This window comes from Chiloscyllium punctatum, chromosome 27 (genome assembly GCF_047496795.1).
Source record: "Chiloscyllium punctatum isolate Juve2018m chromosome 27, sChiPun1.3, whole genome shotgun sequence".
Lineage (NCBI taxonomy): Eukaryota > Metazoa > Chordata > Chondrichthyes > Orectolobiformes > Hemiscylliidae > Chiloscyllium > Chiloscyllium punctatum.
Genome location: NC_092765.1, coordinates 72,992,916 through 73,065,004, shown reverse-complemented (window position 1 = coordinate 73,065,004; position 72,089 = coordinate 72,992,916).

The window sequence follows — 72,089 nt, the reverse complement described above, 5'->3', positions numbered from 1 at the left end:
ACAAAAGGGCCCCATTCAATATGTTATCCCATGGTATGGGCGGGAGCATCACCGATAGCACTAACAGGTATCGGCTGCTCCAGAGAGAGGGAGAGATCAGAAACTGGGAATATTAGACTGGACAGTTCCCAACAGTGGATCAGAATCTGAGAACATTATACTGGAATGTTACAACAATGGATCAGAATCTGAGAACATTCGACTGGACAGTTCCAACAGTGCATCAGAATCTGAAAACAATAGACTGGAATGTTCCGACAATGGACAGGAGGTTATCCGATTATGTTGGGATTCTTTCTACTTATTATCCGCGTTATCATCGCAGATCAGATATGCACTTTCCATTATGCAATGTTTTTATTATCCTATCCTGGCTATTGTTGGTAACCCTGGTAAGTTTCACTGTCGATTTATTATTTGCATTAACCATGTGCGACTGTGTTACTGTTCTTTTCATTTACTCTACTCTGTAAGTATTCACGCTCCAAATGACAACAAACAACAGTGAACTTGTTCATTCTTTCTCTCCTTCTTTAGGTCTGGCACTGGGCCTTGTTGGTTGACCTTGTCAGGCATGAACCAGGATTCATTGCATCACTGCCCTTGCTATTTAAATATTGGAAGCTTGGAGGTCACTGTCTTCTGTTCTGGATGCAAACTCCATTTCCTTCCTCTGACTCCATCTCATGCCTGGCCAATAACTGAGGCTGAAACAGACGAGTCACAACTATGGTGATCCCTTTGGCCACAAGCTGATTACTGATACCATATCCTGGCCATTCCTAATTTTAACTATTGACAACTGCAGATTATTCTTCACTGGTACATCCCATTTGCTGTTTGAACATTCAGCTATGAAAGACAGTCTTAATAAAGCCAATGATCTGCTGCTGCTGAACCAACTCTGAATCGGTATTCCATGGCTTGTATCTAAATGCAGACCAAAATCCCATCATGCCTGTACGGATTGCTTTATATTTTTGTTGGGTCTGGCAATGCCTTTACTTTAATATTCACAAGCACATCGTCACCTCTGTCTATGACACGGTCCTCAGTCTCCCTCTGTTAATGACACAAAGCCCTGTCAGTTGTTCACATTTAACTGATATCCTCTGTGTCTATTCTCTCTCAAATAATAAATTTCATAGCTACTTCCATCAACACACACACACACACACACACACAAACACACACACACACACACATTCACACACACACACAATTTCAGCAGTAGAGACACAGAGCCATACATTTGTGGGATCCCATTTTTTGTCACTCACTGCATGGGTTACAAATCTTTCCGTGCAAGACATTTCTGTAGTGCAAGTATAGTAGCAATATACAGGCAAAGGTTTGCAATGGTCCCCATGCTGGACAGGTAGTCCAGTTTATAGATTAGTCCGCTAGCATGGTCTGCATAGCTCTCCATTCTGGCTGGTACCTTGTCCCAGTTTATGGTGTCTGGGACGGTTCTGTGAGGAAGGTTCACAATATGATGTAACTAACCATTTCAACTGTTCTGGCAATAATTTTAAATAATGCTCTCTTTCTTGTGATTGGACTCACCATTGCCTCACTTCTCCAGTTACTCCTACTCCCCTGTCTCCTTATCCATAGTTTCACAACATGTTATCAGTTAATTAATTGTTTTTTTTTTTCTGTACCTTTCCCTGGTGTTGTTTTTTGGATCCCAAGGGTATTGAGTGCTGGCATTATGAAGCTCAGAAACAATGCAATGGTATGTGGTGGGCTGTTGCTCCAAGTTGGAAATGGGGTCCCAGCAGCTTTGAGACAAGTCTTTGAAACTTGGTCAGTGCCTGACCACTGAAGCCTTGTGTTTGTCCCTCTCAGATGATTGCACTGTCTATAACATGAGGAAACCCCTCGAGTATTGTCAAGGAACTGGACTCTAACTTGGAGATGAGGGGCTTCTGACTGACCCCTGTTAAGGAAAGGTTAGTGGAGGTGATGGGGAGGATTGGCTGGTGCTGCCTCAGATATTCAGAGAGAACTGTGGATTTGGTGACCCAAGTCTGGATGAGTCATGGTGACTGTTGTTACAGAATCTGGGTCTGCAGAATGAAGAGCAAATGGAGCACAAGCTGCAAAGAGGGGAAGCTCTGAAACCACAGAGTGTGTGTGTGCGGTGGGGAAGGGATCTGCCAAATCTGCCTGTGTTTTAACGAGGAGACACACATCTTTTCCCTCTCCCCTTTCAATACATCCATGCAAATTCATCCTCTCCTCCCTGCAACCAAACACACCCCCATATCTCACATGCACACACCCTCTCTCTCCCTCACAAAGACACACATACTCCCCCTAACTTTCTCACAAACACATACTCTCTCTCTCTCCCTCCCACAGGCACTCCACCTTGTTTTCAAACACACACACGCACGTGAGTGCAAACACACATAGACACACAGACGTCTAATCTATAAGTTTCATTTGCCGGTTTATATTTCCAGATGCATTATATTTTCTTAAAAAAATGCCATTTGTAGCCACTCAGTCAATGCGATATTTTATGAACTCCTACTTTGGAAATAAAGCCAAACTGATTCCAGGTGAAGACATATACAGACTCCAAACAAGATCGCATGCCTAAAATACGTTGTCTGACTGGAGGGGTCACCTCCTTTACATTGATAATACCTGAAGGTATCTCCAGGCAGGACTTGAAAGGAAATCTTGGATTTGTATATTCATCAATGAAAACCTCCATCTCCATTCTAACCGATTAAAGATTTAGCTGCCATCTTAGATGTGTTCAATTCATGTGCATGTATTGTATAACCCCTTCATCTTTTCCTTATAAATTTTGTGCCTAAGGTCTTTTCTCTCTAACACCTAATAAAGGAGCGGTACAATGAAAACTTGTGTTTTCAAATAAACGCGTCAGACTATAACCTGGTTCCATGCGATTATTGACGTTACTCAACCCAGTCCAAAGCTAGCACCTCCATACCATGGTTTTTAATGGTTAGACATTTTTCTCTCCAAGCAAATAAATTGTCCTAACCCCGTGTGCTCTTGTCTTTCATATTAATCTTTTGTCAAGCATGTTATGCATGTTAAGTCCAGATATAATACATCTTTCAGATCCCTGTTATTCAACGTGTTTGTCAAACCTTTTCATAATAAATTTAGGAAAATCATTCAAACATGATTTATCCTTAATACAATCATGTTGACTTTGATGGAATGTAGTTTGACTTTCAAAATCTCCTGTTGTTAATTCCGTAATAATAGATTTGAACAATTTGTCTTCAGTCCCAATCGTTTGCTCATACCTTTTCATTCCCGGGTGAAGTTGGTTATTCGAAGTTCTTCCCTTTTCATAACCTCGACAGTCCGTTTCAATTCCAGTGAAATAGGCACGAGGCTGTAAACGATCGGCTCGAATTGCTGTGTAAGAGGCATGGGTGGCTGATTGGACTGATTCTATTCCTGCTTTGCACACACGATGGGATGAATGTCCTCCTGATGTTCCTCCACTCTAGTTTCAATGGCTTGCATGTCCTGCACTTGTTCCTGACCAAGCCGCTCAAGATCTCAATGTCCTCCTCCTGTTGCTCAATGACAAGTTTGGGGATTTATGGAATCTCCCTACTGTTTTACCACATTTCGAGTGTTAAATTGTGCAGGAAGTTGCGTTGCCCACAGTGGGTAGCTCAGTGGGTAGCACTGCTGCCTCCCAGCACCAGAGGTTCAATTTCAGTGTCGGGTCACTATTTGTGTGGAGTTTGCACGTTCTCCCTGTGCCTGCAAACAATACCATGGGCGACATAAATCTTTAAACCGTATATTGTAATGAGTTAGAACAGTAAATGTCACACTTTAACACTACAGCCACTGACTAGAGCACTGTACCTTTCACCAAGATCTTCACCAGAAAGCGGGCGAACTGACTGACCACGTGATGCCGATGCGGAATTCCAGTTCTCTCCAAGATATTCCTCTCCTGGTTTGAAATTAATTTCCTTCTAAATGTAGACTACAAATCCCACATTCAGGCTCAGTTTCAAGGCTTGCAGAGCGGATTATATTCCTGCTTCAGCTGAATACACTGAGGGTGCATTTGGCAGACAGAGGGATCCTGAGGCTGGGATTTACTGTTCAGCTGGTGCCAGAGACGGACTCCCATAACAGTGAATGGGAGCTCGCTTTATAAAGAAAGGAGCACAATTCACTAATTGTGTTACAGCGAAATTGCGTTTAATAAACACACCTTTACTGGATAACTGCCTGTATATTGAATGGAGGATCTAAATTGATGGACCAAAGCGAATACAGTAGTTCCTATTTTATATGTTCCGATGTTTAACCATACTAAAGGATATGAACACTGTGTGGGGGAAACTGAATTGAGGAGATTTTCACCATGAACTAGAATGGAGGATGCTCAGTGTGTTGAATGACCTCCTCCTTTCCCGATGTTTATGTGCAGTCTGTGGGAAAGCTCTGTAAATGCTGCCACCTGCTCTCAACTATTAGGAAGGAGATCTCTGCAGGGTCAATACGGTAGTATTTCCCGTTCCAATACTGAGACTGGTGCCGGGTGATCTGTACGGTTTTATCCTTTAATAGCCCCAGAGCAGTTTGATACAATAGAGTGTTTGCTTGACCGTTTCCGAGACCGTTGAAGCATTTATCACATGTCTGTATGTCTGGAGTCACGTTTAGGCCAGACCAGGAAAGCACGAGAGATTCACTTCCTGAAAGTACATTGAGGAAGGAAATTGGTGTTTACAATTTACATTGGCTTCAAGGTCACTGTTAATGACTCCAGGTTTTGCATCTCGATATTTTATTAATTATAACGTCCAACAGCTGCCAAACCATTAGCCTAGTAATCCAGTGACTTTTCCACAACATCACCATCTCCAATGGGGACCTATCTGAAACCACACAGAGCTGGTTATTTCTGTGCTGCTTGACAGCTCTGTCAAAAAGAACTCCCACCAATGTGACTATCGCGACGGGACTCAGGGCGTGGTAAATGGTCAGACTTGTTGTTATTCCGTTATGGGATTGGACATAGCTGAGTAAATTTCTACATTGCAAGAGGGGGTGGGTCAGAGTTGGAGCTGGAATGAAACAGCTTCCCCAGGGACACGGCTTGTTATGCAGCACAAGTCTTCAGTCCTATTGCAGGAATGGTGTCAGGGCTCATTAACTTTGTCGTGTCTACTGTGTTAATCTGTTTCTGCATGTCCCGTGCAGTGAATCGAATTGTTTGAAGATTGGCATGTGTGATTCTGTGGGCATCTTGATGAGGGTGAGGTGGATCATCGACTCAACATTCCTGGCTGAGGATGGTACAGATACTATTTCCTTGTTTTTTACACTGATGTGCAGAGCTGATCCATTGATAGGATATGGATAATTGTGGTGCCCTCTCCATCAGTTCGTTGTTTAATCGTCTATCACAACTTTTGGTTGGATGCGGCAGAGCTTCGATCTGGGTCTGTTGCCCTTGTGAGAATTTCTCCCTCTCGATCATATGATTTGGTTCAATTTGATTTGATAGGATTTATTGTCGCATGTATCTAAGTAGAGTGAAGCTCTTTGTTTATACACAGTTCTGGCAGATCATAGTGAGAATTAGAGCTGCCTTTTTTTTTTAGAGACATGGAGTGGCCGAAATTTAAAAGTCTGCTTCAACTGTCTGTTTTTGGAGAGCCACAAAATCGCCAGAATTTAAATTAGATTGCTTCAGCACAAGTGAAAAAAAGACCTTTGAGAAGAGAATTATTCCAAACAAAAGAAAGGATAACCTGATTCCCAAGATTCTGAAACATGCTAATATTGTGATAAAGAAGGTTCTTTTTTTAAAAATGATGATTTGTAACAACACAGATGAAATAATGAAATTGTAGCACAGACATTTTAAGGATCATGACAAAAAGTAATTTATTGTGATCTCATTAAGGAGGTGTTCAGCCACAAAACCAGCTTTTCAAATTATGTTTAAGAAGCTAGCTGTGCCTTTGAAACTGTTTGCAATCGCAATAAGTTCTAATTAAAGATTTGGTAAATAATCATGGAGACAGATTTGAACGGAATCATAAAACCTTAATGGGATGCCTGGCATGTCTTGTCTAATTAACTAAAAAATGGTTAACAGTGGAAATAATAATAATAATACATGTTTTGTAACACAATCAATTTTTAAAAGTAACATTTGATAATGGAATTTGTTAAGAGATAACCTGCTCAATGGAGAGGAGAATTCATGCAATCCTTCAACTTAAAAAATGCAGGGTATCACTAAAAAGAGCACAGCCACTAACTTTGGATTGCAGCATAGAAAGATCCCAAGGCCTAGAGATAACAAAGATCATTAAACATCCGAAACAAATAAGAACCTCGGGCTCTCCATGGGAGTGTCCATCATTGATCAGTTATTTTACAAGATTGGTTCTGCAGAAGGGGTCACTGACAAGGTTGTGTATAATCATTGCAATGCAGAACGTATAAAATACTGTCTTTTTGCTGTAAAATCGTAGTGCATCATTGATCTCTCTACTTTGCTGAGCTGAGGATTAAGGAAATGATTGTCTTCTTTGTCAAAACCAGATTGGAGGAAGATCCTTTGGTACTCTCCCTGGCATTTACCGGTTTTTGCTTGAATTAAAGTCCACTCCGTGCCTGTGTACAGTCTGCCTCCAGAGTCTTTGTCCCTAGACAGGGAATCTCGATCCTACAGTAAGCAAGGACATACAGATCAGAGCGAAAAGGCAAAATTTAGACTGAGGCATACAGGCTACAACACAAAGGGCATGCAATAGCCAAGCTCAACGTGAGCAAGATCAGTATTATTTGAAGTTAGAGAGTCCATTCCTCAGTTTAATAATGGCTGGGAATATGCTGTTCATGAGATGCAGGTTTGTGTGTTCAAGTTTCTGTATTGTCTGCCTGATGGAAGAGATGTTAGGAGATCCAGGGTGCAATGGATCCTTGATAATATGGTCTGCCCTTCTGAAGCAGCAAGTCGTGTAAATGGAGTCAATGAACGGGAGGTTGGCTTCCTTAATGGCATGGGCTGTGCACACAACCTTCTGTCATTTCTCTTACTGTCCTGGGCTGGACTATTGCCACGCCAGGCCGTTATGCACCCGGATGGTTTGCTCTCAGTGGTGCATTTGTAGAAACTGGTGAGTGACCGGGAGACATGCCAAATGTCCTGAGCTATCAGAGAAGGAAGAGGTTTCTGTGCTATCTTGACACTCCAAGGAACTTAATGCTCTCCACCCTTTCAACTTCAGTTCCATTGATGCAGATGGGGGCATGTCCTCCTCCTTTCTTTCTGAAGTCATTGATCAGTTGGTTAGTTCTGCCGACGTTTAAAGAGAGGTTAGTCTCAGTTCAGCACATCACCAAGCCCTGTATTTCTGATCTGTATGTTGACTTGCCATCATTACATATCTGTCCTAAAATGATGGTGTCATCAGTGAACATGCAGATGACGTTCGTTCTGAATTTGTCAATACAGTCGTGGGTGTACAGGGAGTATAGTAGGGGGCTGAGGACACATCCTTTGGGATTTCAGTGTTGAATGTTATTGTGAAAGAGGCTCAGTTACCTATCTTCTCTGATTGCGGACTGTGGGTCAGAAAGCTGAGGATCCAGTTGCAGAGGGTGGAGCCGAGTCTGAGGTCACGGAGTTTTGTGATCAGTCTGTAGGGAATAATTGTGTTGAAATTGGAGCTATAATCAATGAGCAGGAATCTGACGTGGGTGTCCATATTGACCTGATGTTCTAGGGATATGATACCCGCTATGGACCCATTGCACTGGTAGGAAAATTGGAGGGGATCGAGGCAGTCTGGGAGACTGGAACTGTTGTGGGCCATGACTAGCCTCTCGAAGCACTTCATGCCCCCCTCAGTCTCCTGTGCTCTAAAGAAAAATGTCCCAGCTTATCCAACCTCTGCCGATGACTCAGACTCTGAAGTCATGGCAACAACCTTGTACAGTTACGGTTTAATAACATCCTTCCTGTAGCAAAGTGACCAAAACGGAACACAATGTTCAACTTGGAACTATTTGGAACTGTAAGTTTTACTCTGCTGACAATTATTGTGCTGTTGTGATATTGTTTTATTATTTGTGTTATTCTGAAATCTTATTATGCATTAAATCCTCCGATGGAAATCCCCTCGGGTGAGCGTCCTCCTGACTGCTTGAATTTGAATCAATCTATTTTGTTTGGACAGATATTTTGAGGCCGCTGCATATCAGAGAACAGAAAGAGATGTTGGATGATTGTGCAGTGTGCGTCCTTGACTGGACCAGCTTGTCTCTCCAGGCACCTAAAGCTTTTGTTGTGAGTCAGAGTACCTGAGAATTGTTACATCACAGAAGAAAGGGATTCAGGCCATTGTAAGTCCATGAACATAGAACATTACAGCACAGTACAGGCCCTTCGGGTCTCAATGTTGCACCGACCTGTGAAACCAATCTGAAGCCCATCTAACCTACACTATTACATTTTCATCCTTATGTTTATTCAATGCTCATATAAATGGCCTTAAAGTTGGTGAGTCTACTATTGTTGGGCGGGCAGCATATTCCACGCCCTGATTACGCTCTGAATAATGAAATTATTTCTGACATCTGTCTGAAATCTATCACTCCTCAATTTAAAACTACATCCTCTCATGCTAGCAATCATCATCCGAGGAAAAAGGTTTTCACTTTCCAAAATATCTAATTCTCTGATCATCTTGCATGTCTCTCAACCTTTTACTTTTTAATGAAAACCGCCTCAAGTCCCTCGGCCTTTCCTTTAAGACCCTCCCTGCATACAAGGTTACATTCCAGCAAATCTCCTCTTCAACTTTTTCAAGGCATGCACATCCTTCCTATAAGGTGGCGACCAGAACTGTACACAATGCTCAAAACATGGCTGCACCAGAGTTTGTACAGCTGCAGCATAACCTCATGAAGAAGGAAGCCTCTTTCTTCCTCTTGACAAGATATTCAACTTCTTCAGTAAACCACAGCACCCTCACTCCACCACTTCCTCCTTTCCTGACAAATATAAACTTATCAAGGACACACAGTAGCTGTTCCTTGTAAAACGCTCCACACTTGAATTGTACCCATCCCCTTCAGTTGCCTTCCCCATCCTATTCATCCTAAAACATTTCGTAATCGCATCATAATTGCCTTTCCCCAGCTATGACACTTGCCCTGCGGTATACACATGTCCCTTTCCATCGCTAAAGTAAACATAACTGAATTGTAGTCACTATCACCGAGGTGCTTACCGACCTCGAAATCTAACACCTGGTCTGGTTCATTACCCAGTACCAAATCCAATTTGGCTTCGTCCCTTGTTGGCCTATCAACATACTGTGTCAGGAAACCATTTTGCACACATTGGACAAAAACTGACCCATATAAAGTAATTGAACTGTAGCGTTTCCAGTCAATATTTGGAAAGTTAAACTTTTCTGTTACTTTCACTCCTATCCAGTATGATCTTGGTAATCCTTTCCTCTACATCTCTGGAAATTTTCAGAGGTCTATAGAGAACAGTCAACAGGTGATCTCTCCATTTTTGTTTCTAACATCTTCCCACATTACCTCAGTAAATGAGTCCTCATTAAAACATCTTTTCTGCCACCGTAATACTGCCTTTGATTAACAATGCCACCCTCCCCCCTTTTAGTACATTCCCTGTTCTTAATGAAGCATCTAAACCCCGGAACCTACAACAATGGTTCCTGTCCCTGCTCTATCCATTTCTTCAAAATGGCCGCACATCAAGCTGTACAACTGCACAATTTGGAAACAGGGAATGATTGGAAGGGTGTTAAACGAGGTTCAGTTGGATAGATCAGAAGACAACATGAGGGGAGACAGACAGAAATAGTCAGAAAATGGAAGTTTTGTTTAGAAATTCTCACGGACTGCAAGGCCTTTGTCTAATGCCATACCCATGAGCACTGATACTGGCTGTGGTCCCAGATCATTTATCTTCAATAATATCACAGAACTTAGTTGATGACAGTTAAAAAGAGACCTAAAGGCAAAGGTTTTTTTTTACTGGGAGGAAGTGGATTAATTTAAATAGAACAGCAGCAAGAACTGAGAACCCCCCTCGATACTTTAATACTGTGCCAGTGAATCTCAATGAGGTGGATCACTGTTAGAGGGGGAAATAAGCATCTCAGCTGTGGATCCAATATTGATTGATAAAGTTTGCACACCACTTCCATGGTTTTATAATACCCATTTCAATTTATGTAGCTCAATATCTTGAGTGTATTTTAAATATCTTATCTCTATGTACTTTCCATAGTTTAGTATGGACAGAAAATCATTTTGTCCATGTATTTTGTGTTCAATAAACAGATTTCAGTCCACATTCTTCACTTTAGAAGTATCCTTGAATCTGTTCTTCATATGAGTTATAAAGAGTAACATTACAATACTGATGACTGGGGAATATTGTTGACCCTCCCTCCTGTCTGAACTGCCATGTCCACCAGTTATCTCTGTTTTCTGTCTCCTCCACAATGCCACAGTCACACTGTTATTAAAGTCCAATAAATGACACTTCGACACAGTTAATTAATATCGAATGCATCAATAGCACAATCCTCATCGGCCCTCTCTGGTCCTGGAATAGCAAACTGAAATGCACATGTCACGTACAATTCTCTGTTAACATATCCATGCCATTTGTCTGTTTTAACCCGACGTTGTCTCAGGCACACATTCCTCTCAGATCATGCATTATAAAAATTGTCTCAATGTTTTATTTTAATTATAATGCTTCGCCAGTAGTTACAGAATATATGTTTCAATTTATAGAGAAGCATGTTTGCATTCTGATAAACTTATGGCATTACTCCCATGTACAAGGCAGATTGAATGGTTACACTCAATTGATCTATCAGCCTCAACATTTGCTCCATCAGTCACCCTCACATAACCCATCCAGAATGCAAAAAAAAGTCAGAGATCAGCAGCTCGATAGACGAGGGAGGAGAGATCAGCATCTGAGACCATTAGACTGGAATGTTCCAATAACGGATCCGAGTCTGAGAACATTAGACTGGAATATTACAGTAACAGACAGGAGTTTATCCTGGGGTCTTTACTTTCTTTCTCAGCCTTGGATATAATTAGCCTCACGGATCGAAGATGTCCTTTGGATTTTTCAAGGTGGTTACTATCCCATCCTCACTGTTAGTTAGTGTTCCTAGTAAGTCATTCCATCTGATCATTAAACCGAGTTGAACTGAATTGCTGTTCATACTTAAATTTTAGATTTTGGAAGTCATCAGTTTCAGGTCAAGTCAAAAATGTTATTCTTGCAAATTATAACTGGCAAATTACTATTCACAATTTACTCGACAATACCCGAGGAGAAAACAGACTCTCCTCAAACTGCATGATCTTTTTTCTCCATTCAGGTTTACATTTCTACATATTCTCCCCACTCACCAATCCTGCCCAGGACCACTATCAGGATATTTCAGTCTCCTTCTCAGCCTCAGTGCAACTGCTGAATAACCCATCGTGTGCGCCTTTGTTAAGTCCAGATATAACCGTTTGAACTCCCTTCTAACTATGCTTCCGTCACAAAATGTTTGCACTTGAGATGGTTAATTTGTTCTCTCCACAGAATCTGTCAGATGGGCAGACAGTACATGGTGGTCAAATCATTGACTCATAATCAAGAGGCACAGAATAATAACTTTTGGTGTCTCATGAAGGAAGTTGATGGAATGCAAATTAAATCATCATCACTTGTTTTAAACAGAAGCCTATCTGTTTGCCTCATGTCCTTCAGAGAAGGCAATGGGTTATCCTTCTCTGGTCAGGTCTCTGTGTGACTGCAAACCCACAGCAATGTAGTTTACTCTTTACTGTCCTGTGGAACAGCTGAAACAGCCACGCTGCTCAAGTTTGTCATAACATGCTGGCCTGCCCATGGCTGCACACATCCCGTGAGGGAAGAACAAAAGGAAAGCTAGCTCCCTTCCTCTGTCTGATTTCCATATTCCTGCAAGTCATTTCCATTCAGGTAGGTGACCATTCCCTGTTTCAAGTGAATTCTTTCTGATTGAGTCTCCCTCCGAGAGTGATCTTCATCTCCATCGACACCTCTGGTGATGACTGATGCACAGATGTAAGAAACTTCAAAATTCCACATCATTGGCAGTGCAGAGAGAAGAAATGGCTTTTTATACCACAGGAAAGAAGCTGAGACAGCTAAGTGAGGGAAGAGAATTATTGTGAGGAACCCTGAGAGTGTTGTTGAGATAGTATTTGGAGTATTGTGCACAGATTTTCTCTCCTTTATAAGGAATAATCCTCTTGGCAGAAAGAGTGTAAAGGAGTTTCACCAGACTCATTGTTGGGATGATTGTACCATAGGGAGTGCATGAGGAGTAATCTGTAGCGCTTGGAGAGAATAAGAATTGATTGCGTTGAATCTTAAGAGGATGGACAGTTACTCATTATATTCCAAACAGACAGAGATACAGTGATAAATTTCATGGCTTGTTTGTTACTTGGTTTACATGATTCTCGATGGCTTAAAAGCCTCTGAGAACGTTTCTCTCACTCCACGCAACTCCCCATTTTCATTGAGAGAGAGAGAGAGTGAGTCAGTTTTGACGAAACGTTTCCAACATTAATACAGTGCATTTGGTGTGTGATCAAACATAGAAGTTCACGTTACCCACCATCGCGACAGGAGCCACAATACCTTCATTCTAAAACAGTTAACTATCCCCACCAGCTTCTTACCCCCACGGAGAACATGGGTCTGTCTTCTTGGAGATGGAAGATGCCTCCATGAGGCTTGGCACAAAACATTTGGCTTCCTTCCTCACTGCCGGCAAAACACGTTAAAGTATCGTTTGTTCCACAGGCAATGGAGCCACGAGGAATATTGTGAGCAGTCTATGAGTGCAGTCTCTGCTCCATTCGTTTTTCTGGTTGGAGCATCAATGTCACCGTCCTGTTCCTGTATAAGTGTCTCGAGGGGTGTGAATGGTCTCTGCCTGGTTCCAAAGCACAGGATTAGGGGTCTGTTTGGGCTCTGCCTATTCCTGTTTAACAGCTCAAAGTGGTGACCAGACCCCTCCTCTTCTTATGGAACATGCTGGAAGATTGAATGGGCTGTCCCTCAGTCGTTCAGTCGTCTCGATGGTCTGAATGGCCTCCACATATCCCTGTGTAACCAGCTTGAGGTGCTGAATGAGTTCCTCTTTTAACTATGGAAATGTGCAGTGTCTGGGCCTGCTGTTACATGAATGTCACCTTTACTTTAAGAGCACAAACCTGAATGTTCTTTGGGACTTGCTGCACATGGACACAGACTGGTTCATGAGCTGAGGTGGGACAAAATGTTCGGAATATTGTGTGATCTTCAGTGATCTTGTGAGGGATGCGGGGCGCCAGGAGTTAGGGTACGTAGACGTTAACGAAGGAGCTGAAGATGTTTCTGCTGAGAAGTTAATCTGAGGAGATGTCTTGTGACTGATTGGATTGTCGGCCACCGACTACAAACATCTTTCTTTGTGCTCTGAAAGACCCCAACCAGTGGGGAGGTTACACCCGATTCCTAATAAGCTCAAATATTTAGGTGGTCCCGATGACATCCTCAGGTCAAACACTGCCTTGATATCAAGGCCATTCAATCTTCCCTGAGCCCCTGTGTTCACCTCTTGTTCATAACAATAGGTGACGGTGCATGTATGAAGAGTGTTTTCCTCTCACAGAGGGTAATCAATGTCAGGAATTATCTGGACGAGAGAGTTAGGGGAGCTACATCACTGAAAGTATTTAAGGAGGTGGTACATAGGTCAGAGAGCTGGGGGTGGGGGTGGGGGTAAAGAACTGGGCATTAAAGAGGAGTTAATGATAACAGTAGATTAGCCATGATCATATACAATAGCTTGACCGTCGGAATTACCTATTCCTGTTACTTATGCTCTCATTTTCTGTAATTTCAAAGTAAATGGCTGTAACGTTCCTGGATGTTCTGTTATTGAATGTGTGATCAGAGAGAGCAAAGTATTTTGAGTCATCTCTGAGTGAGGTATGGAGTTTTTTCATAATGAATCCTGGTCTAGACCAAGACCAACGAATGAAGCACAAGTTGCAGAGAGGGAACACTCTGTAAAGAGACCAGAGGCATCTTTCAAACCCAGCCTGGATTTCCAAATAACATTTTCCAATCCGTACCAATCTGAGTATGACAGTTGTGAGGGATTAAATGAGATCCTATGTTACTGTGGAATGGGTATTTGGAGCAAGTGGCCCGCATCTGCACCTTGCAGGAGCTGTGAGAGGCTGAATGCATCTTATTAACACGGGACAGTGGAGCAAGAGTGGGTCAATAGACACTTTGTCACGGCACTACCATGCACTATGGTCTTATTTTCTGTCAGTGTACCATTTTCCTACATTCATTTGACTTTCAAATATCTAACATAGACAATTTTGAACAAATGGAAATATCCAGGCATCACAAACTTCTCGGGAAGGGAATTCACACCTTAACAACCCTTTGAGAATCTTTTGTTCGTGTTCTGACCAATGTTGGCGTGTCACTCATGTCTTTTCCCACTCCTCTATTGGTGAAAGCAAATTTTAAATGTAACCGGTTGAGTGCTATATCCAATGATATAGGTATCAGACTGGGTAATTTTCTAGAAAAATTTGAGACACAGAAAGTTGAACTCTGAACAAATGGTAAAATGATACTGTCCCAAACGTTTTTCTGACATTGAAATTATTCTGCTCACACAAATGTTTGGGAATGTGGATTTCTTCCCAGAACAGTTGGATTTGGCTGAATTCCCTTTGCTTCGAGCTGTGCAGAGATTCCTATGAATCCTTATCAGGAGTCCTCCAACGAGTGGTAAAAATGACTCAGGATTTTTCTGTTCTCACCCCTTGTTTTCGGGCAGAACAAAGTCAGAGAGAAAGAGACCAATTCGCTACTGCCTCTGAAGCAGGTAATATTTTTCTCCCTCTCTGTGTGCAAAAATACAAGAATGTCAACTGAACACCAAACTGGACCATGTGCACTCTCCATATAAGTTCTCTGGAATGGATGATAATAGACTGTATGCTGTATGTAGCATCATTGCTGTTGTTGTGCACAGTGCCTTTCATTAACAAAAGAAAAAATGTGCCCGCTTTATACTTTGATGACATGTTTATCTGCGTCTGCATAATTTTTAAAAATGGGCTGATGTCTTCATAATATTTGTGTTAATTCCAATGCATCTCATTCAAAAAATTATTATCTAGCTTTAGTCTTCTTAACAAGAGAAAATATATATCCAGCTGAAAAACGTCTCTGAAAATCATGATTCAATAAGATTTTTCATCTAAGATCTGAACAAATAATCCCCTATAACTAAAGGCCTTCATTTGAGGAATGAGTAAGGGAAGCATCTTCGAACATCTTTGAAAGGAATTGTATCAGTTATTTTTTAGTTTAGAGGATCAGAACTGCACCCAGTGTATCTGATGGGGTCTCAGCAATGCCCTGTACAGATTCAGTGAAACATTCCTAACTAAACCCAATACCCGTTTCCACAAACAACATCAGTCCACTTACCTTCCAAATCTCTTGGTGCATCTGCAAATAGACTTCATATGATTCATGTACCAAAATATGAAAACATCTGCATCACAGAGTTCTACAATCTCTCCACTTAAATTGTTTCCGACTGCAAAAGACAACTCACGTTATATTATTTCTGCTGAAGGTTTGCTCACTACCCTTCCCTTTCTACATCATAATGCAGATTCACTACCTCCAATTGAAGATATATTGAATGATCATTTTGGTGTACAAGGTAATTCAGTTTTGATCCATTCAGTACCTTCATCCAGATATTTGACATATATTCTTCATCATTGATGACTCCACAGAGATCTCTGAGGCAAACCTAGTTTCAGTTTTGTTAAAATAAATCATATATCTCAACTGTATATTTCCTGTTAGTGACAGAATCCCTTTTCCTGTGCAGCAGTTCGGGCGGGTTGAATGGCCTCCTCCTGTGCTGTGTCATATACACAACGAGCTGAATTACTTCATTCTATATTCCTGTGTAATTCCTTAGAGGGGCAGAATGGTCTCCTCCCATCTCATTGTAACGATCCAGTCTGGCTGAATGGGATGGCCCTCTACCCTGTAATCGCATTGAGGGGTGGATTGAGGGAACAGCATATAGGGTAGGGACAGCAGTATATCTCTGTAATAGCATCGAGGGTGGATTGAGGGAACAACATATAGGGTAGGGACAGCAGTATATCTCTGTAACAGACTCGAGGGAGGAATGAGAGAACAACACATGGATAGGAACAGAAGTATATCTCTGTAACAGACTCGAGGGAGGAATGAGAGAACAACACATGGATTGGGACAGCATAATATCTCTGTAACAGCCTCGTGGGAGGATTGAGAGAACAAAACATGGTGTAGGGGCAGCAGTATCTTTCTGTAACTGCATCGAGGGGTGGATTTAGGGCACAACACATGGGGTAGGGACAGCAGTATATCTCTGTAACAACCTCGGGGGGTGGACTGAGGGCACAACACATGGGGTAGGTACAGCAGTATATCTCTGTAATAATCTCGAGAGGTGGACTGAGGGCACAATACATCGGGTAGGGACAGCAGTATACTTCTGTAATAGCCTCGAGGGTTGGATTGAGGGCACAACACATGGGGTAGTGACAGCAGTATACCTCTGTAACAACATCGAGGGGTGGATTGAGAGAACAACACAAGGGGTTGGAACAGCAGTATATCTCTGTAACGGCCGGGAGCGTGGATTGAGGGAACAACACATGGGTTAGGGGCAACAGTTGGCCATTTGGCGGCACCATTCAGAATGCTCATGGCTGATCCGTATCTGACCATCCGTTTCCTGTCTGTTCCATTAAACATTAACTTTCCTGTCCGACAATGATCAGTCAAGATCAACCTAGAAAATCCTTCATTGCTCCCTGAGGATGAGGACACCACAGAAAGCACAACATTAAAGGGAAAGGGAGATCCTTATTTCATTGTGCGACCCATGTTTTAAAGACTGTGTTAACCTCACATCAAATTACTGCCCCTTTTCGGATTTAGTGGTACATATCTAGGAATCGGCATAACCATTGTGCCCTCTAATCTTTTCCCACATTACCACTGACTGTTTCCAATCTAATATGCCGCTGCTGCTGTCTCAGGAAGAGAATACCTGATAGCGTAACTCCACGCGAGCATTAAGAAAGGAGCAGAATTAGACCATCTGGCCTATTGAGTCGGATATGCCATTCAGTCATTTCTAACATGTTCCGCAACATCATTCTCCTACCTTCTCCCTAGAATCCTTGAACTCATTATAAATTAAAAACATATTTATTTGTGTCTTAATGGCACTCATGTCCGTGTCTTAATGTGTATTTATGTGTGTGTGTGTGTGTCAATGTGCTTGTTATCTGTGTATTTGTGTGACTATGTCTGTCTGTCTTTGTATCAGCCTGTGTGTTTCTCGAAGTGTTTTTGTCTATTTGTGTGTGACTGTATATGTCTTTGTGTGCTTCTATGTGTGTGCATGCTTATCTCCTTGCATGCATTGTGCATGTTAGTATATTGGGCTACTTACCAATACTTCTGTGTATTTCACTGCCCACATCTCTGTGCAATGGGGTATCTGTTCTTCTGCAAGTGAGGGAGATGAGGTTGGAATTGACAGTAGGTTTGAATTGAGAATTGTTCTTTACTGAACACTGCTCCTTATTCGGTTGGTGGGACGTGGATGTTTCAGAATCTCCACACAAGGCCTCCTAGTCCTCTCCAGCTCTCTACAGGATTCTCCCCACATGTCGGGGTAGAGGAATGAGGGAACAATTATCCGGCACTCCACCACTCGGCTTGGCACTTTCTGTCCTATTCCAGTCTGTTTCTCCTGGAATTGGAGAAAGGGAGGGAATGAGTGAGGGTGGGAGTGGATGGACCTGCTGTTAGTTGCTGGACTGGGTGAGGTGTGACATGGTGAGGTGGCCGGAGGGAATCTGTCCATAGTGTTGTATCCATGAAGTGTTATTAGTGTGCGGGGCTTTTACGTCAGGGACAGAAAATGTGAGGGAGTTAAAGTGCTGAATTCAACAGTGAGTGTGGTTGTGCTTGAGCCTTATTTGGCGATAGAGTGTGAGCATTGGTCGAGGATAGGTGCTATAAGAGATATACAGTGAGTGTGAGGGAGTAGTGAGAATATACGGTGGCACTTATCCTGACCGAGCGGGGTGGATATTGATGCTTGTCCTGTATTGCTGGACATTTCTTCAAATCATCTCAGCATCGAGGTGAGTTTCCCCGAATGTCTTATACAAGTCTATCACTAAGAACGACACAGGCTCTGTCCCTCAGATTCCACAGAATCAGTTTGGGTGGCTCTTACAAATAGCAAGCAGAAGCAAACTTGTGTTATACATAAGAACAAAAACTGTCGCACAAATATTTTGCATCATATGCTCTGGAAATTAGCGATGCAACTATATGCAAAGGGAAGCTATGACATACTAATATTATCGCTGGGCTCTTAACCCAGAGACACAGGTAATGTTCTGGGGACATGGACTCAAATCCTGACATGGCAGGTTGTGGAATTTGAAGTCAATAAGTATCTGAAATCGAGGGTTTATGATGATCAGGAATCCATTGTTGATTGTTGGATAAACTCGTCTGATTCACTGATGTCCTTTAGGGAAGGAAACGGCTGTTCTTACCTGGTCTGGCCTGCATGTCACTTCAGATCCAAGGCAATGCTGTTGACTCTTAACTGCGCTCTGGCATGGCTAGTAAATGCTGGTGATCCAGCGAAGCCCTCATTCTGTGAATGAGTAACAAATACTCGTTTTTTCTGCAGCAAATTGCATCGAAACCACGTTAACTAAGTGACTGCTAATGTCGTGAAAAATAAATTCCATAAGTGTATATCAGGTAGGTTGAAGAGTATGTTGTGAACCAAACGACAGAGCAGATCATTTCGGATTTGGTGTTGCCTGGTCGGAAGGACTAATTACTAACCTTGGTCTGAAGCAGCTTTGGAGGAATAGTGACATTAATATGTTGTATTTTATACGGCGTCTGCATACAATATGGAATGTTTAAACATTCTGGTCAAACATCATGGAAGCCCAGACACTAGCGGGTCAAGTGAATTGGGGACGTACAATATAACATTCAGTGGTTGTTAGACTCATAGAGTCTTACAGCACAGAGACAGGCCATTCCGCCCAAACAGGTCCATTCCGAAGAAAATGTCCAATCACACTAACCCCATTTCCCTGCCATTTCACCGTATCCTTCCAATCCTTTCCTATCCATGTATTTGTCCAAATGTATTTTGAATTTTGTGAATGTACCTGCCTCAACCATTTCTTCTAGCAGCTCATTCCATATGTGTACCACCTGTGTGTAAAAGAAATTGCCCCCCAGGTTCCCTTTTACTCGTTCCCCTCTGACCTTAAATTGATGCCCTCTAATCCGTGATTGCCCAATCCTGGGAAAAAAAAACGACTGAGTGCGTGCCTCCCATGAGCTTATACACTACTGTCAGATCCCTCTTAATCTCATACATTTTAAAGTACAAACGCCTAGCTTGTCCAACCTCTCCCTATAAGTCAGACCATTGAGTCTTGGCAACATCCTTGTAAATTTCTTCTGCACTCTTTCCAGTTTCATAACATCCTTCCTAGAGCAAAGTGAACAAAACTGAACATGACGTTACAAGTATGGACTAGCCAACATCTTGTATAACTGCTACATAACGCTCTAATTTTGATACACGTTGCTCTGACTGATGAAGGCCAGTGAGCCAAATGCCTTTTTCACTGCCTTGTCTACCTGGGACTCCACGTACTGAGAACCGTGCCCTTAAACTCCAAGGTCCCTTTGGTCCACTCCACTCCTTAAGGCCCTGCCATTCACCTTGAAACCCCTAGCTTGATTTGACTTTCTAAAATGCAAGAACTTACACTTATCTGTATTACACTCCATTTGCCATTTCTCAGCCCACTTCCCTACCTGATCAAGGTACTGCTGTAATTTTTGAAATTTCTGATAATCTTCCTCACTGTCCACATTCCCGTCTATTTTTGTGTCACCGTGAAACTTACAAATCATACCTGTACATTCTCATGTAAATCACAGATATGTGTAATAAATGAATATATATATATATATAATCTTCTTCCTAGCATCAAGCGAATATTGGATCTGATTTACCAGCCACGCCTCAATTCCATGTGATCTCACCTTTCAGAGCAGCATACCATGTGGAACCTTATTGAAGGCCTTACTGAAATCCATAGGCTATATTTGTAACCACGCCCTTGTCAAAATTACTGGTCACTTCATCAAAGCATTCTAACAAATTTGTGAGCCATGATCCCCCATTCACAAAGCCCTGTCTTCCCAAATGCATATATGTCTTCTCTCTCAGAATCTTCTCAAGTAACCTACCTGCTACAGATTTTAGGTTGACTGGTCTATAGTTCCCCAATTTTGCTTTGCAGCCGTTCTTGAATAAGGTCACAGCATTCACTAACCTCCAGTTCTCCAGGACCTCACCCGATGGCTACCGATGATGCAAAAGTATCAACCAGGGCCCCTGCTATTTCTTCTCTGTCCTCCTGCAGTCTTCCTGAATATATCTGGTTAGGACCAGGAAATTTATAGAACTACTAGAAAATCTTAAAAAAAAGTCTTTATTTCAGGTAAAAAAAGAGTGAGAAAGTGAGTAAACAATGATTAGCATAACAAATTAAAGATTATATTAATCACAGGAAGTGATTTCAGAAGAATTCTAGACATTATGGAATCTCTAGGACGTCGGATACTGTATTAACATGGGATGATGATTGTTTAACACAGAAATCGAAGAGTCAGGATTAATGGATCTTTATGATAAGGGTGTATCTGCTGGGCTACCACAAATATCAGTCTGATGGCATCAGTTATTTACACTCGATACTGATAGCCCGAAGGAGGGAGCTGAGTGCAATATGCATCTGAGTTTGAGGATTATACTGAGAATCAAAAGGCAGGCTGTTATTTAATGGAGAGGACTTCCAGAAAAGGAGCAGTAAAAAAGGTTTGGAGTATTCCTGGTTATGAAACATAAAGTCAGCATGCTGACGCAGCAAGTAACTAGGTTGGTACATTAGGCATCTTCCAGCGATGAAAGGGTTTAATTATTGAGAATCTCTAAAATGGTGATTTGGCTGATGATAAAGTTCTCAGACTGGGTCAGGTTCAGTGACAGGAACAAGTCAGGCAGATTTCTTTAGTCAGCCACACGTAACTAATAGAACTAACGTATGCACATGGTGGATCTGTGGTTCGCACTGCTACCTCCCTTCGCCAAGGAGCTGCGTTCAATTCCAACCTCGGACAACCGTCAATGTGGATTTAGAACATTCTCCCCATTCTCCCCATGTCTGTGTGGGTTTCCTACCAGTGTTCCAGTTTCTTCCCGCAGTCCAAAGATATGCAGATTAGAATGGATTAGCCATGCTAAATTGCCCATAGTGCCCAGGGATGTGTACGTTAGATATGTTAGTGAGGGGAAATGCAGGGTTACATGGATAGAGTGGGGGGGCAGGTCCGGGGGGATACAGTTCCGAGGGTCAATAAGGACATGATAGACGGAATGTCCTGCTTCTACACTGTAGAAATTCTATTAAAAATGACAAGCAGTTTGGACTATATAAACACCCAGTGTGTATCTATCTGATTCACTCTCCTCTAGGTTTTGGATGTTTCAATAACATCACCTCTCATTTCAAGAGTAACCTGTTAAAGCCTCCATAATATAAGACCCTCATCCCTGGAATACATGAAGTGAAACATCTCTGAGCTGCTTCCAATTTAGTTATATCCTTTCTCAGGTAAAGAGACAAAAACAATCTCACACACAGTTGAGGTAAAGTTTTGTTTTCTCAGTGGTGAGAGTATTTGGAAGTCTTTTCCCCACAGAGCATTGGAGCCAGAGATCTTGAATATTTTTGAGGCACAGACAGAAGGTTTTTAAGTAACAACAGAGTCAAATGTACTTAAAGTTCGCGAATCTACTATCATTGCAGGCAAAGCATTCCATACCCTTACTACTCTCTGAGTAAAGAAACTACCTCTGACACCTGTCCTATATCTTTCACACCTCTATTTAAATCTATGCCCCCTCATGATCACCGTCACCATCCTTGGACAAAGGCTTACCCTATCTAAACATCTGATTATCTTATATGTCTTTATTAAGTCACCTCTCAACCTTCTGTTCTCTAACGAAAACAGCTTCAAGTCCCTCAGCCTTTTCTCGTAAGACCTTCCCTCCATACCTGGCAATATCCTTGTAAATCTCCTCTGCACCCTTTCCAAACCGTCCACATCCTTCTTATAATGTGGTGACCAGAAATGTACACAATACTCCAAGTGCAGCCGCACTAGAGATTTGTACAGCTATAGCATAACTTCATGGTTCCAGAACTTGATCCCTCTATTAATAAAAGCTAAAACACTCTATGCCTTCTTAACAACCCTGTCAAACTGGGTGGCAACTTTCAAGGATCTTTGTACCTGGACACCGAGATCTCTCTGCTCATCTACACTACCAAGAATCTTACCATTAGCCCAGTACTTTGCATTCCAGTTACTCCAACCAAAGTGAATCACCTCACACTTTTCCGCATTAAACTCCATTTGTCACGTCTCAGCCCAGCTCTGCAGCGTTTCTATGTCTCTCTGTAACCTACAACATCCTTCGTCACTATCCACAACTCCACTAACCTTAGTGTTGCCTGCAAATTTACTAACCCACCCTTCTACGCCCTCATATAGGTCGTTAATAAACATTTCCCATCAACTATGACCCACTGACTTCTTTCAGCAAGCTAATTACGGATCCAAACTGCTCTATCTCCCACAATCGCATTTCTCTGCATTTTGTACAATAGCCTACTGTGGGGAACCTTATCGAACGCCTTGCTTAATTCCATATACATCACATCAACCGGTTGACTCTCATCGACCTGTTTGGTCACCTTCACACAGAACTCAACAAAGTTTGTGAGGCACGACCTCCCCTTCACAAAAACGTGCTGACTATCCCTAATCAATTTATTATTTTATAGATTATTATAAATCCTATCCCTTATAACCTTTTCCAACACTTTACCAACAACTGATGTAAGGCTCACTGGTCTATAATTACCAGGATTGTTTCTACTATCCTTCTTGAACAGGGGAACCACATTTCCCATTCTCCAGTCTTCTGGGACTATTCCTGTAGACATTGACGATTTACAGATCATTTCCAAAGGCTCGGCAATCTCCTCCCTGGCTTCCCAGAGGATCCTAGGATAAATCACATCTGGCCCAGGGGACTTATCTACTTTCACACTCTGTAGTATTTCTAATACCTCCTCCCTGTGAACATCATTCCCAGTTAGTCTCGTAGCCAGTATCTCAGTAATCTCCTCGACAACATTGTCATTTTCTAGAGTGAATATTGCTAAAAAATATTCATTTAGTTCTTCCCCTATCTCCTCTGAATCCACACACAACTTTCCACTACTATCCTTGATTGGCACTAATCTTACTCTTGTCATTCTTTTATTCCTTAAATACCTATAGAAAGCCTTAGGGTTTAACGTGATCCTATCCACCAACAACTTCTCATGTTTCCTCCAGGCTCTTCTGAGCTCTCCCTTTAGGTCTTTCCTGGCTACCTTGTAACCATCAAATGCCCTAACTGAGCTTTCACATCTCATCCTAACATAAGCCTTCTTCTTCCTCTTGACCAGAGATTCCATTTCCTTCATAAACCACGGCTCCCGCACTCTACATCTTCCTCCCTGCCTGACAGGTACATACTTATCTAGGATACACGGTAGCTTTTCCTTGAATAAGTTCCACATTTCTAATGTGCCTATCCCCTTCAGTTTCCTTCTCGCTCCTATGTTTCCTAAATCGTGCCTAATTGCATTGTAATTGCCTTTCCCCCAGCTGTAACTCTTGCCCAGTGCTACACACCTATCCCTTTCTATCACTAAAGTAAACAGAACAGAATTGTGATCGCTATCACCAAAGTGCTCACCTACTTCCAAACTAACACCTATCAAGAGAAGAGTCATGGAACTCGGGAATCAGTATTCCCTCTGCTACCCAATGGTTCTCCGTATTGCATTTAATGGATCCATGAACTCGTCTGACTGTGCAGAGAAAGCGAAAATTTTGTGGGCATTTTAAATTCCCCGATTGATTGTGTTCAGTTTTTTTGGCTTTTTATATGTTTAGTTTTGGAAAGTTTTGAGAGCTTGTCAGTTGTAGTAGTTTTAGATTGTATAGTTTTTAAGCTCTATGAGACTTTGTTTATTAATCAGTAATTCGAGTTCTTCCTTTCTCGAATTCAAATGTTGCTACAGTGTGTTGTGGATAATGATGTGCTTAAATGGTGTACCTGGAACATTAAGGGGAACCATTGGCCAGTCAAGAGGAAATATTTACTTTCTAGTCTTAAAAGAAAGAGAGGGTGCATGTTGTCCTATTGCAGAAGATGCAGCTTGATGACAAGGAACATTTGACGTTACAGCAGGGCGGGTTTGCATTTTTTTTTTCGTCTTTTAATACTAGGAGTAGGGGAGAAACCATACTGGGTAAGAAGAATCTTCCATTTAAATTACTAGATTGTATTTGTCACTCACGGGAGGATCATAATACCCCACGCCTTGAACTATGGTAAATAATTCAATATTTTAAATGGTATTTGCAACCCACTCCCCACCTCCGGCGCATACTCTACTAATCCTGGTAGGTGCATTTTCCAAATTCAGTTATTTTGCGTCATGGCACATTATCGTAGAAGGAGATTTCAGCAATCTTATGGACCCCACGGTGGGAAGAATGTCCAAAGGTCCCTCAATACCCTCATTATAATGTAAGCAATTAGTGAATTTGTGTGCGGAACTAGAGCTGGTGGATGTCTGGAGACAGATCTACCTCACAAGTAGGGAATTTATTATCATCTTTAACCCACACAAATGCCACACTGGGTTTGATATCTTCCTCATCCCTGCAACAATCTTAGATTCGGTGGCATCCTGCACAATTGGAAATATTACCATTTCTGACCATATTTATTGATTAAGATTAAGGGAAATATAACAGATTCGAGACACTGGCGAATGTATCCCTTTATTCTTAAGGCTAGTTAGTTCATTGAGTATTTCCATAATGAATTCAGATCTTTCTTAGGCATTAATTCAGATTTAACCAGTAACCCATCCACTCTATGGGAAATTACTGAGGCTTATGCCAAGGAAATAATTATTCCTTAGGATGCAGCAGAAGGTGGAGCAGGAACACTGGTTTGAGGCAGAGCTGAGGTCAGCCAAGAGGACATACTGTGATAGACCCTCAGTGGCTAAGCTGCAGAGGATCACAACGCTTCGGTCTACGGTGAATTCCACGCTCACACAGACAGCCAAGAAGGAACTTACTTTTGCAAAACACAGGCTGTTTGAACATGGTGATAAGCCAGGCAAATATTTAGCCTATCTTGCCAGGAAAGCGAGCGCCCCTCTCAAGCCATTAGCTCAATTAGGGCAGATACTGGCATCCTTACATTCAATTCCAAAAAGATTAATGCCACCTGTCCGAGATTTCTCTCCGAATTATTTTAGACTGAGCATTATGAGGATAGATGGATTAAGATGGAGTCATTTTTCAAGAACCTGGGTCTTCCAGGAGTCACCCCTGAATAAGTGTTGTGCCATAATGCACCATTGTCAGCACAAGGAGGGTCTGAAGCCGCTTCAGAATGTAAAGATGCACGTTCCTGTCAGATTTCCTAGTGATTTTTATACATAATTTATAAACCTATTGTCAGGACAGATGTTTAACATGTTATGTCACTCATACAGTCACGAACCCCTCCCTCCATCCTTAAGAGTGGCTCATATCTCTCTGATGCTGAAGAAAGGAAAGCCCAGGAGGATTGTGCTTCTTACACGCCAATCTCACTTTTAAATGTTAGTTTCAAAATCCTGTCTGAGACACGTGCATTCAGGCTGGAAACTTTCCCCCTTCCGTGGCCAAAGAGGACCAAACAGGCTTTATAAAGGGCCACAGATCTTCCTACAATGTTAAGAGTTTACTCAATATGATCCAAGAGTGTCAACAACAATCTATCCGGGGATTGTTGATCTCTTCAGATGAGAGAAGGCATTTGATTGGGTTGAGTGGCTCTTTATCAAGTGGATGAGGGTCCTTTACTGTGATCCTCTGGCTGCGATTCTCACTAATGGTGGGCCAACCAGTAATATTAATATTTCTCCAGGCAGCCAACAAGCTTGACACCTTTCACCATTGTTGGTTACGTTAGGGATTGAGCCACTGGCGGAGGCCATCCGAAGGGATGCCAACATATCTGTCCCAGAAGTGGCATATAAGTCACGTAAGATTACATTGCATGCAGATGAGGGTCTTATGTGTTTTGTCAAATTCCGAAATTTCGGTAGTTCATGTGATGCAATGCAATAATTCACTTGTTGCCTTTCCGGGCGATAAGATTAATTTTACAAAGTTGGAGGCCATGCCTATGGGAGGTCTTAGGGAAATACCTGATACTGAGGGCAAATCCTGGTTTCCTTTTAAATGGTCACTGGGGTGGTTTCCCGATTTCAGTGTATTCATTACATCTGTCTTTGATTATTTATTTAACGTGAACTATGTTCATTGTTTGACAAAATTAAATAAGACCTTCAAAGATGGGAGGCATTTCCAATATCCTGGCGAGGTCGGATAGCTGTTATTATAATGAATGTCCTTCATCATTTCCTACACGCTGTGTGAATGCTTTCTTTGATGTTGCCCGGACAGAATGAGGCATGTGGGCGGCATGGTGGCACAATGGTTACCACTGCTGCCTCACAGCGCTAGTGACCCGGTTCACTTCCCCCATCAGGCGACTGACTGCGTGGAGTTGGCACATCCTCCGCGTGTCTGCGTGGGTTTCCTCCGGGTGTGTCCGGTTTCTTCCCACAGTCCAAAAATGTGCAGGTTAGGTGAAGTGGCCACGCTAAATTGGCCTAGTGTTGGGTGAAGGGGTAAATGTAGGGAAATGGGTCTTGGTAGTTTGTGCTTCGGCGGGTCGGTGTGGATCGTTGGTCCGAAGGCCCTGTTTCCACACTGTAAGTAATGTAATCTAAAATACTTTTTAGAAAAAATATGTCTGGTTTAGCTCTTTTATTTGGCACCATAAGCGATTCTTTATCAAGCTAACAAAATTGCAACTGCCCCACAGATTGTGCGGAGTTGATCTTCCCGATTAAAAGCAATCAATTAAGTATTTTTTCATCGTATTTGAGTGCTTGGGTCGCTGAGGTCTCGGCGTCAACATGACTTGAAATTGAGCCCTCTGAGACAAAGTGAACCCTGATTCATCTGTTTTTCTTAGATAAATTGACAACGTTTATAGAGTATTGTCATAAACTAATGATGTTTATAAACAATTGTTTATTGTCATAAACAATACTATTAAAGCATGAAGAACAATGTGTCACATCGAGGGCAATTCAGCCAAAACCATGTTTCTTACACCTATAATTGGTATACCGGGTTGTCAGCCGGGGAAAATGGATTCCAGATGTAAATTGTGGGCAGCGAGGGGCGGGGGGGGTACCTTGCTTGGGTGATTTAGAATTAGTAGATCCCTACAGTGTGGCAACAGGTCCTTGGGTCCCACAAGTCCACTTCGACCCTCTGAAGAGTTACCCACCCAGACCCATTCCCCTACCATCCTATATTTACCCTGATTAATGCCCCAAATTACAGATCTTGGAACACTATGAGCGAGTTAGCAATTGCCAATTCGTCTAACCTGCACATCTTTGTGACAGTGGGAGGAAACCTACACAGATACAGTTGAGAATGTTCCAACTCCACACAGCCAGTCACCCAAGGCTGAAACCAAACCTTTGACCCTGGTGCGGTGAGTCAGCAGTGCAAACCACTGAGCCACCATGTGTTACCTGAGGGAGAAAAAATGATATCATTTGCTCAAATAACTCGAAAGTATGGACTACTGATTTTTTTCCAGATTAGAGATTTGATTAAAAAAATACTTTTAACAGACACTTATAGATCCGATATAGAGAATTAGGTTCTTACTGCTAAGAATAAACTCTCTGTCAGCACCCTTTATCATTAGTTGGATAGTGTCCACTCAGACAAGACTGTGCAGCTTCGTGACGTCTGTGCGAGAGAGTTGGGGGTTTAGATCTCTTCGGAGACATGGGAGGACATTTGTGAAAATGCTCGAAGGACTTTCATCTGTCATAGGACCAATTCCATGTAATTGAAAATTCTGCATAGGGTCTATCTGACCCCGATTTTCTCTCAAATTTCAAAGAGATTATCTTCAGCATGTCCTAAATTCAGAATGACTACAGACACTCTTACTCATTGCATGTGGTCCTGCTGCAGGATTCATATATATTGGAGCACTGTGTTCGGTGTGGTAGAGTGGATCTTGGGGACCGAATTGGAGATGGACCCGGTTTCTCTTTTCCTGGGCCTGCCCAGAGTATCTTACACAGATGTGCATGGGAAAAAATATATCCTTACTTTCTGTGCTCGAAAAAATATTCTGTTGTGTTGGTTGTCTGAAAACTCCCGTGTCTGTTGGGTCTTTGTAAGCTCATCATGGAGAATATCCCTTTAGACTTTCTCACCAGAATGGTGTACCAGAAAAACAGAGATTCATATAAGTCATAGAATCATAGAGTCATAGAGACGTACAGCATAGAAACAGACCCGTTGGTGCAATCTGGCCATGCCGATCACATTTCCCACAACAATCTCGTCCCACCTGCCAGCACCCAGCCCACATCCCTCCAAACCCTTCCTATTCATTTACCCATCCAAATGCCTCTTAAATGTTGCACTTGCATCAGCTCCCCCAACTTTCTCTGACAGCTCATTCCATACATGTACCACCCTCTGTGTGAAATAGTTGCCCCGTAGGTCTGTTTTATATCTTTCTCCTATTACCCTAAAACTATGCCCTCTAGTTCTGGACTTCCTGACACCAGGGAAAAGACTTTACCTATTTACCCTATCCATGCCACTCATAATTTTGTAAACCTCTATAAGGTCACCCCTCAGCCTCCGACGCTCCAGGGAAAACAGCCCCAGCCTGTTCAGCCTCTCTCTATCGCTCAAATCATCCAACTCTGGCAACATTCTTGTAAATCTTTCCTGAACCCTTTCAAGTTTTACAACATATTTCCGATAGGAAGGAGACGAGGATTGCACGCAATATTCCAACAGTGGCCTAACCAATATCCTGTACAGCCGCAACATGACCTTCCAACTCCTGTTTTTTTTTCACTACCCTATCTACCTGCGACGCCACTTTCAAGTAGCTATGAACCTACACTCCAAGTTCTCTTTGTTCAGCAACACTCCCTGCGACCTTACCGTTAAGTGTATAAGGCCTGCTAAAATGTGCTTTCCAAAAGTGCAGTACCACACATTTATCTGAATTAAACTCCATCTGACACTTCTCAGCCCATTTGGCCATTTGCCATTACAAGATCCTGTTGTAAACTGAGGTGATCTTCTTCGCTGCCAACTACACCTCAAATTTTGGTGTCATCTGCAAACTAACTAACTGTACCTCTTTTGCTCGCATCGAAATCATTTATGTCAATGACAAAAAGTAGTGAATCCAGCACCGATCCTTATGGCACTGCACTGGTCACAGGCCTTCAGTCTGAAAAACAACTGTCCAGCACCACCCTCTGTCTTCTACCTTTGTGCCAGTTCTGTCTCCAAATGGCTAGTTCTCCCTGTATTCCATGAGATCTAACCTTTCTAGTCAGTCTCCCATGGGGAACCTTATCAAAATCCTTACTGAAGTCCATATAGATCACATCTATCGTTCTGGCCTCATCTGTTCTCTTTATTACTTCCTCAAAAACCTCAATCAAGTTTGTGAGACATGATTTGTCATGCACAAAGCCATGTTGATTATCCCTAATCAGTCCTTGCCTTCCCAAATAAATGCACATAATATCCCTCAGGATTCCCTCCAACAACTTGCCCACCATCAACGTCAGGCTCACTGCTCTATAGTACAACTGTCTTGTCCTAACCGTCCTTATTAAACAGTGGCGCCACGTTAGCCAACGTCCAGTCTTCTGGCAACTCACCTGAGACTATCCATATTACAAATATCTCAGCAAGAGGCCCAGCAATTACTCTCTAACTTCCCACAGAGTTCTAGGGTACCCCTGGCCTGTTCCTGGGGAACCGTTTCAAGACATCCAAGACTTCCTCCTCTGTAATATGAACAGTATTCATGGTGTCACCATCTATTTCCATACATTTTATGTCTTCCATATCCTTTTCCACAGTAAATACTGATGCAAAATGCTCATTTAGTATCTCCCTCAAACTTCCTGTGCAAGAAAAAATATTCTGTTGTGTTGGATGTCTGAAAACCCCCCGGGTCTGTTGGGTCGTTGAAGCTCGTCATGGAGAATATCCCTTTCAGCTTTCTCACCAGTATGATGCACCAAAAAGCAGAGATTTATATAAGATATGGCAACCCTTTTTGGATTACCGCGATACAGGCTTATCTGCCACACTAAAAAGGGCATGTATATAGCCATGTTGAGATTGTTTAATGAATCAAATATGAAGAATTATGCACATATGAATGTGTAATGCTCTCGAAGAACGCGAACTAACATTTTGTTATGCTGAACTGTACTATTTATTTATTATTTACTGATTATTTTTGTTTTTCTTCTGTCCGTTTAGAGACTTTAACTTGTTTTGTATGCACATGCACATGGGTGCAATTTTGTTCTGTTTTTTGAGTTGTTTTGTTATTGGTTTAATGTAATAATAAAAATCTCTATTTCAATAAACAATTTTGTTCAAAAATTTAAAATGCTTACATTAATAGAATAGAGTCCCGAAGAACTCTCATTAGATAGACCACTCATGGCGGTTTACGTTGAAGGTCACCACACTTCAGGTGATGGGGTGAGGTTGAGAAAGCATCCCTTTCGAGGTAACCTCTGTCAGTGTGGGGAATTGAATCTGCGCTGGTGGCCTCCCTCTACATCACAAACCAACCATCCAGCCAACTGAGTGGGAGACTGTATAACTGTTACACACAGACTCAGTCACAGACAAGGGGCAAGAGAAACTTTCATGACAAGGTAAAAGGTATATTTGAGATAACCGTCATGATAACGGCTGAGGATGAAAATGTTCTCTTCTAGAAATTGTATTTTATAATGAGACAAGTGTCTGGGAGCTGTCTTTGGCTGAATACAATAAGGTGAGAGAAGTGAAATAAACAGAATTACTAATTGTGATTGGATATCGATAAGCATAAAATAAGTCCATGTTTTTGAATGGTCTGTGGAAAGTATGCTGACTGTTGCATGAATTTATTAAGCAGATGAAATATATTGTTAGGAGATTCTGTCCCCATGGGAAATGCCTTCGCAACACATGGGAGAAGAAACTCGGGTAAAAAAATATCTGAGAATCGTCTGCTCGGTAACAGGAAGCTGGTGGATGAAGGACTGAAAGTTCCTGTAACATGGAGCTGAGAAAACCATCAGATCACCACCAAACGTATTGAATATTGGTGCCTATTTGAAGTACTGAATGGTCTCATGATGGATTTTAATTGTGTGTGGTTTGAAAAACGTACATCGCTACTCCATCCTCTTACGTGTTACACACTGGACCACAGACGTTTTCCGGAAACTGGGAATAAGTTGGAACATTATCTGGAACATTCCATAATTGGCGTCTCCAGAATATTCTATAACTGTGTGGGGGGCAATAGAAATACAAAAGAGAAAGAGAGGGAAGATGCTGCATGCAGTAGTGAGAGTGGTGGAACATGAGCCATGTTCGCGGTAGGTGCTATAACAGGTATACAGTGAGTGTGAGGGAGGAGAGAGAATACAGTGAGCCTTACGCTGACAGAGTGGGCAAGGTTATTGCTTGTCCTGTATTGCTGGACATTTCTTCAGACCGAAGAGTTTGCACTGAGCTGGGTGGTGAGCTCAGACCAGGCTCAGTGGGTTTGGTGGGGTTATCCCTCTGGGGAGAGAATGGTCCCCCTCTGTACTAGCCCATCCACCAGGACCTCCGTGCTGCTATCGACAAACCGTGGTGTAATTTCCCCTTAGCTGCCATGCTCGGTTTAACTGTGTAGGGCAGCTCCAAACTGAGAAAGCTCAACTGTGTGCCTATTGGCATTTTAGAGATGGCACCATTGTCAGGTATCACAGAATATCCAGAGACATCCGGGTGACTGTGAGTACCTCCAGTCATGATGGGTGGGAGAATCGTGGTGGCATTGTATGAGAGAGACACTATGGAGTGGGATGGGTAGTTAATGAGATGAGTTTGGTAAGATAGCACCAGGAAACTAGCTCGGCCTGGTGCAGACAACCCCTGTGTCATACTTTATGAAAATGTCACTGAGAAAATTTTTTGTTAGGTTTAGCCCAGTGAGGCAAAGACTCTGCTGTCTTCACTCTCAGTTACAAAGCTGCAGAACAAATGCTCATCCAAAACTCTCCATCACCTGAACTCACAGCAATATTCCATTCACTCATAATTCTTCATAATACTGACCCGTGTTGCATGATACAATCGAAATTTGTTCATTTTAGCATTCTGAAACCTGTGAACAAATCGTTCAGTGACATTTTTCTCACTCTGCCTCCACTCCAAAACACACTAATTTACATTCATAGTGCACGAGACTGCCAGTGTGACTGACCATTTGGCCCAGCTGGTCCATGCCAACCAAAATGTCCATCCACACTCACCCCATTTCCCTGCCCTTGCTCTGCATCTATCTAATCCTTTCCTATCTGTGTATTTGTCCAAATGCCTGAACAATGTTGTTATTGTACCCACCTCAATCACTTCCACTGGCAGTTCAGTCCATATGCGTATCACACTCTGTGTAAAATGGTTGCCCCTCAGGTTCCTTTTAATATATATTTTTCCTTTCCAAACATTAATCCTCTAGTTCTCGATTCCCCAGCCTTGGGAAAAAAAGTTGAAGTATTCACCCCATGCATGCCTCTCATGATTTTAGAAGAGTTACACTTCTATAAGAACCCTCTCAGTTTCCTACGCTGTAAAGAAATAAGTTCTAACCTGTCCAACCTCTGCCCATAACTTAGAGTCTTTAGCCCAGGAAGCATCTTTGTAAATTTCTTCGACACTCTTTCTCTTTCAATAATGTCCTTTCCAGAGGAAGGTGAACAAAACTGAACATAATACTCCAACTGCAGCCTTACCAACATCCTGTACAACTGCAACATAATGTCCCAACTTCTCTCCTCAATGCGTTGATGAAGGTCAATGTGCCAACAGCCTTCTTCATTGTCCTGTGTATCTGTGACTCAAATTTCAGACAACTGTGCACCTGATGCCCAACCTCCCTTTGTTCCACTACACTCCTTAAGGCCCTTTCATTCATCATTAAATTCCTACCTGGATTTGACTTTCCAAAATGCAAGACGTCACACTTATCTATATTAAATTCCATTTGCTATTTCTCAGCCCACTTCCCCAGGTGATCAAGTTACTGCTGAAATTTATGATAACGTTCCTTACTGGAAACGATGCTTTTTATTTTAGTGTTATCTGCAAACTTAGTAACCTTGCGTTGTGCACTCTGGTCCAAATCATTGACAGAGATAACAACAGCAATGGGCAGAGCACCGACCCCTGAGGCACTCCACTAGTCATATACCTCCAGTCCGACAAGCATACCTCCACCATAGCCATTTGCTTCATAACGTCAAGCCAATTGTGTCGCCAATTTGCCAGTTTACCTTGGAGTCCATGCGATCTAACCTTCCAGAGCGGCCTACCAAGTGGAACCTTATCAAAGGCCTTACTGAAATCCATATAGATTATGTCCACCACCCTGCCCTCGTCAAAGTTCCTGGTCACTTTCTCAAAACACTCTATCAAAATTTGTGAGGCATGATCTGCCATACACAAAGCTATGCTGATTGTTCCAAGTCAAACTCTGTCTTTCCAAATGCATGTATATCTTACACCTCTGAACCTTCTCAAGTGGTTTTCGGAAACAGATGTGAAGCTTACTGGTCTATATTTCCCAGGATTTTCTTTGCAGCTTTTCTGAATAAAGGCACATCATTTGCTACTGCCCAGTCTTCTGGGAGCTAAGCCCCTGAACTGTCTTCTCTTGCCTCGTGCAGTGCTCTTAGATATATCTGGTCAGGACCAAGACTTTTATCTGACATTATGCATTATAATATGTCCAACAGCAGCTCTACTCTGATATGGACTGTACGAAGATATAAAGGTAAAAACAATGACTGCAGATGCTGAAAATCAAATACTGGATTAGTGGTGCTGGAAGAGCACAGCAGTTCAGGCAGCATCCAATTCGCTGCTCGTTGGATGCTGCCTGAACTGCTGTGCTCTTCCAGCACCACTAATCCTGTACGAAGATATGTCGATTAACCTCCCAAAGGTCACAGCTCTTCATGTCTTTCTTCATGGTAAACACAGAAGGGAAATTGAGGACCTCAACCAATTCTTGAGGTTTTACACATGCATGACTATTTTAGATTTTAGAACATAGAACATAGAACATAGAAAAATACAGCGCAGTACAGGCCCTTCGGCCCTCGATGTTGAGCCGACGAAAGCCGGCCTAACCTACACTAGCCCAATAACATCCATATGCTTGTCCAATGCCCGCTTAAATGCCCATAAAGAGGGAGAGTCCACCACTGCTACTGGCAGGGCATTCCATGAACTCACAACCCGCTGAGTAAAAAATCTACCCCTAACATCTGTCCTATACCTACCACCCCTTAATTTAAAGCTGTGTCCCCGAGTAACAGCTGACACCATACACGGAAAAAGGTTCTCACTGTCAACCCTATCTAAACTCCTAATCATCTTGTACACCTCTATCAAATCTCCCCTAAACCTTCTTTTCTCCAATGAGAAAAGCCCCAAGCGCCTCAGCCTTTCCTCATATGATCTTCCTACCGTGCCAGGCAACATCCTGGTAAACCTCCTCTGCACTCGTTCCAATGCCTCCACATCCTTCCTATAGTATGGCTACCAAAACTGTACACAATACTCCAGATGAGGCCGCACCAGAGTCTTTTACAACTGCAACATGACCTCAGGACTCCGGAACTCAATTCCTCTACCATAAAGCCCAGTACACCATATGCCTTCTTCACAGCACTATTTACCCTGGGTGGCAACTTTCAAAGATTTTCAGGCGCCCTATTCTCTTTCTCGTTGTTCTTTTTCTTTACTATACTGAATTTGCATTCACCATACACTGCTCAGCCAAGGCTATCTCATACCCCCTTTTTCGCCTTGCTGATTTCCTTCTTCAATAAACTCCTGTATCCCCTATGTACCTCCAGGGATTCCCTTGATCCCAGCTGCTTGTACCTGAGCGACGTCTCCTTTTTTTTTTGCTGGTCAGAGCCTCAATATCTCTTGTCTTCCAGAGTTCTCTCTTCCAGCCTCACTTTCCCTTCACCCTCACAGTAACATATAGACCTTGAGCTCGAGCTATCTTACTTTTGAAGCCTTCCCACTTGCCCGGGATCCTTTTGAATGGAAACAAACTACTCCAATCAATCCCTGCAGTCCCCTGTCTAATTCCAACAAAATATGCCTTGTCCCAATTTAGAACTTGAATCCGGGGACCAATTTTGTCCCAACCATAACTATTTTAGAATTAATGCAGCTCTAGTCACTTTTCCCAAAATGCTTCCCCACTTTATCTCTGTCACCTATCCTACCCTATTTCCCAACAGTAGGTCGAGTTTGTCCCTTCCCGAGTAGGACCCTCTACATGCTGCTTGTGGAAGCTTTCCTGATCACACTTAACAAATTACGTTCCATCAAAGTTCTTAACCCTCTGTAAGTCCCAGTCTATGTTAGAATAAATAAAATCACCTTTTATGACAACCCTATTGCTCCTGCAAGCCTCGCCAGTCTCCCTGAATATTTGTTTTTCTAATTCTCATTGATTATTTGGCGGCTTCTAGTGCAACCACTTCAACATTACCACCCCTCCTTACGTTTTTGCACCACTCACAAAATCTCATTGGATATTATCTCAGTTATTTCATCCTTAAATACTAGAGTGATGCCAGCCTTAATCAGAGCTATTGGCATTTAAATTATTTCCATTTACATCTCTTCCTGGCAGTGACTTTCACATTTGCAGCATCCATTGTCAAGGTACAGTGGAGATATGGAGCTGTAAATGGATGGGAGCTGCACATCCTGTCACTTTCAGCATTGGTTACATGTTTTCCCACACTGGGCAGTGATCTAACACAATGTTACCAAATAATGCAACCACGTGGGTATCTATATGAATGAACAAGTGCGGACTGCACTGCTCCCCACGCTGGACATTCAGCCCAGGATTTTTGATCCAGCATTGGTGTGGGCTGCACAGAGTTTCACCCTGGACATTGCTGGGTTGCATACAGCTGTACACTAACCGGATCTACAGAGTGCTCCATCCTGAATATGTAATGAATGGGCTGGTTATGTGAGTTGGATTGTGAATGTGAGAGGACTAAACATCTGGCAATACCTTTATTTTTTGTTTTCATTCTTGTGATTAGACCGTTCAAATCCTGACTCATCCTGTTAGACCCATCCCTCTGGATGAGTCATGGTGACTGTTGTTGCAGCATCTGTGTCTGCAACATGACCAACAAATGGAGCAGAGGCTGCAGAGAGGACAGTCTCCGTAAAATGGAATGAGGGAATCACCATCAGATCAGCCGTGGTCTTAGTGAATGGTGGGGTAGGATTGAATGGACAGCTAATGGAATTTATTTATATATTTCTGTTTGTTCCAAGCAAACTCCTCTTCTCTCCCAGTGTCCCACACTGGTGGGGAGTGAGTCACCTCCTACTGTCCTTGAGTAACAGGATCCTAGGGCCTAACTAATCTCCACATTTCGCTGTGTCCCAGTTTCGAGCTCTGAGTGACTCCCTCCTGTTCCTGTGTCCCAGACTCTAACAGTTGAATGACTCCCTCCTGTCCCTGTGTCCGAGAATCAAGCAGTTGAATGACTGCCTCCTGTTCCTGTGTCTCAGACTCGAGCTCTGAGTGATTCCCTCCTGTCCCTGTGTCCCAGAATCAAGCAGTTGAATGACTGCGTCCTGTTTCTGTGTCACAGTCTCAGGCGGTTGAATGACTGCCTCCTGATTCTGAGTCCCATCTTGAGCAGTTGAGTCACTGCCTCCTGATCCAAGGTTTGCGAAAGTAGATGTCCTCCTCCGCTACTGACTAAAACGCTCCAAAAGCTCTGTGCTCACCTGCTGCTCCTGTGGAATGGAATTGAGGGACTGAATGGCTTCTACACATCCCTTACAGCTTCTCTTGACTGAAAGCCTTTCTCCGTTTGAATAATGTATTTTTGTATTTTAATCTCAGCAATTGAGCAAACAAGCTGACTGACAGAATTCAGAAGCTGAATAGCCTCCTCCTGTTCCTGTGCTATACACTCAAGAGGCAATAGAGTCTCAGAGATGCACAGCACAGAAAAAGACCTTTCAGTCTGATCGTCCGTACCGACCAAATATCCTAAATTAATCTCGTTCCCCTTGCCAGCACTTGGCCCATCTCTCTCTAAACACCTCCCTTGCCTGTGTCCATTCAAATGCCTTTTAAATGGTGTAACTGTACCTGCTTCCATCACCTCTTTGGCTGTTCAATCCACACACATCACAGTCTCTGCGTGAACATGTTATCCCTCGTGTCCCTATTTAAATATTTCCCCTCTCACATTAAACCTTTGTCTTCTAATTTTGGACACGCCTATCCTGTGGAAAATACGTTGACTTTTTACCTTATCTATGCCTCCCACAATTTTATAAACCTCCTTAAGGTCAGCCCTCAGCCTCAACACTTGAAAATAGCCCCAGCCTATTCAAACTATCCCTGTACCTCTAACCCTCCAACACCTGCAACATTATCGTAAATCTCTTCAGAACCCTTTCAAGTTTGACAACATCTTTCTGACAGCAGGGTGACCAGCAGGGTGAGCAGCACGGTGCCACAGTGGTTAGCACTGCTGCCTCACAGCGCCAGAGACCTGGGTTCAATTCCCGCCTCATGCAACTGACTATGTGGAATTTGCACGTTCTCCCCATGTCTGCGTGGGTTTCCTCTGGGTGCTCCGGTTTCCTCCCACAGTCCAAAGATGTGCAGGTCAGGTGAATTGGCCATGCTAAGATGTAAATATAGGGGTGTGGGTGGGTGGTGGGGCGGTGTGGACTTGTTGGGCTGAAGGGCCTGTTTCCAATCTGTAAGTAATCTAATTAAAGGCAATATTACAAAAGTGGCCATACAATGTCCTGTACAGATGCAACATGTCATGCGAATGTTTAGACTCAAAGCATTCACCAACAAAGGGAAGATCACCAAGTGCCTTCTTCACTACACTGTCTACCTGTGACAGCACTTTCAAGGAACGGAGAACCTGCACCACAAGGTGACACAGTACCTCAGTGACTCGCATTGCTGCTTCAGAGCGCAGCGATCTGGGTTTAATTCCATCCTTGAATGACTGCCTGTGTGGAGTTTGCACATTCTCCCCATGTCTGCATTGAGTTTCCTCCGGGTGCTATGTTTTCCTCCGACAGTATAAAGATATACAGACAAGGGTAGATTGGCTATGCTAAATTGTGTATAGTACCCAGGGATGTGTAGGCGAGGTGGATTAGCCATGGTAAATGTAGGCTCAGAGTGATAGGGGAGGGGTTTGTCCAGTGGGATACTGTTTAGAGGGTCGGTGTGGCCTCGATGGACCGAATAGTCTGTTTCCTCACTGTAGGAGTTGGATAATTTCTATGGCGTTCTCCTTGATTGGCAGCTTTCGACAGGACCCTACCTACATGTCTTGTCTTGATGTGTCTTGCCAAAATGCAACACCTCAAAGTTAACTAAAATAAACTCCATCTACCACTCCTCGGCTCATCTAAGCAACGTCCCAATATAGTCTGAGAGATCATTCTTCACTGTCGACTGCACCAACCAATTTGGTATTATCATCAAACTTACTGACCGTACTTCATTTCCACAAGCACAAATGATTTGTATAACTCCTTGTAATATAGACACTTTTCAAGGTATCACTATATATTTCATCATTTTCTCGCTCTTGTAACCTCCTCCGCATTAAATACTGAGGAGACGTTCCTGTTTTGTAACCCTCCAATCTCCTGTGGTTCCACACATAGGTAGCCTTAATGATCTTTAAGGTGCACTATTCTCTCCCTAGTTAATCTTTTGCCATGAAAGGATGTGTAGAATTTCTTCAATGCCTCGTTAACCCTATTTCTAAAGCCAGCTGTTGTCCACATTTTTCTGGCCCGATTTCCCCATAGACTATGCTCTTGCTGCTCTTGATCTCAGCTCTGTTTAACTGACATATGCCTCCTCCCTTACCTTGACCAGAGCATCAATATATCTAACCATTCGGCACTCCCTGCACCCACCAGCCTTGCCCCTCTCACTAATAGGAGCACGTTGGCTCTGGACTCTCTGAAACCAAGTTTTGATGGTCTTGCATTTTCCAACCATCCCTTTAACCGTGAATAGCGTATTCCAATTAGCCTTTCACAGGGCTCACCTATCACTTTCAAAATTGGCCGTGTTCAAAGTTAGAACGTTAATGTTTGCATCAGGTCTTTCCTATTCCGAAACGAATTTCAAACTAATGTTTATGTGTAACAGACTTGAAAGTTAGATAAACACTTGCTGCCCCTCTGTAACAGTCTCGAGAGGCTGAATGGGCTCCTCATGGCCCTCTGACGTAGACTGGAAAGGCTGAATGGCTTCCTCCTGTCCTTGTGTAACAGACCCGAGACATTAAATGACACAGCAACCCGTGGATTACGAGCAGCCGTTAAACTGTATCTGATGGAAGTCCATCCCTTCTCAGTTACATAAACACAAACAACACAATGTACTCCAGGTGCCCTCTCAGTAACACCTGCAGCGACATATCTCTTCGTTTTGAATAATTTTCTTCGTAAAATGTGCCAATATTCTAGATTTCCACTTTTAAAGTAGCAACAGGCTCATATGGGCTGAATGGCCGTCACTTATCACTTTGTATGAGGCCCATAGAGACAGAATTATTTCAGTCTGTTGCTGAACAGCAATCTCAATGCTCTGTCTCCAGGTTATGAAAGGATTTGATAACAGGGCACTTAAAATCAGGAGGAGCCTCACACTGGTCAATAAGTATTATACTTTGGGTGAAGGTATCTAGAAACTTGCCTTTTTTTAAATCAACCGATCTGTTATTTTATAACTGCCTCCTTTCATAAACAGAGTGGAACATATATAGACCCCTGCAGTGTCCTGTTAATACTCTCATATACAAGTTTTAAAAAAAAGATTCAAAAGATTTAAAGATTTTTGGTCCATCCCTCAGCAACCCTCATTCATTCCATCCAAACCCAGTAAATGTTCCCTTTTATAGTGATATGAAAAGTGATGCGAGGAACTGGTTAACTGACCCTGTTTGTTCAGTCATGATTTGGAGATGCTGGTGTTGGACTGGGGTGTACAAAGTTCAAACTCACACAACACCAGGTTATTGTCCAACAGGTTTAATTGGAAGCACATTTGCTTTCGGAGCGCCGCTCTTCCATCAGGTGATAATGGAGGACACATTTCTAAGGCACAGAGTTTATAGCAAAAATTTACAGTGTGATACAACTGAAAGTATATGTTGAAAAATATCTTGATTGTCTGTTGAGTCTTTCATCTATTCGAATACCATGATAGTTTCATTTCTTTCATGTGTAAATCACAAAGCGGTTTTTCTTTTAAAGTTGCATTCTCAGGTTAGCTGTAACAATGAGTTTTAGTTAGACAACGTGTTGAAGGTGTTAGCCCCCTGAGTTCTCTATCTACAGCATGATATTGAGATTGATACTAATCTGAAAAGTGAGATAACAGAGTTTTACATGAATTCATGCAGTTTTTTAGGTCAGAGGTTTACATGAATTCATGCAGCTTTTGAGCAAAGTACAATGTAACTCTACAAGTATAAATTCACCCCACAAAATATATGTGTGCATGTGGGTGTTTGTCGTTTGTGTGTATGCGTGTGTGTTTGTCTGGCTTGTGGATTGTGAGTATGAGAGGGAGTATATGTGTGTGTGTAGTGATGTAGAGTATCTTAAGTCTGTGAGGGGGTGCATGCATGAGTGTGGGAGTGTGTGTGCGTGTCTGGGGTGGGAGGTGGTTGAGTATCAGTGAGAGAGAGTGTATATGTGTGTGCATGAGTGTAGAGTGGTCGAAGTCTCTGAGTGGATGCCTGTCTGAGTGTCGGTGTCTGTAAGGGTGTGTATGTGTGTCTGTGTGAGTGTCTTTGTACATGTGTGTCCGTATGTACGTGTGTATATAGGAGTGACTCTGTGTGTGTGTGTGTGTGTGTGTGTGTGTGTGTGTATGTGTGTGTGTGTGTGTGTGTGTGTGTGTGCGTGTGTGTGTGTGTGTGTGTGTGTGTGTGTATGTGCAATGCTGGTCACCTGCAATGTGACATGAACCCAAGGCACCAGTTGAGGCCCTCCCTATGGGAACCGAAATTAGTTATCAGCCTCTGCTCGGCCAGTTTTCACTGCTGCCTGTCCTGAAGTCCACCTTGAAGGATGATCACCAGAAAGTCCGAGGTTGAAGTTCCTGGACTACTGAAGTGTTCCCCAACTTGGAGGGAACACTCCTGTCTGTTGATTGTGGTGTGGTGCCCATCCTATTGTTGTCGTAGCCTTTGCTCAGTTTCCCAGTGTTTGTTCAGTCACTGTGATTAATGCCAACCTCCATGGATTCGAATTATCCCAGTGGAAGGTTTCCATCTTTTAATGAGAAATGGGCGCCGTTCAATGTGTTATCCCATAAAATGAGCGGGAGCATCACCGACAGCACTGACAGGGATCAGCAGATTTAGAGAGAGGGGGAGGAGAGATCAGAATCTGAGAGCGTTAGTCTGGAATGTTCCAACAATGGATCAGAATCTGGGAACATTAGACTCGCATTTTCCAACAATAGACAGGAGATTATCTGATTATGTTTGGTATCTTTCTGCATTCTATTGGTGGTCATTATTATTGCAGATTTATTATGCTCTTCTCATTTTTCAATATTTTTATTAACCTTTTCTGGCTATCGTTGGTGTTCCTGGTAAGTGTCACTGTCCAGATTGTTTTCTATAAACGGGTTATGACTGCATTAAAGTTCTTTTATATAGTCTACACTTCTTGTCACTATTATTTTCCTGTTGAAACTCTCAACCCAGATATTCACTCTACAGACCACTACTAACTACATCAATGAACGTGTTCAATTCTTGTCTCCCTCTCTGCTCTGGCAGTGTTACTCATGGGTCTCTATGTTGACCTACTCAGTTTTAGTGGAGAACCACAATGTATTGTATCATTGTCTTTGTTATTTAAATACTAAGAGCATGGAGGGCAATGTCTACTGTTCTGGTTACAAACTCCACTTCCTTCCACTGTTTCCATCTCATCCCTGGCCAGTATCTGAGACTGAAGCAGACAAGTCGCAACTGTGGGTGATCCCTTTGAAAATGAGCTGATTCCTGACACCATATCCTGACCATTTCTAACTTGAAATACTCACCACCCCAGAATATTTCTCACTTGTTTATCCAATCTGCTGTTTGAACCTTGAGCTATGAAATACCATCTTAATGAAGTTAATAATCTGCTGCTGACACTCCCAGCTTCAAACCTGCCAAAGCAAATCTGATTCGACCTCACACCAAACTCCCATCCATCTGTCATTGATGTGCACGCCGATGTATATTGCTATTGTGTCTGGCAATGCCTTCATTTTGACATTCTCAAACACTTTACCGTATCTGTACATGAAACTTCTCTCGTTCTCTCTGTTGATTAACAAAAAGCCTGCCAGATGTTTGTATTTAAAATGGTTTCCTCCATGAGCGTTCCTTCTCAAACAATGCGTTTCACATTCAACTACGCCTATCGCGCGCACAAAGGGACTCTTTTCCAGTCTTTGATGAACGCACACACAGCAAATCTTCTCATTGTCGACATTGTAGTAATCTGATGTGAGTATAGTTAGCATATGATAATAAAGTTTGCAATACTCTCTATGCTGGGCAGGTAGTGCAGTTTTCTGAGCAACACACTAGCATGGTCTGCACAGCTCTCCCTGCTGAGCTGTCATCTTGTCCCAGTTTATGTTGTTTGTGGTGTTCTGTGAAGCAGATTGAGAATTTGATGTAACAAGCCATTTCAGCTGATCTGACAATGTCTTTATTCAATGTTGTCATTCTTGTAATTTGACTCTCAAAGTTTCGAACTTGTCCAGTTAGTCCCAATGCCCTGTCTTCCCCATATTTCCACAACATCTTTTCAGTTAATTAACTGTCTCTTTCTGTCTTTAATGTGAATCTTTCTGTCCCTCTGTATCATTCCCTGGCATTTGTTTTTGGGTCCCTAGTGTATCGAGTGCTGGCATTATGAAGCTCAGACACAGTGAAATGGTGTGTGTCAGGCTGTTGTTCACTTCCCGGTATGTCCCATGTGATTGTCCATGGACAGGCGTGCTTCAGAAGTTATGAGATACATCCTTGTAACTTGGTCTGTACCTGTAGTTGTCCCTCTCAGGTGATCCTGCGATCGAGGAAGCCCCTTAATTAAAGGACCAGGCAGCTAAAGTGTGTGGCAATGCTGTCACTTTTAGAAAAAAGATTAATTTCTCTTTTTTTCATATAAGAGATCTTAAAGGCCAAATTGCCTAATGAAAACGGCTCAAGTAAATAACTTATGACTCTTTTACAGTTTTTCATAAATATAGTAACAACGGCCTATAACTTATCCCCAGCTGCTACTCTCTCTGAAACCTGACTTGATGCTGTTTTCTCCCGGATTGGAGAACTGCATGCAAGAACGTATGTCTGAATGTTCCATTTTGCCAAGGGGTGTGTTTATGGGATGTTGGTATTGGAACAGTTCATTTGTAGAAGGTACTTTATCCATTATTCGGTTATGGTTTCCAATAGTTAAATTATTCTAAATTCATCTTCATTTTGTATGAATTTTCATTAGAGTGATTGAGTATGTTGTGTTTTGCGAATGGTGAGTGACTTGACAAGTAGCATCACATCTGGAACACCCACTTCACATCTACCTTTAAAGTAAGGACAGTTTGGCATCCAAGCTACTCCCTTAAAATAATTTGAGGCAGTCTGGTTGGTCTATAGCAAACTGGGAACTCCTGTCTGGTTTTAAATCGGTAACACCAAATTGTGTTCAGAATTACAATCCCTACAGTGTGCAAACAGGCCATTTGAACCAACAAGTCCACACCAACCCTCCGAGGAGTAACCTATCCAGACCCATTCCTCCACCCTAATATTACACTTTTACCCCGACTAAGGCTCCTAACCCACACATCCCTGAAGACTACAAACAATTTAGCATGACCAATTCACCTGACATGCATATCTTTGGGTTGTGGGAGGAAACCAGATAATCCAGAATAAGCTCATGCAGGCACTGGAGAGTATACAACGGGAGCCTATTGGGTTCAAAGGTCATGTATGGTAGTTGTTAGTGTCTTTGGTTGCAGATGTTGAATTCGGTTGGTTTAAACAGTGTTTTTTTTAATATAAAAATTCTTTCAGGCACCAAGAGTTCTCTGGGTGTGGAAGAAGTGAAGTTGGGGGTTTTATAAAAGGTAATGAAGGCAAAGCTGAAGCAATTGACAGACAAGCTGGAGTTGGGGTTGCTTTTGTCAATGAGAAAATGAGAGATAATTACAGCTATAGCTCGGCAATTACATTTGGTGGAACCGCCATCAGACTCTTTAGAAATGGCTAGAATTCAATTTCAAATGAGGCACTTTGAACATGAGAAGAAATTGAAACAGTTTTAATTATGAGGAAAAGTAGACGTAAAAGAAAAGGAAATGAAGAAGAAAGAGAGAAAGGGAGAGAAGAAAAGCAGAGAGTTTCAACTTAAAATTTGGCAATTAGAGAGGAAAGTTGACATAGAAGGCAGAGATGAAGTTAGACGGTCGGTGGGATGAGGAGGTTAGTGAGGTTGAGCAACTCTATTGTAACCAATTCCCTAATGGGGTTCTGTTTAAATACATCCAGGCATTATCTAAATTTCATGAGAAGGATGGAGAAGCCTTTTGAATTTCATTTGAGAAAGTGGTTAAACCAATGCAGTGGCCAGTGACCATGTGGATTTAGTTGACCCAAACAAAGCTGATAGGTATTTGCATCCCTATCGGAGATGGTATCTGGCCAGTATGACGTGGTGAAGAAAGCCATCTGAAGTGCATATTAGCTTGGGCCAGAAGCCGACAGACAGCATTTCAGGAATCTAAAAAAGGGTCGCTGGTTAAACGCACATTGAGTTTGAAAGGATGAAACAAAGTAATTTGGAAAGTGGGTAAGGGTATTAAAACAGAGCAAACCTATGACACTCTTAGAGAGATTCTTATTTTGGAGAAGCTCAACAATTCACTTCCTGCAGTCGTGAGAACTCGTGTGGAAGAGCAGTGAGTAACAATGGCAAGATTAGAAGCTGAAATGGCTGATGATGATGATTGAGTTCCGAAATCAAAGTTTGGTTTCTGTGAGCGATTGAGAAGAATGTGCGAGCTCTTCTTATAATGTATACCTGTGAGAGTAAGGTTTACTGTCATAGGCCAGGAGTAGCAGGTAAAGAGGTTACAGCATTAAGAGGTACAGAAGTACGTAATTCTTTTATGCTGAGACATGAGGAGCTATGTCATTCAGAGGGACTATTGGAGAGATGAGAAGTGCTCCATTATGTAACGTGTGGTTGCAGTGTCCAGTGGAAACATCAACTGATTTATTCCACAATGGGGAAGGAGGTTTTGAGTTTGGTGTTGGCGTTACAACATTTCAGCATTTAAATTGCGAATAACATACATGAGACAAATCTTTATCACTGATCGTGACCCGGTAAAGTCTTTGGAGAAGTTGAGGGAGAAAAATACCAGTCTGATTCGATTGAGCTTATTATTACTGCCATTCAGTTTGAAATTATACAGGTGACAGGGCGAGAAAACCGAAGTTTTGACACGTTGTGGAGACTTGGATGAAGAAAGACAAAGGCATTCTGTTGGAGGAGTAAAATGACTGAAATCGAAACTAGTTGTGAACATTTGTAGCTCACAGTCAATGTAAAGTATATGCATTGCAGTCTACTAATAGAGGAAGATTAGGAGATCTAAAATGAATCCACCGTTGTATATTGATGGATCATTTTATTAAAAATGGAGTTATGAGAATACTATCCGTGTAAAAAGATTATTTTCTCCTGTTTTATTTTTGGAGAGAGGTTTCAAAGGCAGAGGTGAGGAACTGCTGTCTGAAAACAGCGGTGATAACAATCGAAGGGCAGTGGCCAGCTCTCCCAGACCAGGGTTTCTCATTTTGTTTTAGGTGAAGCATTCAGAAGTTGCTGGGGATCCCAGAAGGGTTGAAAGTTTCAATGTATGATACCTAGCTGCTTTTCCCTGAGATCTCGGTTCATGTTGCTTCCCCCTAGATTGGAAAACTGCTGTAAGGATCTGTATTTGAATATATCTTTGTGCCAAGCGGTGTATACCAAGAACGTACGGTATCTGTTCCAACATATAAGCTGTTCCAAAATGTTCTTTTCTTTGATTGCATTTTAAATAAAGCATTTTAATAGATTATATTTTGCTCAATGTTCAGTGGCTTGACCAGTCACAACATATCTGGAACGCATACTTCACATCTATATTCAAAATAAGGAAAGGTTTGGGTCTAAGTGGCCTTCTTAAAACATTCTGCGGGGATCTGGTCTGGTCCACAACACTTGTACCGAGATGTTTCTGACTGACTCCTGTAATTGAAAATTTAGTGTGGGGCTGGGGATGGTTTGCTGGAGGTTGTGCTGTGGGCTGCCTCAGACATTCAGGGAGACCTGAGGATTTGGTGACCCAACTCTGTATGGAGCATGGGGACTGTAGTCACAGCATCTGGGTGTGTAACATGAGCTCCAAATGGAGCAGAGGCTGCAGAGAGGGGAAGCTCTGAAACCACGCAGTGAGTGCGTGTGATGAAAAGGATCTGCTGTATCCACATCGGGTTTTATAGGAACAGCTTCCCAAGCCCCACTTAACCCAGGAGCAGAGTGTGAGGGCCTCTGACTGAACAAGGATCTGGTCACAGAGCGGTGTCACCTCCTTCAACACGACCTGCAGCTTCACACCAGGGGGAGGATGGTGCTGCCAGTGGCTGTGAGGGTCACTGTTTCATTCAGCTTCTATGATCCAGAACTTTCCAGGCAGGACTAGGTGACATATCCATCATTTCCCAGTATCTCAACATCAATGTCACCATTCAGTGATGGAGGATATGTATGGTGGATGAGGTAAATAGATAGTTTCTCTCTCAGCAGGGAGCTGCCGGGTGTATCCAGGATAGTGGGATTTCTGATGGTGTGCATGGCATCTGCAGAGTACCCATGTCAATAGGGAGATCAGAGGAACTGAACGAGCTCTTTCTCTATTAATGTTACAGTGTGCCCATCACAGTTCATCATGTTGGTGAATACCCACTGTCCTGGCAGCAGTCACGGCCTCTTCATTCAGAAGCAGGCAGCCATTCCCATTGTCCTCGGGTCTCCACGTAGAAAGAAATGAATATATCTTGAACAAAGTCCGTCCCATTTATGCACGTTCAAATCACCATCCCCACCACCAATCAACCACATCAAAGTGTTCCATGTGTACGGAGAGCAATGGGGTCACTTGGAGTGTCTGGGAGCAGACGATCAGGGATGGAGCAAAACCTCCCATGTCTGAAGGAATCTGAGTGAACCCCCCAGTACACAGTATAATTAAGTCATGTAATCCCTCTCCATTTCAGTAACATACTGCCTTCCATTATTCCTGTAAATGGAATGACAGGTTATATCATTTTAAATTCCACCTGCTAAACTATTATCTATTGTCTTTACCTCTCTGAATCTATTTGCAGACTCTTCACCCTCTCTTGATAATTTAATCTCTTGCTTACCATAGCGACATAACAATCATTTGAAGAGGTGACAAGTAGGTTAGATCAGGGAAACCCAGTGGATGTGGTCTATCTAGACTTCCAAAAGGCCTTTGATAAGGTGAGGGTCCATGGTGTTCGAGATGAGCTACTGGCATGGATTGAGGATTGGCTGTCTGACAGAAGGCAGAGAGTTGGGATAAAAGGTTCTTTTTCGGAATGGCAGCTGATAACAAGCGGTATCCCGCAGGGTTCAATGTTAGGGCCGAAGTTGTTCACGTTATATATTAATGATCTGGATGAAGGAACTGAGGGCATTCTAGCGAAGTTTGCCGATGATACGATGTTAGGTGGACAGGCAGGTAGTACTGAGTAAGTGGGGAGGCTGCAGCAGGATCTAGACAGTTTGGTAGAGTGGTCCAGGAAATGGGTGATGGAATTCAATGTGAGCAAATGCGAGGTCTTGCACTTTGGAAAAAAGAATACAAGCATGGACTACTTTCTAAATGGTGAGAAAATTCATAAAGCCAAAGTACAAAGGGATCTGGGAGTGCTAGTCGAGGATTCTCCAAAGGCAAACATGCAGGTTGAGTCTGTGATTACGAAAGCGAATGCAATGTTGTCATTTATCTCAAAAGGATTGGAATATAAAAGCAGCGATGTGCGACTGAGACTTTATAAAGCTCTGGTTAGGCCCCATTTGGAGTACTATGTCTAGTTTTGGTCCCCACACCTCAGGAAGGACATACTGGCACTGGAGTGTGTCCAGCGGAGATTCACATGGATGATCCCTGGAATGGTTGGTCTAACATACGAGGAACGGCTGAGGATCCTGGGATTGTATTCCTTAGAGCTAAGAAGATTAAGGGGAGATCTAATAGAAACTTACAAGATATTATGGCTTGGAAAGGGAGAACGCTAGGAAGTTGTTTCTGTTAAGCGAGGGAACGAGGACCCATGGGCACAGCCTTAGAATGAGAGGGGGTCAATTCAGAACAGAAATGCGGAGATATTTCTTCAGCCAGAGAGTCGTGGGTCTGTGGAATTCATTGCTGCGGAGTGCAGTGGAGGCCGGGACGCTAAATGTCTTCAAGGCAGAGTTTGACAAATTCTTGATGTCACAAGGAATTAAGGGCTACGGGGAGAATGCGGGTAAGTGGAGTTGAAATACCCATCAGCCATGATTAAATGGCAGAGTGGACTCGGTGGACCGAATGACCTTACTTCCACCCCGATGTCATATGGTCTTATGGTCTTATGGACATCACCAAACTCAGCATCTGTATATCTGTTCCATCCTCCTTATCATTAATATTGACTGTAAATAGTTGAGAACCCAGCGCTGGTCACTGTATGACCCTACTGGCTACGTTCTCTCTAAATGATTTATCCTGAGTGCCTGCTTCCTTTCTGATACCCATTCCTCCCCCATTCCTGGGCAACATAGTCGAAGAATTGAATAAGAGCAAGGAGCATCTGTGAGGAATCCAACCCCTCGATGAGGCTGATGTCAACGCGGTCTCTGTTCCACTTTCCTGCCATCTCTCCATCCTAAAACTCTAGTCTCTTGTTGTGGATTGCGCCACATGCAAAAAAAAAACCACTCCACATCTACACTTCCATTTACTTTTAGCATTTTACAGACCTCAATGAGATCTCCTTTCATTCTTATAAACTCGAGAGTATAGGCCTAAACTGCTCAATTTCTCTTCATAAAACAAACACTTCAAATATGTAATCAATCTAATGAAGCTTTTCTGCATTGCCTCCAATGGAAATATCTCATTCTGTAGGACACCCAAACGGTACTCCAGTTGCATCCTCACAAATGCCTTGCATAGCTACACCAACACTCCCTACCTTTCTACTCTATCCTTTTATAAATAAACACTGAAATTATGCTTGCATTTCGCATTACTTGCAGTACCCGCATGCAGGTTTTCGTGATATGCAAGCAGACACCAAGATCACTCTGCACCTAAGCACTTTGAACGTTCTCTCCATTTAGATAATAATTTGTCATTCTATTATACTGGCCAACTTGAATAGCCCCATATTTATTCACTTTAATTTTCCTTGCTAAATGTTGGCCCATTCACCCAATCTATCCGTAAGTTTTAAAATCTCTTGCATCATCATTCCGAAATATTTTCCCACCAATGTTAGTGTCATCTGAAAATGTGGCATCGTATTTTCTCTCCCGTCAACCGAGTACAGTAATACCATCGATTGCAAATGGTTGAGGCATGAGTACTGAAATCAATGGCACAAACTGCATTTTCCAAAAGAAAATGACACATTTATTCCATCTGACGACATTTTGTTGGTTAACCAATCCTCTATCCAAGCTAATAAATTACTCCTAACGCCACGTTGTCTGATCTTACCATTTACTCTTTGGAGAAGTGACATATCCGATGTCTTCAGGAAGACCAGATATGTTCCATCTCCAGGATTCCAACTGTCCACCTTATTTGTGACATCTTCAAATAACTCAAGCAAACAATTCAGCATGATTTAGCCTGAGTAAAGCCATGTTGACTCTGACGGAGTGTGGTTTGAGTTTGCAAATGTCCTGAACAATGGACTCTAAAAATTTGCCTTAAATTATGATAGTTTATTGTTACACTTTAGTCCCTAATGTATACCATTATTACAAGCTCTTCCCTTTCGAAAACCTTCGCATTTTCTTTGAATTCCTGTTTAATGGGCACAAGGCTTTAAGAGATCTGCTCCAATTGCTGTGTAAGTGCCATGTGTGGCTGAATGGACTCACCATCCTGTTAGTGTATAAACTCGATGGGCTGATGTCTTTCTGGTGTTCCCATGTTGCCATCTACGAGGCCAGAATGATCTCCTCCTGTTGATGCTTTAGAGGATTGGGAGATTATGGAATCTTACTGTTGCTGTCTAACATTTTGAGAGGCTGATGGGTCTTCTCATACTTCTCCATAACAGGTGGATATGCTGAATGGTCTCCTCATGTATCCCGGACATGGGACCGAGGGATTGATTGGCCTTCTCTTGTTCCCATTCAACAGACACGTGTCTAAATTACCTCTTCCTTTCTCATGAAAGATGTCTGAGATAGGTTTTATCCTTATCTAATTCCCATGCAATAGGCTCGGTGAGTCTGAATGGCCTCCTGTTATCCCAGTGTAACAATCTCCAGTCACTGTGTGACCTCTTCCAGTTCCTATGTTACAGACTTGAGGTGGCTGAATGGACTGATCCTGTTGCTGTTTAACAGGATACTGGTGCAGCATGGCCTACTGTTATAGGCTCGAGTGGCTGATTGGCCTCCTTCTGTAAAGGTATATCAGGCTCCAGGGGCTGAATAGTCTCTTCCTGTTTTGGTGTGACAGGTTCGAAGGCCTGAATATATCCTCCTGTTGTACCTGTGTAACAGGCTGGAGAACAGAATGGATTCCTCCACTATTTATGTAATTCACTTCACTTGTTAACTCCTTCTGTCATCGATGTTCAAATAAGATCTTCTTTAATTTTTGTAAATTCCAATGGCTACTGGGTCAACCTGATCATCCTTTCATTATAAGCTAGCACCTTCATTGCAGGAATCAGTTGAGGGAACCATCTCTGAGCTGCTTCCAATATAACAAAATCCTTTCTTCATAGAAGAGACTAAATCTGTACGCACTACTCCAGATATGATCTCTCTGTACAGCAGCAGCAACACTTTACCAGTCTGTTGTAATGTTCCCACCCATGTTAGAGCTGTCTCAGCTCTCTGGGGGAATACAGAGCATTGTTGGAAGATCATTGTCCTTCTCTACTCCATCAGCATAAGGGGAGATCTGGAGAAATTAAAGTTTGAGAAGATCATAAATGATGTGGCGAGATGATCTCTACCATTAATCTCCCCAGAGCCCATGTTGCTCAGATTCCACAGAATCTAGTAAGGTGGAGCGCAAAAACATCAAGGAGGAGCAAACATTGATGGGAGTTATATATCAAAGTGAAAGCTGCAATATAAATGTTGGGCATGTTATAAAACAGGAAATTAGATATACACATTTGTGGGTACTGCAGTGATAATGTACTGTTTAAATTATATCTAAACTGTGATAACCCAATTGAATGCTAATGCTGGGAAAAATGGATCTCATAACCACGTGCGAGATGGTTTACATTATGTCGAGTACTGGGCAGGAGATCAGGTTATTTAGAAATTGGTGTTGAGTGATCAGAAGAGCTAATTGAATCTTTTGCTGGAAAGGACCTTTTGGGAACAGTGACCGAAATGTATTGGTTTTCTTTTCTGCTGTTTGACTACACGACAGTTTTTGTTTTATTTGAAGTAACCGTTATAAATCTAAGTCATGCAAGCCATGAAAGTGTGAAGAGGAAGTGGGGACTAGAGATGCTGGAGATCAGAGTCGAAGAGTGTGGTGCTGGAAAAGCACCTTCAGGCAGCGTACTAAGAGCAGATAAATCGATGTTTCGGGCATAAGCCCTTCATCAGGAATGAAGTTTCTGGGCCAAGAGGTCTGAGAGATAAATGGAAAGGGGGTGCGGCAGTGGGGAGGTAGCTGGGATTGCGATAGGTCGATGAAGTTGGGGTTGAACGTGATAGGTGACGAAGGGAGACAGAACGCCTCATCTACTGCACCCATTAAACCCAATGTGGTCGTCTCTACATTGGCGAGGCAGGAGGTCAACTTGTGGATCATTTCAGAGAATATCTCTGGGACAGCCACATTGAGTAATTCCATCGCCTTGTGGTTGAGCACTTTAATTCCCTTTCCCTCTCAGCCAAGGATATGAGGGTGCTGGGCCTGCTCCATCACCACACCAGAGCCATCAGAAGCCTGGAGGAAGAAAGCTTCCTCTTCTGCCTTGGGACCCTCCAACCACAGGGGATCATATTGAATTTCCCCATTTCCCCATTTCCCCTAATTCCATCTCATCCTACTCCAACCTTCCAAATCAGCACCGCCTTTGTGAACGTTCCTATGTGTCCACCTTCCTTCCTATCAATCTGGTCCACCCTCCTCTCCGACTATCACTTTCAACCCCACCTTCATCTGTCTATTAGATGAAAGGAGGCAGCTTAGAAAAATGCCAAGTGTTGCAGTAAGCCAGTGGATTCAGAGAAATGTAGGACCCAGCAAAGGATGACCAAGGAACAGAAAAAAATCAAGAAGAGAAAAAGCGTGCAAACGAAAGAAAAACATAAAGCCTGCTAAAAAGCGTCTATCAATGTATGAAAAAAAAACTAAAAACAAGGTCAAACGTGGAACAGTTGGTACGCGTTCAGGATAATTTATTGCACAGAACAGAGCAATCGCAGGGAAAAGAAACATTTTCTTTGTGTCTGTCTTCATGGAAGAATATCCAGAAATTCTTCCAGAAATATCAAGTGACCATGGGACTTGTGTAAGTAAAGTCTAAGTTCATTCTTATCAATGTTGAGGTCATCTTTGAAAAGAAAGCTGGATTGAGTATTTATAAATCTGACAGACAAGGTGTGCTTCATACAAGAATTTCAGAGGAAGCAGCAATAGACATGTTGAATGCATCGCTGATTTTCACTGTATTTTCCGATACATTCCCGAAAGGCGTTTAGCCAATCTGGATAAGGCAAAGGTTATAAATATTATCCAACAGTCGAAGAAAAGATGAAGATAGAAAGTGGTGAACTACAGACCAGTTAACCTGTCATTCGCAGTCGGGTGTCTGTTGGACTCGATTACAAAGAACAGGCTACTAGATATTTAGAAGGTAATAAGATAACTGGGGAATGTGAGAACGTACCGATGAAAGGAAAACCAGAAGTGGCAAACATTTTTTGGAATGGTTGGAAGATGATTCTTGGAGGCACAGGCAATGAAAAGCCAATGGATAACGTATAGTTGGATATTCATTAGCTTTTTTTTAAGAACTCACACAGTAAGCTCATAAAAAAAGTTAAAGTGAGAGGTATTGGGAAGAACATATATAAATGGGAAAGTAAAAATTAGGTTTACATTCATATGCATGTAATTGGAATATAGAGGAGGTCGTGCACCAGTTGCATCGAGTGTTGGGAAAACTAAACTTAGAGTATTGTGTATCGTTCTGAATCCCAATCTAAGAAAGAATATACTGACTAAAGAGGAACTGCAAAAGGTATTCTACAAATTAAATCGGTAGGCTTGTCTAACGGGGAAACTCAGCCTGTAACCTCGAGTTTCAAAACATGAGAGGTGATTGTAGTGAATCTTAGAAACAATCAAAAGGACTGAATAATCGAGGGGCATGAAGAAGTACAAGTAGGCGAGATCTTGGAGAATCCCACGATATTCTACACGGACAAGTAGAACAGAATAATCAGCAAACAGTTAGTGTCCATTAGAAACCAAAGGGACAATCTGTGTGTCAAGCTGGAGAACATTGATGGATTGTAACATGAGACCTTCACATCTATTTTACTTGGGAGAAGGAGGATGCAGGTACAGAATTCAAAAAGGTGGACTGGAAAACTCTTGAACTGATTGATGTAAAATAAGAGCAGGGATGTGAGGCTTTGTTCTGTATAAGTTTGGACCAATCTCCATGTCTGAAAGAGTTGTATCACAGTCGGCTGTTGGGGTCAATGGAGGAAAGACCCTGACTGAATATTTTAATTAGAATCTGACCATAGGGGAGGTGCCGGAGAACTGGAGAACTGCTAATACGATTCCACTTCACAGTAAGTGTGGGAGAGATAGTCCAGGGAACTAAAGACAAGCGAGTATTAGATCACTGTTAAGGAAACTACTGGAGAAAATAGGGAAGGAGAAAATTGAACTCCAATCAGAGTCGCAAGGTTTGATCAGGGATAATCATCATGACTTTATCAGAAGGATGTCACATCTCATGGATTTGATTGAATTAGTTTGAGGAGATCAATTATTGAGTTTTGTAGGAAGGCCTTTGACAAATTTCCAACTGGGAAACTGAAAAATAATGTAAAATCTCACAATATGAAGGATAACTTGACAAGTTACAATGAAAATTGTTTTCGTGGCAGGAGGCAGAGGGTGGTGGGAGAAGTTTGTTTGTGTGACTGGAGACCAGTGTCCCCTGGTGTACCACAGGGATCAGTGCTGTGTCCCTTATTGTTTGTATTATTCATAACAAAAAAAGATGTGAATGTAGAGGGGGGCTAGGTGGAGAGTGGGGGAGGTGTGATAAGTAAGTGTATGTTTGACATAAAGATTGACCGGTTGGTTCGCAGTGAGGAGGAAGGCCTTAAGTTACAGGAAGATGCAGATGGAATGGACAGCTGGGCATATCAATGGCAGATGGAATGTAACCCTGATAAATATGAGGTGATGCACTTTGGGAGAAGGAACCAGACAGCGGAGGACTCAATGAATGGCAGCACACTAGGAAGCTCAGATTGTGCGTCTCCACACATCCCTGAATGTGACTCGACAGGTTAATGCTTAAAATTGTGTTGTTGGAAAAGTGCAGCAGGTCAGGCAGCATCAAAGGAGCAGGAGAATCGACGTTTCGGGCAGATTCCTGAAGAAGGGCATCTGCCTGAAACGTCGATTCTCATGGTCCTTTGATGCTGCCTGACCTGCTGCGATTTTCCAGCAACACATTTTTAAAGCTCTGATCTCTAGCATCTGCAGCCCTCACTTTCTCCTGGACAGGTTAATGGACTAGTTAAGAATTGGACCTTGGGTGTAGCATCTCCTAATCAGGGTGTCGATATAAGAGCAATACAGGGCTTTGGTTCAGCCAAAATGGAGTACTGTGTGTAGTTCTGGGAGCCACATTCCAGGAAGGATGTGATTGTACTGGAGAGGGTGCAGAGGTGATTCACCAGGATGTTCCCTGGGATGGAGCATATCAGCTATGGAGAGAGGCTGGATAAGTTCGGGTTGTTTACTTTGGAGCAGAGAAAGCTGAGATGTCAGTGATTCAGGAGGATAAGATTATAAGTGACACGGACAGGGTGGATAGACAGCAGCTGTTCCTTTCAGACTGAGGGTCAAGAACAAAGGAGAACACTTTTAAAGTGAAGAGTTTGAGGTTCAGAGAGGATTCAAACATTTTTCACCTCGAGGTGTGGGGTTCTGAAATTACTTCCTGAGAGGGGAATGATCACGGGTAACCTCAAAATCGTTAAAAAGTACTTGGACGAGCATTTGGAAGTGTCATAACATTCCCGGCTATGGGCCTGCGGTAGGAAAGTGGGACTAATATAGATCGTGTTGTATTTCTGTTGGCACAGAGTCTCTGCTCCTGTGAGTGTATGGTGTGGAATGTCAATTATTGAGCAGTTTAAAGCAGGAATTGATGGGTTTTTCAGCAGTTATATTCATAAGGGTTATAAGAATGAACGGTAATAGCTTATAAAATTATGTCAATGTGAGAAATATGAGAAAACAAGTGCAGTTTCCTCACAGTTTGAAACCAGAGAATGGAGAATGGGGAACAGGGGAATGACAGAACTATGAAGCCACTACTTCAGTTCTGTTTTCATAAAACTTTCTAACAATACAAGGAAAACCAAGTCTGGCGTGGAAAAATGATAGAGTACATGGAACATAGAACATAGCAAGACAATGGTTTAGCAGAAATTATTGTGGTTGAAAGTAATGGTCATAGACAACATGAACATAGATTTATGAAATAGGAATTAAGTTTGAGAAACAGACTGGGAGACAAATGAAAGAGAAGCAATGGATGTAAAACATTTTGATTTTTAGAAAAATGTTGGTAAAGCTTGAAGCCCAATTTTCAAATTCAAATCTGAGTGGATTGAGGCTAATATATGGCCATGTTTCTAGAATGGGACAGCTGGCAGGAAACAGTGAATAGAAATAAACAGACTCGTCAAGTAATAGCCTGACATTGTCTGTAATGTATGATTCTGTAAGGTACGATTCTGTGAGTATGACTATGTCCCAGACTCCCCATTACCTTCCCCGGATATCTCCTGTCTCATCAGCACGATGAACACAGCAGGGACAGTGGGATATAGTTGGAAGAGAATTGCTCTTGGAGTCCTCAACAGTGACTCTGTATCCCATGAAGTCTCATGGCATTAGTTTTCACATGGGAAAGGAAACCTCCTGCTGATTACCATGTACCAACCTCTCACAACTGATGAATCAGTACTCCTCCATGTTGAACAACACTTAGAAGAAGCACTGAGGGTAGCACGGGCGCAAGATGTACTCTGGGTGGGGGATTTCAATGTTCACCACCAGCTGTATCTCAGCTACAGCATTACTGATCGAGCTGGCCGGGTCCTAAAGGATATAACTGCTAGACTGGTTCTGCGGCAGGTGGTGAAGGAACCAACAAGAGGAAAATACATACTGACCACAGCCTTACTAATCTGCCAGTTGCAGATATATCTGTCAATGACAATATCAGTAAGAGTGACCACCGCAGTTATTGAGCGAAAGTCACACCTGCATAATGAGAATAACCTCCACCATTTTGGATGGTACTATCACGGTGCTTAGTAGGGCAGACTTCGAACAGATCTAACAGCTCAAATCTGGATGTCCATTAGGTGTTGTGCGTCATCAATAGCAGCAGAATTGTACACCCACACAACCTCATGGCCTGGCATATCCCCCTCGCAACTATTGTCATCAATCCAGAGGATCAACATTGGTTCAATGGAGTGTGCAGGATGGCAGAAGCACCAGGCATACCTGACAATGAGGTGTCAGCCTGGTGAAGCCACTAACAGGACTACTTGTGTGCCAAACAGCATAAGCAGTAAGCAATAGACAGAGCTCAGTGATCCCACAAGCAACGGTTCAGATCTAAGCTCTGCAGTCCTTCCACATCTAGTCGAGAAACATTGGCGACAATTAAACAATTCACTGGAGGGAGAGATTCCACAAATAACCCCTTCCTCCATGATGGAAGAGCCCAGCACTTCAGTGTATAAGATAAGGCTGATGCATTCGCAACAATCTTCAGTCAGAAATGCTGAGTGGATGGTCCATTTCAGCCCCCTCCAGTGGTCCTCAGCAATTCCGTTACCAGTCATCAACCAATTTGGTTCAGTCCACACGATATCCAGAAACGGGTGGAGACACTGGATAGTCCATAGGGTCCATAATCATAATAGTACTGAAAACTTGTGCTCCATAACTTGCCACACCCCTCGCCAAACTGTTTCAATACAGTTACAACAATGGCTTTTCCTGATTATGTCGAAAATTACCCCAAGTATCTCCTGTATATAAAAAGCAGAACAAATCCAATCCGGCCAATTACCACCCCATCAGTCTACTCTCGATCATTAGTTAAGAGGTGGAAGGTCTCAGTGCTTTGAAGCAGCACCCGATCAGCAATACCCTGGTCAATGACACCCAGTTTGGGCTCCAACAGGGCTACACAGCTCTTGACCTCTTTACCGTGGTTCAAACATGGACAAAAGAGCTGAATTCCAGAGGTGGGGTGAGAGTGACAGCCCTTTAAATCAAGACAGCATTCGACCCAGTGTCGTATCATGTGGCTTTAGCAACACTGGAATCAATGGGTATCGGGGCAAACTCCCACTGGTTAGAATCATACCTGACACGTAGGAAGGTGGTCATGGTTGATGAAGGTCAGTCAACTCAGCTCCAAGTCTGTAGGAGTCCCTCGAGCAGTGACCCCAAAACCTCTTCAGGGCTGCTTCATCAATGACCTTCTCTCCATTTTAAGGTCAGAAGTAGGGATGTTCGCCAATGCTTGTACAATGTTCTGCAACATTTGTAGCTCCTCAGATACTGAAGCGATTCATGTTCAAACGCGACAAGATCTGGACAGTATCCAGCTGCCAAGAGGCAAGTAATATTCAGCCCACACGAATGCCAGACGCGACCATCACCAATAAAATACGATCTAACCTGCCCCTTGGCATTCAATGATGTTACTATCACTGAACCCCCCAGTATCAAATTCCTGGTGGGTAATAATTGCTCAGAAACTCACTGGTCTCGCCACATGAACACAGTAACTATAAGAGCAGGTCCGAAGCTAGGAATACTGCGGCGAGTAACTCACATCCTGATTTCCAAAAGTCTGTCCATCATCTACAATGCATAAATCAGAAGTGTGATTGAAGACTCCCAGTTTGCCTGGATGAGTACAGCCCCAACAACACTCAATACGCTTTATACCATCCAGGACAAAGCAGCCAATTTGACTGTCCCTTCATCCACAATGCTCCACCATCAACGCTCAGCAGCAGCAGCAGTACATACTGCACTGAAATGATTCAACAAAGATCCTCAGATAAAATCTTCCCAACTCACGACCACGTCTATCTAGAAGGACAAGGGCTACAGATGTAGGGGAATATCATCATCTTTAGGTTCCCTTCCAAGCCATTCACCATCCTGACTTTTAAATATATCACAGCTCCTTCACAGTCGCTGGGTCAGAATCCTGGAATTCTCTCCGCAATGGCATTGGAGGTCAACCACAGCAGGTGGACTGCAGCATTCAACAAGGCAGCTCACCACTACTTTCTCAAGGGCAACTTGGGACAAGCAATAAATGCTGGCCCAGCCATTGAGTCCGAGATTCACGAAATAAATAAATAGAAATTAACAGAGGAAGGTTGCTGAGGTGTTGCCGGGATCGGTGTTTGGGGCCCAGCTGTTCATAATGCCCTTTAAACATTTGGCTACTGGAATCAGATACAATATATCCCAGCCTGCTGACAGCACTAATGGATGTGGGATTGTGAGTGGATGAGGAGGATGTAGAAAAGCACAGAGAAGACTAAGACAAGTGGAGTGAATGGGTAAATACGTGACAGATGGAGAACAATGTGGATAGAGGAGATGGTGTGCCCTTTGGTGGAAACGATAAATTGGCAGCATACCATTTGAAAGGGATTGGTTGAAACATGTTGATCTACAAAGGGATGTATGCTCCTTTTTGTTGTTTCCTTCTGCATAAACCTCTGAGGCCCATGCAGCACAGTGAGTCCTGCAACCAGAAGTCAATTCAGTACATTGGCACGCTGACCAATGTACACAGACCCACCAAGTGGGGAGCTGTAACATTGAAAAAGATCTGGATCTCCTTGTACACCAGTCGCTGAAAGTAATATTGCAGAAACAGAAAGCAGTGAGGAAGATAAATGATGTATTGACCTTCATTTCAGGGGGATGTGAGTCCAGGAGTAAGGGTGTCTTACTGCAGCTGTACAGGGCTTTTGTGAGATATCATCTTGAACATTGTGCAGAATTATGTGCAGTCTTGGTCTCCTTACCTAATAAAGGACAAACCTGACATTGATGGAGAGCATTAAAGGATGACCAGGCTGATCTGTGGGATGACGGGCTTGTTGTGGGAGCAGAGGTTGGGGTGACTGGGCCAGTATTCCATGGGGTTTAGGAAAATGTGTGGAGACCTAGGTGAAATATACAAAACTCTGACAGGGTGAGACAGATTGCAAGCAGGGATGATAATTCCCCTGACTGGGACGTCTAGAACAAGGGGACACAGTATTAGGTACAAGCAGGTCACTCTGCATTGTGATGAGAATAAATGTCTGCACTCATAGACTGATGACTGGGGAATTTGCTCGCACCTGGAAACCAAGAGACTGATTATAGATAAGGATTTAGAGAAAGTAAAGGGATGGTGGGAGAGCAGGGTTATGGTGTGGAAATGAAGGGTCAACCATCATTACATTGAATTGGGTAGCAAATTTGATGGACCAAACGTACTACTGCTTTTCCTATTTTATAGCTTCCCAAGGTTACTCACATTAACGGATATGCATTGAGGAGACCTTTTCCATGAACTAGAATGGGGGAGGCTCAATGTGTTGTATGACCAACTCCTTTCCTGCTGTTTCTGTGCAATCTGTGGGAAAGCTCTGTAAATGTTGTCACACGCTGTCAGATGTTCAGAAGGACGTCACTGCAGGGTCGACAGGACTGTGTTCCCATTCCCTTTTCTGACTTTGATGCAGAGGCCGGGTGTTCTGTCCGGTTTCATCCTTTCAAGACTTCGGAGTAGTTTGATACAAATGAGTGCCCTTGCTTGGGGTTCAGAGACCATTGAAATGTTTATCACATGTCAGGGTCTTTGGAGTTAGTTTTAGGTCAGCCCGGGAAATCATGGGAGATTCACTTTCTAAAAGTACATTGAAGAAGGAAATTCTGTTTAAAATCCATATTGGCTTCAAGGTCACAGTTACTGACTTCAGATTTCAGATCTCGATATTTTATTTATTGTTTTTAATTTCCACCAGCTGCCAAAAGATTAGCCTGATCTGGATTAGTAATCCAGTGACATTTCGACAATAGCACCATCTCCACATGGGACCTGTCAAAAACCACACTGAGCAGGTTATATCTGTGCTACTTGACAGCTCTGTCAAAAAGAACCCCCACCAATCTGACTGTCGCGATGGGACTGAGGGGTTGGTAAATGATCAGATTGTAATTATTCCCGTTTTAGGGGACTGGCCATAGCTGAGTAATTTTCCACATTACCATGGAGATGTCAGAGTTGGAGCTGGAATGAAACAGCTTCCCCAGGGACACGGCTTGCTGTGCAGCAAAAGTCTTTAGCCCTGTTGCAGGAATACGGTCAGGACTCATTGCCTTTGTCGTATCTACAGTTCACCTGTTTTTTCATGTCACGTGCATCGAATCAAATTGGTTGAAGAATGGCATCTGTGATTTTGTGGGCATCATGATGAGAGTGAGGATTTTCATCGACTCAACACTTCTGACAGAAGATGGTGTAGATAAAACATCCTTCTCTTTTACACGATGTGCAGGTCTGTTCCATTATTTAGGTTGGGAAAGTTTGTGGAGCCCTCTCCTCCAGCCATTTGTTTAATCGTCCATCACCATTTATAACTGAAAGTGGCTGGACTGCAGGGCTTCGTTCAGATCTGTTGGTCAAGTCTGGTAGCTTTAATGAGTTAGCATCAGGTTAAATTTCATGTGATTCTGACTCTGACATGTTCACACACACGCGTCACTGAGCCGTTGATGGTAATGGCAGACTGAGGTGTTACCCTGGCAAAAAGTTACAGGTTGTGGTTGAATGCAGGTCTGCTTCTCCTGTTGCTGTAGTCTACAGAACTACATGAATACGCAGTTTCGAGCTGCAATATCTCCAATGCAATTCTGCTGTGTGTTCCCCAATTCTCACTGAGACCCATTCACTCATCAGCCCTGCATTCAGTCACCTAACCTGGTTTCTGATGTGGAAATACTTCAATTTTCAAACTCTCATTCTGCTGACGGACTGTCTCTCCCGGTCTTGCTTCCAATATGACACATTCCTCAAAAGCATTCAACTGATCTTAATTTATATGTTTAATTCATTTGAATCTTTTTCCTTGAGAAATACCATCTACTGTGTTTAAAGTGAATGTGTTTCTCTGTTTCTTTCCCTGACCATGACTAAGAGCTCTGTAGTGTCAGTGATGCCAGCCGTATGTAGTTTCAGATCCAATGAATTCTCTGGATTCTCAATCATCTTCACCACATTGTATGTTTATCTTTTGGTTTGATGCCTTATCACTCATGGCTGCTTTGTCCTCCCATGAGTATGTTTCAAGTTATTGGGCTTGCATTTCAGATATTATCTTCCGAATTATCACCAGAACCTCCTCCCATTGCTGCTCCATTGTCTTTCCTGCTCAGCTCCCCTTCCAATTAACTCTGGCCAGCTACGCCCTCATGTCTTTGTAGTTACATTGCTTAATTATAACCACATTACATCTTGAAGAGAGCATTAGATATAAACTGAACGAAGGAGTTTTGAGAGATGGGACACGAAGAATAATTGGTGGATTTCTTAACTACATATAAAGGGAGAACGAGAGAGAGGATATAGATATGGAGATGTGGGAAATGAGAAATCTACATTATCGAAAGAAGTAGATGAACATTCCCCCAATGTTTTGGCAATGCCTGTGTGCTGTGGTCCTTTGTACAGTGCATGTACAACAGACTAATATGTTCAAATGCTGAGTCTGATGCCAGAATATTTATCTCCAATAATATGACAGATACTAGCTTTGGAAAGAACCCAATAAGCCAATATATTGAAGTCCCGCTAGAAAGTGGATTAACTGAAATAAGTTGGGACACTAGAATCAAGAATGTGGAGCACACATCCTGGTAAGAATGAGAGATTAGAGTTGGGAATCCCAGAAAAGGAAGGAATGTTGAGAGGATCAAATCATGTTTTAATGTTTTATCAATTTTATACATCATATGCATCATTTTTCGTAAACTGTGTCTTTGTTGTTCATTTACAATGTGTTGTGCACATGTGAAAAATACTACTTATCTGCACACACATATTGATTAAACAGTGTATATAAAATCACTTTTCCACCATTGAAACTCTCCCATTGTCGTATTACCTGGATACATGAACATCAACTGGCCACCAAAAGAAATGACGCACTATCACTATGTTCCATACATACAGACAAAGAACTGCACTACTTTGACTGGGACAAAGCGCACACGCATGCTAAAACACGCAAGGACCTTCTTAGAGGAGTCCATCAATAAATGCATCAATTTAGATCCTGTCTACATTCTCCTGTTAAAATAACTGGAAATGACATCACCCACTTTATGAAACCAAGACCTATAAATAGAGAGGCAGGACATACCACCAGAGCTTCAGCAGAGACTCTCACTGATGATGTCACATAGTCATGGTGACGAAACTTCTGAAAACAAACCTTCAAGCTCAGCGAGCTAACTTGCATACATATAAATTGTTATTTTTTGTTTATTAGTGGAATTTAGGAGTTCTCTGTCACTCACGTTTTAACAGATTATGATGTGAGGTGAGCTTTTCTGGGTGTGTGGTTTTCATTAACAGTGGGGTTCGACATTGATGTCATAAGAGTTTGGGGCCTTGCCGTATGGGATTTGGACGGATTTGAAAAGATTTGGGGTACAAAAGGTCCCAGAAAATTCCAACTCATTGCAATTAGTGACTTTGATCTTCAAACAATACCAGTGGAAAAATTCGTTTTATTTTGTTAATTGTGGTTGGTTAAATTAAAAGTGAGGGAAATGGCTTTTAACATTACTAAAGAGGTTCCCTAATTTTGCAAGAAAGTTTAGAAAGACAGAAGGAGGACTTTTTTTTGGATTAGCAAATAGGTTGGAATTGGGTTTAACCAGGGAGAAAGGGGAAGCTGAAATTGAAATGGAGTTGGTCAAGCACTTTGATGTATCAGAGAAATAGGCAACTGCAGTAGAGTTAGAAAAAACTTAAATTGAAAATGTAGCTCCTGGAGTTAGAAGATAAATAAAGGGACCGAAACAAAGAGAGAAGAAAGAAAAAGAGAGGAAAAAGAAAGAGATAGAGGATTTGAAATTCAGAAGTTGGGAATTAGACAAGAAAGTTAAATTAACAGGACGGAGATGAAGAGAGAACGTAGTGTTGTATACAACTATGTTAATAACTTGCCATATTTCGGTGAGAAAAATGTCAAAACCTTTTTTATTTCATTTGAAAAAATGGCTCGGCAGATGACGTTTCCAGTGAACTTGTGGGTAATGCTAATTCAGACTAAGCTGGTGGGCACAGCTGGTGAGGTATGTGCAGGGCTGTCAGATGAGGGGTCACGAGATTATCAATATGTCAAATTGGCTATTTTTATTGGTTATGAATAGGTACTAGAAGCATATAGACAGAAGTTCAGCAAAATAGAGACGGAACTATATCAAACTTATATTGAGTTTGAAAGAATTAACCACAGTCATTTTGATAGGTGGGTGCTGGCCTTAAAAATGGATAAGACCTGTGAGGCTTGAAGGGAGATTAATCTGCGGGAGAAGTTAAAAGCCTCACTTCCAGAGATAGTAAGAATCTATGTGAATGTACAGAAAGTTCAAGAAGTGAGAAGCGCAGCAGAAATGGCAGGTAAATATGCATTGGGGCATGAGATGATATTTAGCTTCTGGCAGGACTTTCATCCTGTGAGGGATAGAAATTGGGAGAAGGGAATTTCACACATTACAAAGCGAACAGTAGCGCATAATAGTTTACCACAGGGGAAAAAAGGAGACCATGGGGGTTGAAAGATGGTAAAAGTCCTCAGGTGCTCTCACTATTAAGGGAGTGGAACATATAAAATTACAGTGCTGGTGGTTTAAGAAGGGCACAGGGAAAAAGTTGTATTCACTGCAGTAAGCTGGGACACACCGTGCTGGAAGTTGAAGGAAGACATTTTGGGGAAAGATGTGGTAGAAGAGGCTAAGCCCACTGGCATTAGTGAATCTGGCAAAGGAGACCGCAAGTGGATCCAACGAGCTGCAGGGGATAGCACAGCCTAGGCCAGGGCTGGGTATGGAGGCAGTGACTGATCTCTCAAAAGACTTCGCCTCTGTAGATAAAGTTCACTCAGAAAGAACAGGGGGAGAAGGACAGGAAGTTATACTTTTGTCAGATACCAGATCTGCTCAGTCACTAATAGTTGAGAAGTGAGGCGCTGGAAAAGCACAACAGATCAGGCAGCATCCGAAGAGCAGGATACTCGACATATCAGGCATAAACCCATCGTCAGGAATGTGGTTGGGGGGCGGGGACAAGGGGGCTGATAGATAAATACGAGGGTAGTAGCTGGGCTGGTGGGAGGGTCACCGGGAAGGCAATAAGAAGATGTAGGTGAGAGTGATAGTAATATGTCAGAAGGGAGGGTGGAGTCGATAGGTGGGAAGGAAGATGGCCAATTAGGGCAGTTCAAGAGGGCAGTGCTCGGTTGAACGGTTGGATCTGGGAGAGGTTGGGTGAGATGATTTTAAATTTTATGAAGTCAAAGTTGATGCTGTACAGTTTGAGGGTTCCAGCTGTCCTACCACCGATAGGAGTCCTATCAACCTCCTCTCCAACCTATCACCATCACACCCCATTTGCATCTACCTATTGCCTTCCAAGCTCCCTTCAACCCAGTTCCACCCCCACCCTTCGATTTATTTCACAACCTCTTTGCCCCTCCCTTACCCCCCATTTTCCTGATGAAGGATTTATGCCTGAAACGTCATACCTCCTGCCCCTCGGATGCTGCCGACGTGCTGTGCTTTTCCAGCCCCACACTTTTCAACTCTCATCTCCAGCACCTGCAGCCTTCACTTTCTCTCACCCTCTAATAGGAAGAGATGAAAGTATTTTCGCTCTTTCTGGCATGTTAATCAAGAGTGTGATAATTTGTGGAAAGGGGACAGAAATTGAGCATTCCCTTGTGTAACATCAGGATGGAATGCCAAATCAAGATTAGAGAAGTAACAGTGACAGTGAGTAACAGAGTGTCAGTTCCAGGAATACAGTTTGTTCTTGGGAACGATTTAGCAGGAGGCGAGGTGGGAGGGACACCCCTTGTGGTGGAGATGTCAAAGGAAGACTAGGGAAGTTGGTGAGTTAAAAGAAAATTACCCAGGAATTTTTCCAGACTGTATAGTAACAAGATCCCACTGTCATAAGTTACAGCAGGAAGGAAAAACGGAAGAAAAAGAAAAATTAGTTGATGCTCAGTGAACTGTTGATATAACGGTGCAGAAAAAAATCCTGAACAGGCAGAGGGTCAGGCAGAGGTGTTTAGTCCAGAAAGGCTAATGGACTTACAACAGACACACACACACACACACACACACACACACACACACACACACACACACACACACACACACACACACACATACACATAGAAAAGGAATCAGAATATATTGTCGAACATTATTAACTTAAAGATAGAATCCTAAAATTAAAATGGAGAACCTGATAGGTTACTGCAGAAGGGAAATGGGCCGAAGTGCACCACATTGTGTTACATGGAGCATACAGTGTTTTGGGTAGCACATAAACTAATTGCACGCGGTCAGCAAGGTGTACAGAAGACTCAGGCTAAGGTACAGAAGCATTTCTAGAGGCCTGGAATGCACAAGGGCGTAGGTAAATTTTTTTGTACATGATATACATACCAAATGGTGGGTAAGTAACAGACAGTAATAAAACCAGCACCTTTGTTGCCAATTCCTACATTCGAAGAACCTTTCACGTGGGTTATGATTAATTGTGGAGCTCCCGTTTCTAAAATAGAAGTGGAAATCAATATTTGCTGACCATAATGGATGTGTCTACCAGATTTCCAGAGGCAATTCCATTTCGGAATGTTAAGGCAAAAAGGGAGGTGGAGGTGTTGTTAGCTTTCTTTCCTCGCTGTGGCCTACAGTCAGACTCAGGGTCTCATTTTACTGCTCAGCTGTTAAAGGAAGTCATGGATAGCTTCTGCATACAGCAGTTTAAATCCAGTGCGTCCCATCCTGATTCCTAGTGAGCCTTGGAAAGTTAGCATCAGACGCTGAAGACCATGTTCACAGCCTACTGTTATGATTACCCAAATGATTGGGGTAAAGGTGTCCCATTATATTGTTTGCCATTAGAAATGCCCCAAAGAAATCTACTCAGTTTACTTCCTTTGAGATAATATTCGTACATGAAGCGAGAGGTCCTTTGAAATAAATTAAATATAAATTGACAGGACCGAAGCTGGAAATCTCACACTTGGATTATGTGTGTGAGGTGAATGAGAGTGTAGATGGAGTAGGTCAGTTAGCTGAACAGTATCTGAAGACCGCAACATATATTGAAGCAGTTGGCAGATAAAAACTCTGAAACATTGAAGACTTCCCGTGGCGTTGACGTATTAGTATTGCCACCAGTGGTAAGAAATTCCTTCAAAGCCAGGTTTAGTTGCCCATTTCAAATTAGTAAAAAAATGGAGTCAGTTAAGCTATCTAGTAAAGATACCGGAGATGACAAAAAAAAATTATCGAGTATTTCATATGGATGAATAATGCATCAGCCACATTTAAGTCTCAGGAATAGAGTTGTGGCCAGATGAACAAATTGTGCAGCTTTTCTGTATGATGTAGTGATCTTTAGGAAGTGATTGAAAGCTCACATGTTAAGTTTGGCAGAGCATGTTGAACGACTACAAGAAGCAAACTTGGTAATAAACTTAAAAAAAAACAGAATTCGCGAAGGCAGAGGTGATGTTCTTAAGTCATTACATTGGACATGGAAGGTTGACCCCGTGGAACACAAAGACGAAGGTCTTTGAGGAATTTCCACGACCATTCTCGAAAAGATGCATTGATCTTTGGAACTGAGTGGATTCTATCAGATGTTTGTTGCAAACGTCAGCAGTGTATTGGCACCACTGCTGGATTTATTAAAGAAGAACACAGAATTGTGTTGGACAGAACAATGCCAGGAGGCATTTGAGAATTTTAAAGCAGGTTTAGTCACCGCACCAGTTTTAGCTGCAACAAATATTTTGAAACTCTTTGAAAATTGTGTCTGATGCTAGGGATATAGGGGTCAGAAATGTAATGATGCAGAAAGATGATGATGAAATTGAATGGCCAATTGGCTACTTGTCGAAAAGCTCAATATCCACCAGAAATAAATACAACATCTCCATTATTAGAAAAGAATGATTGAGATTTGTCCTGGCCTGACAGTATTTTAATGTTTACATGACAAACAAGTTGTCGGAGACAGTTCTGGAAAACAATGACAATCCTCTCGCTTTTTTTTGGATATATAAAGACCAAAATATGAGACTATTCCATTGTAGTCTTATGTTACCGACATTAAACTTACAAAATGGATATGTTGTGAGTCGTAAAAATGTTATAGCAGATGTGTTATCATGAATTTAAGGAAGAAGATTAGATAAAATTTGACTTAGTCCAGTGTTACATATGCGTCAGAAATAATATGAATGGTATAACTGAGATTAATACTTCTGTATTTCATGAAAATGGGATTAAGAATTCGAGGAAAAGAATTGAAGCCATCTTTTCATTCTGGTAGTTCAAATTTGTTTTCCTGAAGGGGGACGGTGTTATGAAGCTGAAAGCATGTCTGGTTCTTTAAGACAGAACGGGTCTTGCTGAATAGAAAGTACAGCCACAGATGCCAGCTAAAGGTCAGCCTGTTCCACATGTCACCATTAGCTGGGAAATGAATTGCTGAGTTTTGGTTGCTGTAGTGACAGCAATTCAAATGCAATCGAGGAGTTTAAATAGCTCTCAGGATACCAGAAGCCAAAGGAATTTGAATATTATTGTTTGGACACTTGGAAAGCAATCAAATTCTGAGAATTATTGTTTCATGGGGAGTATATAAACCCAGCATTTTGAACACGAGAGGGACAGCTACTAGCATCCAACAACAGAGGAACTGCTGTAGAGCAGGAGTGCTAACTGACCATCTCAAACACTCTCTATCAAAGATATATGTTCATATCAAACCCACTTGCAGTAAAAAAAACATGACCCAGGGAGATCAGCAGCTGGAAGAGTGAACACAGCGGGGAAGATGGAGACTGCGTGGTCTTGAGATTTTAATGTTTAACATGTGGGTTGTTGGAACAGCATATCTTTACAGAATGTGAGTCAGATAGTAAGTATTTAAGAAAAGAGGGGCTTGTATTTGTGAATAGTCGTTGTTTAGTGTTAACTTGTTATTTTTGTTTAAATAGTGGAATGTAGGAGAACTGTGACTCTCATAATTTAACAGATTACGAGGTGAGGCAAGCTTTTCTGGGTGTTTGGTTTTAATTAACAGAGGGGTTCCAGTCCACCTTGTAAATGTCCATCCTCGCTAACCCCATTTCCCTGCAGTTGGCCCATATCCTTCCAGTCCTTTCCTATCCACATATTTATCCAAATGCGTTTGAAATGTTGCTAAAGTACCCCCCTCCACCACATCTGCTGGCAGCTCATCCACATACCATCCCTCTGTGTAAAGAAATGGCCCCTCAGTTTCCCTTTTCCTCCTTCCCCTCTAACCTGACACTGATCCCCTCTAGTCCTCGATTCTCTACATTTTGCAAACAGATTGAGAGCATTAACCCTATCCATACACCTCATGATCTTATACAGCTCTATAAGGTCCCCACTCAGTCTCCGACACGCTCAGGAAAATGTCCTACCTCTCCCTATAACTCAGACCATTGGGTCCTGGCAACGTCCTTGTAAATTTCTTCTGCACTCTTTCTAATTTAATGACATCCTCCCTATAACAAGGTGACAAAACTGAACACAATACTCCAAGTGCGACCTTAACAAAGTCCTGTGAAACTGTAACATAAATTCCCAACATCTATATTCAATACCATGATTGACGAAGGTCAGTGTGCCAAAAGCCTTCTTCACTGCCCTGTCTAACTATGACCGCACTTTTACAGAACCATGCATGTGAACGCCAAGGTTTTTCTGCCCCCTGCCAACCTTAAAGCCCTCCCATTCACCATGAAACTCCTACCTTGATTTGAGTTTCCAAAATGCTTCACCACGCATGTATATTAAATTCCATTTGCCATTTCTCAGCCCACTTACCCACCTGATTAAGGTCCTGCTGCAATTTCTGATAAACTTCCTCACTGATCACACTCCCAATTATTTTAGTGTCATCTGCAAACTTACTAATCATACCTTGTACATTCTCAACCAAATCATAGACAACAAACAGCAATGGACCCATGCTCCAATCTCACAAGCATCCTTCCACTAAACCATCTGCTTCCTACCATCAACCCAACTGTGTATTCAATTGGCCAGTTCCCCCAGCATTCCAAGTGGTGTAACCTTCCAGAGCAGCCTGCCATGTGGAACCTTATCAAAGGCCTTACTGAAATCCATAGAGACTATGTTTATCGCTCTGCCCTCGTCAGCTTTCTTGGTCACTTCATCAAAGAACTCTAACAAATTTGGGAAGCATGATCTCCCACTCACAAGATTATGCTAAACGGTCTGAATCTAACCCTGTGTAAGTAATGGATGCAGTCAATGGTATGCTGTCCTTCATTGTAAGATGATTCGAGTACATAAGTAAAGCCATCTTCCTGCTCTTTTCGAGCCTTGTGGAGAGAGCATTCGGAGCACTCTTTACGGATTTGATCCCCTTTGTAAGGAATGATCTCCGTAACACAGACATGGATGCTGGTAACATGAGGATAGAGTAAAGAAGGTGTGTGTTTAATCTGTAGAGTCGTGAGAGACGAAGAAATGGTATACTGAAACACGAGGAGTTGCAGCGATCACTTTATTTCAAAAGCGACATTAACAGAGAGAGAAATTCCATACTCTAAGCAGGATTGATTGGTATCATTTATTGCCATGTGTACCACAGTACAAGGAAATGCTTTATTTATGAGCAGTGGAGGCAGATCATAGTAAGGATGGTCAGGCAGATCATAGGGTAGAAATAGACTTGGACAGAGTAAGGCATACAGGTTACTCTGAACAGGACATGCACTAGACAAGATCAACATGAGCAAGATCAGCATTATTTGAACTTCATTCATTAGTCTAACATGACTTTCCTAATAGTTTATATGCCTAAATTAACTCTCCCCACATTATTGGGCAGCCGGCGTGTGAACCCATACTGAACGCCATGTTGCTCACAATCCCCAACAGCAGACACAATACCTTCCGTCTGAAACAGGTAGCCATTCCCACCAGCTCCCGCCATACATAGAGAACACCAGGCTGGCTTCTTGGAGATGAAAGATGCCTTCTCGAGTCTTCACACAAGACATATGGCTTCCATCCTCAGAAATACAAAACCAGGTTAAAGTCCCACATGTGTATCATAAGCAACGGAGCCGCGAGGAACAACATAGAGCAGTCTGTCTGTGCAGCCTCTGCTCCACTTGGTCATCATGTTAGAGCATCAATTAGGAGACAGTGAGGGCTACCGATGCTGGACATCAGAGTAGAGAATTGAGTGCTGGAAAAGCACAGCAGGTCAGGCAGTGTCCGAGAATCAGGAGAATCGACGTTTCGGGCATAAGCAGTTCATCAGGAATCAGCATCAACTACCTCATTCTATCCCTG